Source organism: Lagopus leucura, unplaced genomic scaffold, assembly GCF_019238085.1.
Source record: "Lagopus leucura isolate 7727_CA_CO unplaced genomic scaffold, USGS_WTPT01 Super-Scaffold_100157, whole genome shotgun sequence".
Classification (NCBI taxonomy): domain Eukaryota; kingdom Metazoa; phylum Chordata; class Aves; order Galliformes; family Phasianidae; genus Lagopus; species Lagopus leucura.
The window spans coordinates 40,556,667-40,627,651 of record NW_024962334.1 but is presented as its reverse complement, the minus strand read 5'-3'; the positions used below and the strand labels follow the sequence as shown (position 1 = coordinate 40,627,651).

The 70,985-nt window shown below is 40.4% G+C and overlaps 3 protein-coding genes across 5 annotated transcripts in view; 2 read left to right on the top strand and 1 right to left on the bottom strand.

The window, feature by feature from the left end:
* GTPBP4 (GTP binding protein 4) overlaps window positions 1-2,485 on the top strand; it is a 10,107-nt gene extending 7,622 nt beyond the window's left edge. The window contains exons 14-17 of the mRNA XM_042888660.1: window positions 1-40; window positions 434-499; window positions 1,627-1,761; window positions 2,294-2,485. The exon at window positions 1-40 is cut by the window's left edge and continues 158 nt beyond it. Coding sequence (XP_042744594.1) covers window positions 1-40; window positions 434-499; window positions 1,627-1,761; window positions 2,294-2,446 — 394 coding nt within the window. The 3' untranslated portion in view covers window positions 2,447-2,485. The remainder of the gene's footprint in view (window positions 41-433; window positions 500-1,626; window positions 1,762-2,293) is intronic.
* A 1,047-nt stretch (window positions 2,486-3,532) lies between these two features.
* Window positions 3,533-7,732, bottom strand: IDI1 (isopentenyl-diphosphate delta isomerase 1). Its single transcript, XM_042888662.1, has 5 exons — window positions 7,686-7,732; window positions 7,370-7,530; window positions 6,335-6,427; window positions 5,638-5,768; window positions 3,533-5,175 (listed from the first exon to the last, which is right to left on the bottom strand). Exons 2-5 carry the CDS (start codon window positions 7,509-7,511, stop codon window positions 4,858-4,860), a joined length of 684 nt encoding a protein of 227 aa, XP_042744596.1. The 5' UTR covers window positions 7,512-7,530; window positions 7,686-7,732; the 3' UTR covers window positions 3,533-4,857.
* A 4,669-nt stretch (window positions 7,733-12,401) lies between these two features.
* Window positions 12,402-51,692, top strand: WDR37 (WD repeat domain 37). 3 transcript variants are annotated; one of them, XM_042888629.1, is made up of 15 exons: window positions 12,416-12,444; window positions 17,979-18,010; window positions 20,999-21,176; window positions 24,133-24,229; window positions 26,439-26,534; window positions 26,686-26,750; window positions 29,251-29,386; window positions 30,775-30,846; window positions 33,013-33,057; window positions 34,861-34,937; window positions 36,255-36,492; window positions 36,988-37,129; window positions 46,609-46,743; window positions 47,132-47,246; window positions 48,328-51,692. In XM_042888629.1, exons 3-15 carry the CDS (start codon window positions 21,039-21,041, stop codon window positions 48,457-48,459), a joined length of 1,488 nt encoding a protein of 495 aa, XP_042744563.1. In that variant the 5' UTR covers window positions 12,416-12,444; window positions 17,979-18,010; window positions 20,999-21,038; the 3' UTR covers window positions 48,460-51,692. The 3 variants fall into 3 exon arrangements, with proteins under 3 accessions (XP_042744565.1, XP_042744563.1, XP_042744564.1); XM_042888631.1 differs by lacking the exon at window positions 17,979-18,010 and having other exon boundaries at window positions 12,402-12,444; XM_042888630.1 differs by lacking the exons at window positions 12,416-12,444; window positions 17,979-18,010 and having other exon boundaries at window positions 20,136-21,176.
* The last annotated feature ends 19,293 nt before the right edge of the window (window positions 51,693-70,985 follow it).

Here is a 70,985-nt window from a genome sequence, read left to right as displayed (position 1 = left end):
AGACACTCGAGGCCCAAGGATGCCCAGAACAGCCAAAAAGGTGAGTAAAGAACCCTGTGGTTGCTGATGCATAGTAAGTGTGTAGGAATGTGCAGAAATTTGGGGTACTGGCACTGATGTTTTTCTCATGTTTGACCCTCTGCCTCACAGTTTGCACTTCTGTGCTCCTTACAGCTCTGATAACTAAATTATGGGGGGGTGCCGAACAAAATGAAACAAGTGAGAGTTGCCTTTTTTATTCCTGTTATACAAGTGAGTCTATTGTATGATTCTGTATATATTATAGAAAAACTCTTTAGAACATAACTCAGCTTGTTTAATTGGGTTGCCTTTTTTTTTGTTGTTGTTTTTTTATTTTAATACATTAAGACAAAGTAAGATGGAAACATCATTCTTTAGAAGAAACACACACAATCTCCTAATTCTTTTCCAGGTGCAGCGGAAGGTGCTAGAGAAAGAAATGACTGATCTTGGACTTGACATGACTAATAAAGATGATGTAAGTTGCTGCTAATTTAACACTGTGCTCATCTGAAGGAGATCAGTTCCACTCCATTTTTTTCAAGGACACTTGAATTGCACATTGCAGTTGGCATGAGAGAGAGATGGGATCTGCTGAGAAGAAAATAGGAGGCTGTTGATATTGGTATTTTTTTGAGTGCTGGCTGAAAACTTGCTAATGTTTGAATAGAGTCACTCCTGTATATACACACTGCATTCTATTACCAGTTGTTTGCAATTTGTGTAGGATTTAAGAATAGGATTTGGCTGAACAATTTTCATGATTGCTTTGTGAGACACAACTGTGTCAGAATTAGCAATAATGACAGATGGAGCTGATCCTTTTACAGTTCCTTAATGCTGTGACTTATAACTGAAGTTTTGATAGCTTGGCTGGAGTTTTTTTTATGCAAGGCAGTCAAAGTACTTTGAACCTTCGGGAGCCATTTTGTTTTATCATAAATTTTAAGAACTACTCCATTTTGTACAGCAAATCCAGCACTAATATGGCTGTGTGAAGCTTGAGACCTTGAATTTGTTAACTGAACAAGGGCTTTGGAAACAAGGAGTGTCAACATTGCACATCTGAAATAAGCATTTGTGCTTCTCAGGGCTGATATGCTGTGTTGATTCAGTTGCTGTCTCCGTGCAGAGGAATTTGATGTTTATGTTGTACACTGATAGTTCTTTGGGGTTTTGTCCTGTAAACAGCCACTAATCAGAGCAGGTTTTGTCACTGCTTTTTTGCTGTTGCAGAACTTCTTTTGTATTGCTAGTCATTCCTTTGTGGGTTTTTGTTTTTTAATCCTTTACTTATGGATGAAGTGGCAAAAAAAGGGTTTATAAAACTGGAGTTAATTTTGAAAAGGATATAATAGTATTCACTAGGACTTGAATATTCCTGTGAGACAATGACTGACAGTTGGTAAGATACGATACTGTGGAATAACTCTGCAACTTCACATCTTTTTGTCTTTCAGTATCCAAAAGAACCATTTGTCCTTTGACAATGTATTGTAGCATTTCACTTCCTGTTGTGTTTTTTCCTATTGGTCTCATTAGAGATGGAGTATCTGAGCTGATTGTTTCTGTTGTTAATAACCCAAGTACTGTTCTGGATTTCAGGCCCATTATGCCAGAAGGTCTCGGAGTGTTACAAGGAAACGTAAACGTGACGAGTCTGAAACCCCTCAGTCCGTGGCACGCAGTCGCAGCTCCTCTCGTCCACCACGGGATGTCTCTGGTCTGCGTGATGAAAAGGTTTGTTGGAGTTAATTACCTCTTACAGCAAATGAAACAGCATCATTGTACTTAAACTAGTTTCTGGTAAACTTCATACTAAGGCCGTTGTGCAGTTGAGAGTTCATCCCTCTTTGCAGCTTCATCTTCTGATCTTCTGAACTCTCTGTTCTTAAAAAAAAAAAAAAAGAGCTTAGTTAGTTCTTAACTTAAGATGTAATAATATAAAGAAAGCACATTTTTAAATTTTAAGTATGAAGAAAGAAGGATAAAAGCTGTACGTACTTCATAACCTATTAGAAGGGCTCTACCTTTATAAGATTGGAGTTTCAGGCATAGGATGATTGCATTTTTAGTGTGTTGGGGAAGAGTTTTGTTTGTTTTTAAGAGAGATTAGTGTCATACTGAAAGTGTTACAGATAGCAGATGCTTGCTTACTCGAAGTATTATTTCATGTCCTAGAAAATCCTTAGTGTTTTTTTAAAGGGCAAAGCGAGTTATCTGAGCTACTGAGGAAGTCATTCACCATGTTTGTATGCTTGTTTTTAAATAGATGGTGAAGAAAGTCAAGACTATGGCAAAGAAGGCTCAAAAGAAAATGAATCGCCTGGGCAGGAAAGGAGAGGCAGACAGGCACATCTTTGACACCAAGCCAAAACATCTGCTGGCTGGAAAGAGGAAATCTGGTAAAACACAGAGAAGATGAGCAGAGCTCTAAATTAAAGCATACAGTTACTAAAACTAAGTTCTAGTCCTGGTTTTCCTTTTTGTAATGGAGAATATTAACAAGAGCACACATTTGTATTGTGGGCAAGACAGTTGAAGCTCAGGGCGGGGAGAGTTCTGATACAGGAGTTTGGAGTTCTCACAGAGTCAGTAGGATTGTGAGAGACTTATCAATAGCTGTGGCAGAAGCTGTTTCTAAATAGACTTGAAAAATGACGCTCCTAGGTTGAGACAAGGATGGTTAAGTAGAAAAAGCAAAAGCTGTGCACGCAGGTAAAGCAAACTAAGGAATTAATTCACTGCTTCCCATTGGCAGGCCCTTTGCATCAGAGCAGTGCTCCATTACTTACTGGGGCAGACAGATGCTGTAACTCTTAATGCCTTCTCCTCTCCCCCAAGCAGCTTTCATTGCTGAGAGTGATGCCCTGTAGTATGGGATTTCCCCCCTCCTCTTCCTTTCTCCCCAGCTTCTATTGCTGATCACAAGCTCCTGTGGTATGGATCCTTTGGTTATTTGGGCCCAGTGGTCCTGACAGTGTCCCCTCCCCATTTTTTGTGCTTCCTCAGCTTCCGAAGTATCAGGGTAGTGTGAGAAGCAGAGGAACCCTTGATTCAGTTCAGCAATATGTAAACATCACGTTGTCAACACTGTTCTTCATCACAAATCCAAAATACAGCACTATATGGGCTATTAGTGAAGAAAATTAACACAGCCAGAATCAGCACTGTGGAGTGTTCCGGTGTCAGCTTGCATGTACCAGTGTTACCTTTATGGATTTCCACCTGTAGTCTGTCCCCCTTCGTGTGATTTGTTATTAAAAATACTTGTTGTGCTGCAAGGAAGTTCAGTGCAGGAAAAAAATACTTAGAACTGTTCACAGGATTTTAAGAAGTGTTTGGCAAAACTTTGCTTTTGTCTTTATGCTGTTTCTATGGCAGGCTGTTTGCCCAGCTTTTGCCCCGAGTTGACTATTTGAACTCGTGTTAAAATAAAACCACAGCTTGTTCCCAACCATATCACTTCAGTGCTTAGTCAGCATGTCTAAAAAGAAAAGCCCAGCCCAGGTTTTTAGGTTAACAGTTTTAATAGTCAGCCTCAACAGAACATTTAAAAGTAGTGCAGGTATTTCAAAAGGTATTCGAAAGAGACTACTTAGGCAGTGTAGCTGATGAAACCAAATTCAAGACAGCTGTTAACACTGCATTGCTGCATTCCCTCCTCCACCATTCTTTGCTTCAGGTCAGCATACAAAAGCTTGGCCCTAAAACCTCTCAGTGTAGAACTATGGACAGAACTGGGATAAGCAACAAACTAGAAAAGTTAGATCTACCTTGCCATCAGACAGACTAGTTAAAATCATGTTTCACAACTAAGGGGAATCAGTATGGAAAATACCCTATTTCATCAAGAAAACACAGAGAACTTAAGAAATCTACATGGGGTGGCTGTGGCTTAGCTCTTACCCTCTAGTTGATTTTCTAATTAACCAAAATTAAGAGTTTATGTATGCCTATAAATTCTCAGTCTTGACTTTTGGAGTTCCGGAGATTTGAGCTTTCCAGGACATTGGGAAGAAATCAGATGTTGCAATAAAAAGTTTGTCTCAAGCTGCCTTTGTTTTCTGTAAGGTGAGGAGGACTCTCCAACGCACATCCCTTCTCCAAGGACAGGCTATGGTCAGTAGGTAGTTACCTACCATCTGCATTTAGGGTGATTAAACATTACTTTCTAATTAAAGATGTGCAGTATTTGCTCACTAAACAGGCAGGGGATGGCTTAAAAGATAAAAATAGTTTTAAAATCAGTGTTTATTATCTAAAGCTGTAACACATCACGTAGCAGTTCAAAGTGAAATTCAGTCCACACAGATGATCCAGTTAGTTGAGTTTTCACATGTCTGACTAACTACACAGCACAGCAGCCAGAGATCTGTTCTGCAATTAAAACACTCCTGATCACTTTGAATTAATTGTTTTTCTTCACAGACTCGTTCTGTCACATCAGTGCAGAACTCACATGGGTTTGTAATTAGCATTCTGGAAGATGTAGTGATATAAAATTGAAAATGCACCTCTCTACTGAAGGAGCCGGGCAGGGAGTGCCCACACTCTTACAGCACATGTAAGTGTGCAAGGCAGTGAGAGCAAACTGGGTACATGCAGGCTGAGGGTTCTTTAGCACCACATGAGGTAACAGAAAGATGAATCAAGGGGGTTTCTTATGTTACTGGGATGGAAGAAGAGGTGAAGAGATAGGAAAAACCATTGGCTACAACCATCTGTTCAAAATCTCTTGTTAAACATGCTCCAGGTGGGCCATTTTCCCTGCACTCGAGTCACAAATTACCACACAGACATCGCTTCAGCCTTCAGCATCTCTCACTGCAGCTATTACATTCTGTGTATTTTTTCATGATCAACAAATTTGTTCAAGTTAGGTAAGTTATCCCACCACTTAAAAAGAAAGGTCTCTGCAATTAGTTTAAACCAGGGAGTAATCTTGACTTCGTTCCTCGAAGCTTTGTCCAGAAGTTGCTTCAGTTCTTTCTGGGTCACATAACAGTAGCTCTGGATCTCGTTGGGATCAGGATTCAGCGTTACATCCTTCTGCACAAATAAGATGTAGTCTATCTCATGTTCACCCCAGATCCCATCAGACTTGGCCTTGTAGTGAATTCGTGTCAGATAGAAGATTTCTTCTGGAGTAACCTACAGCCAAAACACACGTTAGGACCAGCAGCAAAGCAGAATAACTGAGCTGCTTGGCAGCACACAACAATTACCAGACACTGCTCTCTTCCTAGGAAATCATTTTTTCGAGTACAATTGCAATGCATTTCTTACAAAAAATTATGAAAAAAGTTACTATACACTGACCATGTAAACTGCACAGCATTTCTCTAGTTGGGCTTATCCTATAATATTTTGACCAGACTTCTCCAATACAGTAAAGTTCAGATAATATTTACCAGAGCCTAACGTACGCTTAGGAAAGCAGTGATGAACAAACATCTGCAACTGGCCCTTGACACTCCAGAATAACTGAAGAATTCTCCAATTCATCAAATCCTCTGCATTTCTAAAGTTAAGTTCAGTTTCAGATTTCACACCTGCCAGATGTGAAGATTCTTAGTGCTGCTAAGAACCCCCCCTCCTTTCTCCTTCCTTTACCTGCTCCATAGGAATTCCTAACTCTGCTTTCATTCGTCTCTGTGCTGCTCTCCGAACTCCAATGGCATCATTTTCTTCCAGTTCCAGTGGGTGGCTCAGCGGATGGCTACAGCAAGTGTTGGTAAAGCAATCTGAAAGAAGTTTTTATCAGTACACTTTTGACACTGTAAATTGCTACAAAAGCCCTGAGACGTAGAGCAGCCAATTGATGCACCACATTTTTGTTTCTCATTGATAGAGGACAATGAAAGGGAGAATATTTCTATCCCTTCTTTCTATGCATACTTCTGGATTTGTCTCTACCAAATACTCTTTTGTTCTTAACCAGAGGAATTAAAACACTCACTCTTCACATCTACCAAAACAATTTCTCCAATGTCATTAAATGTGTCTTGCGACAGGTGAGTGTATGGTGTTTATCCTTACTATAAACAGGACCAGGCAAGCCAGGGAGCAATAATTTCCCAAGATCACATATAACGATAAGCTAGAGCTCTCATTATGTTGCTTCATCCACAATAAAAGCACATCCCAAGCTCTTAAAAGTATCTCTTCTCAGTAAATCCTGGAACCACTGCAAAGGTTTTAGAACTTTATGTTATGTTCTGCAGGAGTTACACTGCAAAATTAGGCTGGCACATCTTAAAACACTGATTTAAAGCAATACATTCCATGTGCAATGTGTTTCAGTACTTACCTGGAAATGTGATTTTAGCGTTTGACCTCTGCTGCAGTAACAGTTTATTTTCTGTATTAAATAAGAAAACACTGAACGCTCGGTGCAATAAACCTAAAAAGCAAAAACACAGAAAGCTGTTTTAAGGACAAGAATTATATGAAAACGTAAGGCTTGGAATTGCCCAACTTACTGGTAAACTAAATTCAAAACAATTCAAGTGTTTAAAAGCAAGGATCTGAGGAAAAACTCAAGAGCTTTCCCTTGGATTTCTGTGCCAGTTTATGCTAAACATTATGAAGTTAGAAGAGTATAAGAACAATGCAGCAGAAGAGTTACACAAAGGTCTGTCTGTTCACCAGTCTTAAGATGGACAGTCAGGCAAGCTAAGGACAGGTTCAACATTCAAAAAAAGACACGACAAAGGTGAAAATGCTGAAAAAGATACAGGAAATTTAAAGAAGATTCGTGAATTTCAAAATAGCACTGGAAAATAAACTTCTTCAATTACAGAACAATTGCCTCCTTATTTTCCCTCCTTCTCAACACAACTTCTGTATTTGTTGTTCCTAATTCTTCTGGAAAACATTCTCCTAGACCAGAAAGATTGAGGGCACAAACTGCAAAGTTCTGATACGATTAACCCAAAGGAAAGCCCATCAATTAAAATGACAACAAAAACCCTTTCCTAATAGAATTGGCTGAAGTGGAACACCGTGTTCTTCCTCCACGTTGTTTTATTTTAAAATATGACATTTTAAGGCCAACGGTACCCTGGATCACAAGAGGAGTGGTCAGCAGGGCGAGGGCAGCAATAGCCTCCCATTGCTCTGCCCTCCTGAGACCCCATCTGGAGTACTGCAAGCAGGCACAAGAAAGACGTGGAGACGTTGGAGCAGGACCAGAGGAAAGCAGTGAAGATGGTCAGAGGGCTGGGGCAGCTCTGCTATGGAGAAAGGCTTTAGGAGCCGTGCTCCTTCCACCCACAAACGCCCTGCTTTAGCTGTCAGCATCCCGAAAGGACGCCCGGCTCCGCGGAAGGTCGCAGGGCCGCACCTCTGTCGATGTTCTCATTCAGATGGCAGTTCTTCTTCGTGTCCGCCCCGATCCGACGGTCGTTCTCATCGATGAGGATGCACATCTCGGCCAGCAGCTGCACCTGCTGCTCGTCCAGGTGCTCCGTGCTCACCTCGGGCATCGTGACGGCCACGCGGGCTCTGCTGAGGGCAGCGAGGAAGACGAGAGCGATGCGGGGCTGCGAGATTCCGTGTCACCGGGCCGCTGGACACCTCTCGCCCCGGGGAGCACCGGCCGAGCTGTCCCTCGCAGGCCGCCGCGCACGGCCCCGGCCCGCAGCCCTACCCCACCTCACCTCACGGCCGGCTCTGAACGCAGACGGGCGGCTGGCGGCGGCGCTTCGCGGTGACCCCGCGCGCTGAGGCGACAGCACCGCCCCCGAAGGACGGCGGGCCCGCGGCGACCCGCGGCAACGGCCCGGCGCACCACGCGCCACATCGCCGTCACTCCGCCGCCGCCAATAGCGGAGCGTCCGGGCCCTGACGTCACCGGATCGCCCGATCGCCCCACCGCGCTGCAGGACCGCCGGGAGGAGGGGCTTTCGCTCACTGCGGAGTAAGGCGTCGAGCACAGCCAATGGCGACACGGCTGGGTGGAGGCGCTAGCCAATAAGAACAGGGAACAGCGGAGAGATAGCCAATAAGAGCGAGGAAACCTCCGGCCAGAGCCAGCCCAGCGGGGCGGAGCCGCGGTCTGTCTGGAAGGGCCGGGGGCTCTGGCGTGTGAGGTGGTGCTTTGTCTTGCATTGTTTGTCCTGAGGGAGTGGAGCTGGGACTCGTGGTGGTACTGTAAGCATCCCTCGCCCTGTACCTCACTTGCTGGTTTCATTGCTCCAGAGGAAGGTAGATCACAGAATCACAGAATGGCCTGGGTTGAAAAGGACCACAATGATCATCAGTTCCCACCCCCTGCTATATGCAGGGTCACCAACCAGCAGACCAGGCTGCCCAGAGCCACATCCAGCCTGGCCTTGAATGCCTCCAGGGATGGGGCATCCACAGCCTCCTTGGGCAACCTGTTCCAGTGCGTCACCGCCCTCTAAGTGAAAAACTTCCTCCTAATATCTAACCTAAACCCCCCCATCTCAGTTTAAAACCATTCCCCCTTGTCCTATCACTGCCCACCCTTGTAAACAGCCATTCCCCCTCCTGTTTATATGCTCCCTTCAAGTATTGGAAGTGAGGTCTCCCCGCAGGCTTCTGTTCTCCAAGCTAAACAATTCCAGTTCCCTCAACCTTTCCTTAGATCTGTCAGATTTGCAAGACTCCCTTCCTTTTATTAATGTAACCATACATTAGCTATACAAATCTGTCTAAAATAGTCTAACTGCCGAGGACATCCAGCATCACATACAGAGACAGCCTAGTTGACAGCACATTTTCCTGAGAATGAAGCTGTGTAGGCAGAGAAGCTTCTGCCCCAAAGCCCATAGGCTCTGTCTGTAAGTGAGGCAGAGCTGACGCTCAGCACATTTGCTCAGGAATGCTGCTCTCTGCCCTGCAGCAGCGCTGTGCCCATCGCAGAGGCTGAGCATGCGTGCAGATTACAGCCTGCCGCAGCGGGGATGTAAGGAGCACCTCACTGTCAGCAGCAGTTTATAGAAGACTGTTATGGTGTTGGTCAAGCACTGAAATTGCCCAACTCATTGATTTTTTCAGGGACAGGGAAAAGAAAGAAACACCTTTTCTGGACAGGAATCGAGCACAGGCAAGATGTCAAGGTGAACTGCTCAGATCAGGTCATTCTACACGTGCAGATACACACAGTGAGTATTCAGGCTGTGCAATGGAGGCACACCAGAAGTGTTCCTACAGTATGAGGACGAGATTTCTTCCCTAGTAATGAAGCATTTTAGAACCTGACTGTCTTTAGCTCTGGGCAGAGAAGCAAAGTATTTCACCTGTACTGATGTTTGTGAGCAACGTGTCCCAGTTCCCAGTGGATAATAAGAGATAAACGAGCAGCCAGAAAGGACAGCAGAGTCAAAACAAACCCTTATCACAAAACAGACAAGTGAGAGATCTCCCAAGCTTTTCACTAAAGGCACTTTCAGGGTCAGGTGTTTGATGTCATCTGTATCATCTTTCATCTCACTCATTCCCCTTCCTCCAGCCTTCAAACAAGCTATTTGTGTTGAAAATAAAACATCTTAGCTTTTGTAATGCTGTACACTACCTTGAAACCTCAGAAGTTTTGCTCCATCCTGCATAAACAGAAACATGCCTTAAATGACACGTGTATCTCTTTAAGACTTCATTTAATTTATGTGTTTCTTGAAGTCTGCTGATTGTTTTCAAACACTATACCAAGAAGGAAAACAAAGAAAGCAGTTTCTTTTCACTGCTGGGAAAGTCTCTCATTTCACCTGAAAATCCAAACAGCTTCAAATCACTGATTGAATTTTACTGTCTGCTCAGTTAAAGGGAAATGCAAATCCAACAAACTGGAGCAGAACATCTTAATTATCCAGTAAGTTAAACTAGAAGGCAGCAAACTACAGGATAAATAAATGCAGAGTATCATGGCATTGGACTTCAATCTACAACACACAGACTTGTGGAATAAACCTATCCTCAGTTCTACACTTGCCAAAGAAAATATATTGTTTCTCCATTCTTCACATCCAGTCTGCCTTTTTTTTTTAAGCTTCCTGCTCAGTTGTTGTAAAGCTTAAGACTGCCAGTTTGCTCTTTTTAGCAACAGAGCTACCCAGCTCCTGATCTCCCTGAGGAATCCTTCTAGAAGTCTGCTTCTGGCCCAGAGTCATAGCTCTTCAGAAAATATTTGTCTGAAGGACGCAGAGCCAACACGAGCCTGGACTTCATCAGTTCTGGCAGGTAGTACCTCCCTGTCCTAAACAATCTGCAGTTTGCTTGGCCCTTCATTCTTACAACACCTTTTTCAGGAGAGGGCATTGCTTTTAGCTTGCTTCAGAGGATAGACAGCTGTGATGGAAAATGTTATGATGGAGAGCTTCTGGATGCTCCTGCACAGCATGAAGTGATGATAAACAATATAGTACAGTGCATTTAGCCAGGAGTTATTAAGAAGTTTCTTATATGAAGGAAGAAATGATCTGCTACAGTGCTTTTCTCCTCTAAATCTGTTTTTCTTTCTTTTAGTTTGTGCACTAGATAGGCGGTCCTGCCTTTTCTTGCTACTTTTGCAGGCTTGGAATTTTTTTGTTTTGTTTTGGAGTTTGAATGTTCTGTTCTTTTGCTAGTTTCCTAAACCTTGTATCATGCGTTCTCAATCCAGCTATGAGTAAAGAAGTAGAGCTGCAGATGGTCTGGAAGGTGATATCCAGGAAAAAAAACAACAACAACAACAAAAAAACCCCTTGACTTTTACCACTATACTAATGTTTATTTAAAAACAAAACAACAAAACCCCACATAAACAAAACAGCAGCAAAACAAAACCCTCACTTAACTCTTGATAAACTTCATGCTGACTAATCCTGCCCCATATTTCTCTAGGCTCCTATGTAGTTATATAAATGTCCTTTTTAAAAATCAAGTAGTTTGTGAAAAGCAGTTTGGTCTGCACTTGCTGCTGTAGACTAAACAGTGCCTTTCTACCCTTGGAATGCTTATCAGAACCAAAAGGGTCACAGGGCTGGTGTGATAGCAGTGCCACTTGCCACACATTTCCATATGAGGCCTGCTGGTATTCAGGTGAGAGTTGGCCCTTATCGAGGAAAAAATCATTTAATCATCATTTCCTTACTGCGGTATTTCACATTGCTTCTTCAGGAAAGAAATGGTGCTATCTTTATTGCCCCCTGCTGTTAGAGAGTGAGCGAAGGAGGGAGTGTTGCAGAGAGGGTGCTACTGCAGGGAAATCTTGGATGCGGATTTCTGGACGTTTTTTCCCCCCTATTTCTTCCTCCATAAAAATGTAATGATATGGTAGTATTATATTAGGACGATGTGATTTTGGTAGGGATAATAAGGCTTAAGCATTTAGGTGGGGACTGAATCACTGGGAACTTCAGCTGTGATTTGGATAACATGGCTGAAATAACTGCAATTGCACTGATTATAGAGAGAATTCAAAGTGGTCAACAGTGGCATCTGGTTGTGTTCCACCCCAGACAGCTCTGTTTCACCTCCTGTCCATCTTCTTCTGCCAGTGCTGTCTCCCTCTCCTTGAAGCTATTTAGATGCCAGTATGTAGCTAAACCACATGGATTTTGTCTGTGTCGATACAATTAAGACATGAACACACAAAAGGAGGTAGAAAGGAAAAAAGAATACAAAAGAGATCGGCTGGCACAGTTGTAGCTGGGAAGGACATGAAAAGAAAATGTGCTAATCATTTTAGCCCTTGCAATAAAGCACATGTTCTCTGGCCTTTCCACGGACCTCTTCTGAGGCTGCAGGCATCTGAGGGAGGAGAGGAAATAATTAGGCAGCGGCCTCTTTTGACTTTCATCATCTGCCGCAATGAATAGGAATGTAAGGTGGAGGCCTCTGAGCGTTAATCACCAAAGGAACAAATCCCATTTCAATTATGGGTTGTACGCTTCAAAGCCAGCAGCCTGCTCGCAGAACGCAGCACTCGCCCTTGATTTACTGCTCCTGCCACACTGCAGACAAACGAGAGCTACGGATCTGGCATTTCCCTGCCGAAAACCAAGGCATCCCAGCAGTGCTTTATGCACATTTCCCCAGAGGCGCTGGGGCAGCCGTTTGACCCCGCTCCGCTCAGGGGAGAGAGGCAGCGGGCAGGACTCGGGCCGACACAACCGCACAGCGCGTCAGCCCCACACGGGCCGCTTCGACCCGCTCGGCGCGGCGCTGACGGAGGGGCGGGGCGGGCCCGGTCTCCATGGCGCCGGGGCGGCGAGCGGGAGCCGCGCGTTGCTTCCGCCCACCGCCGGATGTCGCCGCGAGGGCCGCTCAGCCGACGGGCGCGTCGTTGTCGGAGCGCGGCGCCGGGCTGCTCGCCGCCGCCGTTCCCCTCCCTTCCTCGCCTTCCTCCTCCTCCCCCCCCCCCCCCGCCGCCGCCCGCAGCCCTGCCCCTTCCCGCCCGCCCGCCGGGGCTGACAGGTGAGTGCGGGGCCGCGCCGCCCCCTCCCCTCTGCCTCGGCGGGGCGCGGACCCTCCGCCATCTTCCCACCCGCCGCGACCCTCGCGGCCGGCAGCGGTTCCCCGAGGGCTGCGGGCGGGCTGGGAGCCGGGCTGGGCCCGGGGCCGTTACCTGCGTGTTGCTGCCGACGCGGTCCCATGAGGTGACCTGTGCGGCCATCCCTAAAAGAGGGAGCTACCCTGTTATTATTTGTGTAACCGCTAAGCCTCAGGCTGTAGGATCATCCGGTCCTGCAGCAATCGAAGATGGGGATGTTTCCTTAGGAGGCTGCGAACTTTGTGGGTGTACTGCTGTGTGTGCGAGGACAGGCCAGGCGCGGCGGCTGGGTAATGCACGGACTGAGTCCTGTTCTGTGCGCAGATGGAGCGGGAATGGGAGGCGAGGGCAGCGGGCAGAGCTGGGCTGCTGGCAGAACTGGCCTTGGGCAGCGGGAGGCGGCCTGGAACTGGGCTGCGTATGGCTCACCTCCATCGTGATTCGTTTGCAGTATTTCTTTCTCTTTGCCCAAGCTCAGTATTGTGGAAATGAATGTTGGAGGAGAATGAATATATTTCTTATATTAAAAGGTTGAGTAGGTTTCAGTTTGCAGGTGTAGAAGGAGGAAGCTATGAAGATTGTGCTTGTGCAGAGGTGAGGAAAACTTTTTCAAGCTGAGCCTTGAGTCGCTGTTCAGGACTGTCTGTTCTCAGTGTACCTGAGAAGAGAAACTTCTGCCTGTCCTTATCCTTGCAATTGCCTCTTCCAGCCTGTCAAATTTTGACTCGTTACAATGTTTCTACGTATGCATTCTATAACAGTAGCTCCTGGAAGATTTACTTAAAGAACTGGTGGAACCACTTTGGAGTGATTCAGTGTCACTAATACACCTTGATATTATACACACTCTATTGTTCAGGCACTCCGTTTGGAACATCACAGCAGTATTTTTCTCTATAAACAAACTTCTGAAACAATTTTCCAGGCAAGCCTGCTGTTGTCGTTTTTCGTTACGTGATATTTTAAAAAGCAAGCTGATAACCTCAAGATTTCAAAGATATATTTTCATACAAATAGTTTATATTAGATAAGATCTCATGCTTGCATGTGTCGTTCCTAACGTGTCTTTCTGTATAATGTTAACATTGCTTTGTGTGTTGTGGGCTGGGGCAATTTCACTGAGAAGTGCATCCATGAGATGTTAGAATTCAAGGCAAAGGCCAGTATCACTTGTATTTTTAATGCTGCTTTCTCTATGTGAACACTTGTCTTTAAACTAGGTCTATTATGTTACATTTAAATATAACTTTCTCTGAGGCTGTCTGATGTGGACATGCTCATACCTTGTCTTACACTTAAATTTAGGACTTCTTAATAGTTGCAGAGCCTCTTGACCAAATTGCCTGAGAGCGTTGGTAAGTCATGTGAGGAATCTTGTGAGTGGGGTGAAAATGAGAAGCTTCTGCATGAACTAGAAACTGCAAACCAAAGTTACTACACCATACAGGGAGAAGTGGTGGTGTTATTGGTATGTTTGTGATGAGGGTAGGATTATGTTGTGGAGTTTGTAGGCCCTGGAGCAAAGGCTTGCAGCTTGTTTTGGGACATGAAGTCCAGGCTATGAGGCCTGTTTGGGATGCTGCTGCTTCCAGACTCTGCAGGTGAGTGGGTCGGCACCAGGAATAGGGAGAGTTTCCTTCCAAGCCAGAGGAGTTTGTTGTATTTTCACCATCCGGTAATTCCTGCTGATGGTTGTGAGACTTAGTGTTGCAGAGCAGTAGGTCTGGGGAGTCGCTGTGCTGTTGCACACTGTCCAGAGATCTGGTAGGCCATATGAGGAAATACTTAGAGAGTGTGTTGTGTGAAGGTTGCTTATCAGTACTTCAGGAAAGCGTGCTGAGTGTGCTAGACTTAATGTCAGAGCTGCTTGCTTCTGTTGCTGTCTGAACAGTAAAATATTTTAATTTATTAGCAACTGATGTATTCCTAAATGAAGGTATTAGAGATCATTCTGCTTGCATGAAAACATACTATCAGTTCATCTGCTACACTGGTAGTAAAAGCCTGATCATTGTTTGTTTAGAGACAGCACAGTAAGATTCTGGCCTCTAAATGAGCTGCAGTGCTTCCTTAAACAAATACCTTTGTTTAAGGTAAAACCACCTTTGAGCTTGAACTTCCTTGGGATTCCTTACCCTCGGGTCTTGTATTTGCATACCTGTACGTGCAGCCAGACTGCTCCTGAGCTGTTAGAGATTTGCTAATACAGGAGTGGGAGCTAAAGGGTCTGCGAGACAGGAAAGGAAACAAAGCATTTTTGGAGGCTGCTCTTTAGGACTGAACTAGCAGAAAGTCATTTAGCAGGACTTGATGTTCTTTATTGAACTGTCCAAGAAAAATCAGCTGATCAATACTCATTAATAAAATAAAGCACAATACATATTTGGGTAGATAGGTGTTCACAGTGTTTAATGCAAGATTGTATGGTATGTTGCATGTAGTATTTAAGCTAATTGAAAGAGCATATTCAGTAAGTGTGGTTAACTCAGCCCTCTGAGGAATGCTGTATGCTTTCAGCACTTCAGCAGTTCTACTTCAGAGTTCTTTGCTCTGATGATATCAGTGGACCCAACCAGGTTTCTTTTATATCCTGGGTAAAAAATCATCTATTTTTAATAGTAGTTATTGTTTAATATCAGCTAGAATAAGTACATATGGTGAAGGATATAGCTTTTTTGCTGTGGTAGTTGGCAGGCTCAGTCAGTGATGCATTTTGATGGGATTGCAACATTTGCTGACATAGTCGAATTGGCAGCATCAAAGCTTGCTAGCAGCAAAACTGGACTGCTTCACACTTCAGTTTTGTGTCAGAAGTTTGCTCAGAGTGGATATCTGCTAATGTGCTGCAGTCTTTATCACTGGCTTCCAGCTGCATAATGTAATTAAAATTCATTTCTGCAGTTTCTTTATGAAGGAGGTTGTCACCTTTTCACTGGTGGCTGACTTCTCCACTGACATGTCAAGTAAAACCCAGTTTTGTTTGAAAGCATGCAGTACTAAATTCAGGAATAAACAAGTCACATTGTAATGCTTGAGTGGGTTTTGTAATGTTTGAGTGCACTTATCAGTGATTCTGGCATCATCTGTGATGATCTGAAGTGCTTTTGTTTCCAAAAATTTATCTTTAGCAAAACGTCTAGTATCACAAAGAAGTCTGTTTAACCTGAACTTTCTTGGGAGTGCTGTAGTCTTGGAATTTGTACTGAACCAACTACATTTGAATATATAGTGTCCTTGAAAGTAACTCTTCACTGAAGTCCAGATGTGGAGTTCTCAGTACAGCAGGGACATAGATCTGTTGGAGTGCATCCAGAGGGCCACAAAGGTGATCCCAGGGATGGAACACCTCCCTGCAAGGACGGATGGAGAGCTGGGGCTGTTAAGCCTGGAGAAGAGAAGGATTTGAGGTGACCTGATAGCGGCCTGTCAGTACCTAAAGGGGAGCTACGGGAAAGAAGGGGACAGACTCTTTAGCAGGGTTGGAATGAAGGGAAGAGGTTTCAAGCTAGATGAATTTCATTTTGGCTAGATGTAAGGAAAAAGTCTTTTACATTGAGAGCGATGAGGAACAGGTTGCCCAGAGATGTGGTTGATGCCCCATCTCTGGAGACTTTCAAGGTCAGGCTGGATCAGGGCCTGGGCAACCTGATGTAGCTGTGGTGTCCCTGTTCACTGCAGGGGAGTTGGACTTGGTAGCCTTTAAAGGTCCCTTCCACCTCCACAGATTCTTTGATTCTGTTCAAAATGGAAGTTTCACTCTTTTAAATTTGATGCCTTTGCATATTAATGAAGGTTGAAGGTATGTAGATTGACTTTCAAATTCCCTTAACTCACAAGAAATGCTGTCAAAACTGAGTTATATGTAATTAAGAACTTAATAACTGTAAAAGTTCTTCTATCCTTCCCTTCCTTCACTGCTGGATGAAAACAACACGTTAATTGGCATCATTATTTCTTAAGGTGTTCTTGTTGCACAGGACAGTAATTTCTGTTGTACTAAGCCTTTGTTTCTTATTTAGTATACACTGGAATTTTGTTCTGAAACATGTTTGCAGCAGAACGACCTGAAAGAGATTTAAGAGCACACAGAAATCCAGTACAATTGTTTTGTTTTGATACAATCCCTTAAATAGTAAGTGCTGGTATTGCTGAAGTTTAAACAGAATGGAGCAGGGAGATCTTGGGTAAGAGATGGTGCTGAAATTTCCGGATGCTTTCTCTTTCCAGACCTGTATGTTGTTTTGAATGAACAAAAAAGGAAATGCAGTACTGTAGCTGTTTGCTCTGAGCTCTGACACTTCTTAAAACAGATTTTCTTCCTGGCTTCAGCAGTATCCACACCCCAGGAGTTCCTTTCAGCAGCCTGCTGCTCTTATTCCATGTTCAGAAGTAGAAGCATGCAAGTAGAATTGGTTGATTGCTGTACTGAATTAATTTTTGAGTAGTGAGACCAGTGTGCATTGACAACAAGACCAAAGGCATCTTTGTTCAGTGCCGTTTCTTTATTGTAGCTGAATAAATTGGTAACTGGCTGCACACATCTGCTGTTTACTGTTACTCTAATGAACTATTCCTTGTGAATACATGGTAACATCTGTTACAGAAAGGTAGGTGACAGAACTTTAATTTAACAGACTGTAAAGTATGATTTGAGTTTAATTAAACAGTGTAATTGAAATACCGAATGTCTTCACATTCAGGAAGTAGTAATCACCTATGGTCTCTTTTCTAATCACCTGTGGATTCTTTTCTAGGACATGTGGTGTTCTTTTTTTTTTTTGGTTTTTTTTTTTCCCCTGCTTCTGCTGATTGACTTGGTCAGAAATTCATTTGGTGCTGTTCTCTTGAGGCTCTGACAGATCGCTGTGTGAGGAGCACCATGCAAACATGGCATTTTCCAGCACGGCTGAGCAGGAATGCTCAGCATGGTTTAGAAGCTTACTTGTAATAATGGGGTGCTTGTTTACCTTTACTTGTGTGCCTTTACTGAACATACATTAGTTATACCATTCTTTTTTCCCTTTTCTATTTTTTTTTGGAAGCACTTTTCACTTTTATGTATTCTATTTTTAGCTTCTGTGAATTCAGCTTCGTTTATTCAGGAAGCTATTCCCATCCTTCCTGGTGATATTTCATACTGCTTGCCTTATTTATAAAGGGGGGGACAGGTAGGGGGGGAGGCAGAGAATGAATGCAACTTCTCAGAACCCGTTTGTAACATTTGAATGTTCTGATTAACACTGTGTGACTAATGATAAGTGAGGGGTCATTTTAATGCCTTTTTTCTTAGTTTGCTTGACTCAAATTTGTCGCTCAGCCTTGACGTGTGTTCCCTACTCCATTGCCCCCTTCCCATCATCTGCTGTGTTCTAACTACAGATGTTTCAATAATGTGAAATACTTTGGTTTGTGTACTACTGACTGTTTCACTAATCAATATTTAATGTGGTTTTCATAGGATATGTAACATGACACTGATATTCTGGACAGGTAATTCTCGCTGTTTGACAACCTTACGTAATGAGGGGAATCAGGTAACTGCTAGAAATGAGCACCTGATGTATTTATTTTTTTTAGCATCGTATTGCCAAGGATCTGTTCTGTAAAATCAACTCTTGGAAAATCTGCAGCTGCTTACTGTTGTGGTCAGTGTTGAAAACATTTCTGAAATTTCAAAGAGAAGTTTGTGTTTAAAGGGACACCGTCATGACTTCTGTACTCAGATTTATGTCTGGCTTTTGTAAGCTGGTCGTTACTGCTCCCTTACTAAAAGGTGACGTGGCCTTTTGGTGGAAGTAAGAGTAACATGAAAGGCAGTAACATTTAAGCCGGACCCCCTCTGTTCGTCCTTCCTGTCGCTGTGTGCACATGCCTGCTTGTCGCCTCTCGGTTGCAGCTTTGCTCTGGCTGCGTGCAGCCCGCTGCAGGGAGCTGTGCATGCTTGCTTTTCCAAACAGTGCATGGATGTGGTCATGCTGGGGCATGAGCAGAGCACGGCGAGTGCTTCGTATCTGGCCTGTTCTGTTCGCTGTGGAAGTAGAAACTCCTGTGTATTTCATGTGAGGATTTCACCCTGTGAAAATAATCGTCCTGCCTCCTTGACTGTGTCCCTTTAAATTCTACATGGCACAGTGTGCTGCTCTGTAGCTGCTGAATCTGTGTGTCCCGGAGCAGTCCAGAACAGTGTTTTTCATGATGAAGTGCTCTGAAATGAAGTAGCTTGGCAGCAGAGGGCAAGTAGAAGTTGACACAGTAAAAACAATGCATAGTAAGGAGTAAATATAAACCATATTAATGCCTCTGTATATACCCACAGCTTAGAAGCCAGTAGCTGTCAGGAACTAGAAGTTAGATTTCTTTTTGGCATTTGAGTGGTGTAAGCTGATTTATGTGATTGTATGCAACTGTGTGTATGTATAGATGTATAACTGTTCAGTGCATCTGTCTGCACGCAGTTTGCATTGGGCCATGCTGCAGGAACCTCTAAACTGAAATGCACCAAAAGAGTGATTCCCAAGTGAGGTAACAGAGAATAGAAAAGAGGAGAATCTTATGTCATGTTTGGTGTCCAGTCATAGCTTGAAAAGAAATGCAAACATGATGAGTGCTGCAAGCCTGTTCCTAATTCTTAGCCATATGTTCAAGAACAGGAAGATACTCAGTGAAGCCCAGAAAACTGGCAGTAACTTGATTACAGGGTTGACTTTTTTTTTTTTTAAGTTTCAGCCCTGTATTTCTATGATAGAGGCATGTAGCCATGGGGAAAAATGAGACCTAGTGAAATAAGAAACTACCTAATGGCAGTTCTTTACTTTCTTTTTGGGTTTGTATATATATATATAGCTAATTAGTTACTGCTGATTAATCACATGTGAAAAGCTCCAGTGGGATTAGGTGCGGGGGGAGGACTGTGCAGAGTCCAGTGGAAATTAATAAAATCCTTTCAGTGAAGTACAGGATACTGGGACAACCTGAGTTTTTGTTCTAGGTTCCCTGTGGGATTCGTGTCAGGTTGCTGGAATTCAGATGTTCCAGTAGCTAATAAAATACTGAGTACTTATAGAGAATATGTGAGGATTATAAAACCCCTAGTTAAATCTAGTCTTATTTGTATATCCTTATATATTTTTATGCTGTGGTATAGAAACAAAGGCAAACTTAAAGCTGTTTTTATTCTTTTAGTAAGTGATGCTTTTCCTTGGCTTTACGATACGTTAAAAAGTTGAAAATACCATGTTGAATTCACTAAACTGGTTAAGGCTGGATCTTCTTCATAGTGGTGGTGCTCATTCCTAGCTTGAGATCTGGTGTGTTGGCAGATATTAAATTGGAAGTGGCCCTGGGTTTGGTTTATATTTTTCTTTGATCAACTTGTCTGAAAGGAAGCTCAGTTGCCTCGTCAGCTTTGCCAACTCTGCTCTCCTATTTCTCTGCAGACTGTTGCAGTTATTTTAAGTTGTAATTGTTGTTTTGGAAATCATTTATGCTGGAGAATGAATTTTTATTTTGTTCTCAATGTTCACGATTAAAAAAAAAAAATTGAATAATAATTCCTAAAATCCTTGGAACATTTAACAGCTGGTACCTCATGAAGCTAAAAGCAATTTCTGCTGAATATTGGGTTTAATTAAAAAAAAGTATAATCCAGAAATGGTTTGTTTTTAAAAAATAAATAAAAATATTTTGACTGAAGAACATCTTCACTTGTTTATGCAAGAAATCAAACACTATTTGATTTTTCTTAAGCAGGGGAAAGCAGTAGATCATGCATGGTAATACCATTCAGTGATACTGTCAGGTGTTGTAAGGATACTAAATGCATATTTGACATTAACGAGCTGCCAAAGTTTAAAAACTAGCGACAGCAGCCTCGCAAGTCAGGCTCACTTTCACTGTCCTGATAAATCAAATGCGCTTTTACTTTCTAATAAGGTGAAACTGTGAGCTGTCAGAAACGTTGCAAAGTCATTGGACGTAACTTCTGCTACATGTAAACAAGCACATGCACTCAATTTCGTACACTAGTGCTTAACGTTGCGTTAGACATTCCTAACCTGACAGTGTCCCTAAGTTATCATGTCTGTTTGCTTTCATTTTCCAGCTGGGTTTTAATTTTGCATGCATTTCAGTGAAATATGGTATGCGTAATAATTGTTTCCTGGAAGCGTTTTGGGGCTATTGCTGCTGGTACTCACCAAAGTCAGGAAGGCGATGAAATCTCTTTTCCTTTTGTGGTGGTTTGTTAGCTAAATCAAAAGCAGTGCAGAAAACGATCCTGTTCTTTATTTGTATAGTAACTTACATGTTTCTGAGTTTGATGTTGTTTGCCAAATAGCTCTAAGTAACAAGGAGCTCTCTGCTTAATGACACCCCAAACAACTCCAAATGTAGTGTACCTAATATTTTTGTTTGGAGGAAGAATGTTAAACTTTAGTTGCTTTGGCAGAGCAATTGGTGACGTTTAATGCTTGTCCTTAGTTTATTGTAGGAGCCTCTGGGAAGCTGTTTTTTTGAAGTAATGCCAATAGAAAGTGGAAGCTGTGCATCTGCTCGCCAAGCAAAGCAGAAACGCAAATCACACAGTCTTTCAATCCGAAGAACCAACAGTTCTGAGCAAGAGCGGGCAGGACTGCAGAGAGACATGTTGGAAGGGCAGGTAAAGTAATACACCTCTGCTTAGGTGACTTCCTTAGTGGGGGTGGGTTTTATTTTATTTATTTATTTATTTTTTAACAGTTTATTCTATGTGGAAAAAAAAAACAAAAATAAGTGATGAAATACATGTAGTAAAGCCAGAGAAACAACAGACTTGTTTGCTTTCAATGTTGACCATCTTTGAAGGACGATCGATGCCGTTCCAGGCTCATGAAACCTTTTATTAGCTTTTACATATTCTTACATGAGTGGTAAAACCTTTAACAAAGAAACACCCTGTTCAGCATGCTGTGCCTCCCCCTGCATCTCCCCACATCTCGAAGTCGAAGACTGATTCATGATTTCACAAGTTTGAATTTGGAATAGTAGTTACTCAGGACTATGAATAAACTGAAATATTTGTGATTACAACTTTGAAAGGCAAGGTATTGGTGGGTATGCAGTCTGGCTTTCCTTCCTGTAGAGTGAAATACTCTCTACTTGGCTGTATTTCTGCCTGCTTGACAGGTGTGAGCTAACTTACATTTTTCAGTGAGGTTTTTTGTTTTGTTTTTGAACTCGTTTCAGTTGCAGATGCGGTTTTTCTGTGCACGTAAATTTAAGTGAACAGCAATCATAAACTTCCATAACGTTTATAATCATGTCAGCCTCAGTAGTAAATGTAGTCAGGAGCCTAATGCTTCACCTTACAGTATTGAAATTAACTGTAGCGAAGACTCCTACCGGAAGTGTTTCAAGCAGTGCTGGCTAACATAAGCAAGTAACAGCCAGGAGACTACTTAGTATCAAACTGAATATGCAGTGTTAATGTGGGCCTGGCAAAGATGATGTAAGACTTGATTTGTATCAGAGAGTTATTTTGAAATACTGTTTTGCTGTGCGAAACCTCACTTTCTCTTCTGAGCTGTCTGCTGGTACTCCAAAAAGAACAGCTTGTATTTCACTGGTGTGACAGGCTTTCCTACTGAATCTGTTATTCAATTAACTACAATATTAGTTTTGTCATCCGAAAGTTGTATCTAAATACTTTCCTGCACAGCAGACTGCTCATGTCCTGTAACTGAAAATAGTTGCAGCCTTCCTTCAGGAACAAAGGACAGCTGAGAGATCAACCCTTGCTACCATATCTGTGTAGAAAACAAAAATATTAACTTATTTTGGTATTTCTTATCAAACTCTACAAATGTATTACACTATGATATGTAAAATTTTTAAATGCTTTATCGGTTAGCTTTCTTAATTTGTTGATTTAACCTTGAACAGCCCACTGGCCAATTCTAACTTGTAGAGAATATTAATGCCACAATTAATATTAGTGAAAATTAATGAATATTAATCACAATGGAGCTATAAACAACATGAGATCTGGGTAGTGTGTGTGTGGTTTTTTTTTTTTTTTTTTTTTTTACCAAGTTGGTTACTTTAACCAACCATGTTGGTTTAGATTTGCTAATGCTTCCAGGCTCTGAGAAGGAAGTTAAAAACCTTCCCTATATTCTGAAGTTTTAGTAGGATAACTGAATTTCTTTTATAATCTGGAATTCGTGGGTAGTTGAATCTGAAGTATTTGTTCAGTCTTCAGTGTTTCTCTTAACAGTGCTTAATTTGTGAGGAGCACAAATTGCTCCTTTCAGCACTGTGCCTGTTTCTGTGAGTTGAAAGTAGCAAGCTGAAAGTATCAAAAAGACTGAATCATGCTCAAAGCAGGTGTGCTCTGTGCACATCTATTAGTGATATCTCTTGCTCTTGTCCTTAAATTCCATGTCCATAAATAACCTATCTGGCTTTTTGGAGATAGTCATCCTGAACGTAAGAACTACAGTATTATGTTAAATTGTGGTTGCTTAAGTGCTGACTTGATCAAAGATGCTTGCTGCCCTCTAATGGCTACCATGCGCATTTGTTCGTGTTTCAGTTTATGAGAACAGAAGCAATTTCTTTTTGGTTTGGCTTTGCTGGAACACTGAAGAACAAAACAAACCATAATCATCGTTAAACTTCCTTTGAAATGATGTTCACTGTAATTTGGGTGATGTCCCGTATTAATGTTATGTTCTGTAATGGTTTTTCTGTAATTTAAGGCCTCTAATAGTGGTGATTTGCATTGTGGCAGAAGCAGACTGATTTTTCTTTTCTTTTTTTTTATAGCTGATGATGTCAAGGCTTTGAAATTAAAAACTTTTTTCTTTTTCACGATTTTTTTTTTTATGTTGCTAAGTGCACACACCCAATGTATTTGATAGGTGAATGCTGAGATGACAGTTATGCTTAAAGGGTCATTGAATATGTTCTAGAATGTCATAGAATAGCCTGGGTTGAAAAGGACCACAGTGATCATCTAGTTTCAACCCCCCTGCTGTGTGCAGGGTCACCAACCACCAGACCAGGCTGCCCAGAGCCACATCCAGCCTGGCCTGGAATGCCTTCAGAGAAAGGAGTAGTTGGGCCTTTTTACTGTTAGGATAAGGCTCACTAAGCAGAAACTCTTCTTGAAACATTTGGCTAACTAGATAAGTAATAACTGCATAAGCCAGCTGCATGTTGCAGTGTATCAGCAACTGAAGAAAAGAATACTTTTAGTAGAATTTACTTGCATATTGTTCAGTAGTAAAAAATAAAACAAATAAAAAAATCTGTGCGCTTGAGTTTTGTCCTTTGAAAAGAGTACATGGAAAAAAAAAAGGAAAGTAACATGAGTTACCTTATATTGTACAGAAAGGTCCCCCAGTCTTTTTATTTTATGTTACACTGCAGAAGAAGGTTTAAGTTTTCTTTTTGTCAGGAGGTAGAAAACTTCTAAAGTGGGCTTAAGGTTGAAACGCAGTTGGGGGTGCATGTATATACATCTTCAATTTAATGCTAAGTTTAATTATATGTATATGTGTTAAATATGTTACATATTTAACTTAGTGTATGTATATGTAACTAAATGTAAAACCCAGTGTTTTGCCTCCTAGGATTCTAAACTACCATCTTCTGTTCGGAACACGCTCCTCGAACTTTTTGGACAAATAGAGCGGGAGTTTGAAAATTTGTATATTGAAAATTTGGAATGTGAGTATATAGTTTTTCCAGCAACTTCAGAACTCATTGAATCTAGGATATAGTACTTGAAAAGATTGCACTGAGTGCTGTAATGTAATCAGTTGAGTTTTTCTGTGAGGCGTTTAAAAGTTGTTTTGAACTTGTATTGAAAGTGCTTGTTAGTGCATTGTGTAGCCAGCACCTGCAGCTGCTCATGAGTTTTGAAGTTGAGCACTCAGTTAAAACACTCAGTAAAAACACTCCAAGTGTTATCTGCAAAAAAAATATGACATGTAATGTAACATATTGAAGTGATCTAAAGCGATGTACAATCTAGAGTAACACAAGCAGCTATATAGCAAAGTCCCTGCTAAATTTTCCTTGTTAGGTTTTGGAAGCTTGGCTTCTGCATTGTCAAACCTGTCTACATTGGCTCCACGTCAAACTTTTTTCCACACTTTAGCTATTCTCACTGTTAAACCAAACACTCAAGTTACAGTAACATTCTTGCTTTGTTGTTGGAAATGTGCTGCTTTTTTATTCTATTAAAAAGCTGAGATTGTGTTGGTTAAATGCTTTCAACACTACACCATTTTTTACATTAGTGGAAGTTTGTGCACCTGACTTTCAGTCTCCTGCTAAGTTGGCTGAAAGTGAGAAAAGTTTGTTCTTGGATTTTTTTTTTTCCCCCACACAGAACATTCATGAAGCTTCAAAAGCTCATCAGAAAAGCAAACAGTGAATTTGCCTGTAACCCTCAGAGTGTAATTTTCCATCAATCCCATTTCTTTTACTTCTGCATCTTTCTCCTTCACCACAGTGTTGTTTTTCACTCCTGGCATTTGTGATCTCTCAGCTCCCAGGATGACTTCCAAGTTGCTCACAGTTATTTTGGCTCTTGGTCTAACTCCTTCATTGGTGTTGCAGTTACATTCAGTAGAGAATCTCATGTTTTCCTTCCTGGCTATTCATGTATTCTCTTTCCCCTATTACAACTAAGTTCTAGTCTCTTCTAATTCCTTAATTAATCCTTAATTCTTTCAGCTGTTTATTTTACTTATTTGTTTTATTTGTTTAATGACTTATTTGTTTTAGTCATCTGTTACTACAAGCTTGTCTTTGTTTCGTGTTGTGTTTAGTAAGTTTAGATGTTTGTTACTAGGAACACAGGAAAGAAAATCCTGCTTTGCTCATTTCCAGCAAACTGGAGGTGGTATGCAAGTGTAATCTGGCTTTTTATAGTGCTTATGACTGAGACTTCTGTTGTGCATTTCTCAGAAATTAGGAAAAACCACGATCCTAATGGATCGCGTTCTCCCAGATCAGAACTTGTGTCTGGGAACAAACGACCTTTTTGAGGAAGTTGTAAGAATTTGTGGAAAAGGCAGACCTAGCCTCCTTCTTCAGAACAAGCTGAAAACTGCCTGGCTAAAGACTTTGAATGAAATTTGACCTGAGGAAGATGTTTAAAGTTATCAGCCCAGATTTTAGGGAATAACTATGAGCCACTGGGAATGTTCTTTGTGAAGTGAAATCAGACCATTTAAACCAGCTAAGCATCTGGAAATCTCTTAAGAGTACCTGATCTTGCTGTACCATTGCTCTGTTGCTCAAATGACACTGGCAAGGGTTATAAGTAATTGAGAGAAAAGCACGTTCTTGTTTCAAATGAATACCTTGTGTTTTGTGCAAAAAATAATCCGATGGTACTTAATGTTTCTAAAACACTTGAATGTAAAATATATACATTATTCTTCTGATTTTTAATGAATCTCAAAGAATAAAATGTATCTTTGGGGTCCTTTCTTGTGGAATCTCTAACTGTAAACAAGAGGTCAGGGAAGAATACTATTAGATAGTTACTAAAGTCTTTGTCAAGAAGCAATATACATTGCCATAAATGTACTAGCTGCACAATTAGTAAGTTTTCTGCTTTCTGTTGGATTTGAGTCGGTGTAGGTGGACCATATATTTTACAGAAATTGCTTTGTTAATATTTAGTCACATTTAATAGTAAAAATATCTAATCAGAAGCCAACAGTGCTTTCCTTGGAATCTGGGTCAAGGTAGATCTCTGGAAGATTTTGTTTATGTCATTGTGAGAACTGCTTCTGTAAGTTCATCTCTTGTCCTGTCCTCAGTGCAAGACACGTTTCTTGTAACACTTTTTATTTACAATGTTAATGATTTTGTTAATGGTACTCCTATTTTTGTATTAATTTGAATTTTTTGTTGTCAGTACGTAGAGAGATTGATACTCTTAATGAGCGTTTAGCAGCCGAAGGACAGACAATCGATGGAGCTGAACTGAGCAAAGGACAACTGAAAACAAAAGGTCAGAGAACCACAAAGAATCTTAAATCATATTTTTGAATGTAATTTTTTGTACTTGGCTGGTCCAAACTTGGCATCTATTGACGAGTTACTTATAAAAATAAGCTAATATTGTTTGAAATATCTTCCTTTGTATTTATTTGTCTCAACAGCCAGCCATAGTACCAGTCAACTTTCTCAGAAATTAAAGACAACTTACAAGGCATCTACTAGCAAGGTATGAGACAAATTAAATCTCTACTCATTAGTGTGTACTCACAAGACTAATATGGCTGTCTTAAGTGGTAAATTATAGTTTCTTTAAACTAAGTAGTGCTGTTTTTTATGTAGATCTGCCTTGGGAAGAACAGTATCTTTATCTTGGATGCATCAATTTCTCATTACTTCTATCACACCATTACCTTTTTTTATAGTAACTACTTATTTAAAAAAAATGGATGGTGGAGGGGGGAGGACGTTTGCGTGCATATGCACGAGCAGTAGCTCTTTAAAGAGAATTAGCATTTTGATGAGGGAAATGAAAATGAATTGACTGAGTTTACTCGCAGAGGATTAAGTTCTCTGTATAGAAGGCAGTAGGTGAAGTTATATGGATTTAACAAATAGGGCAAAGCTGAAACACAGTCAGATATTACCTGGTTATCTGCATACGAAACTGTGAGATCTGCTGAAATGTAAAAACTTTCCTCAGGTCTGTAGAAAGTTGCATGGCATTTAAACATTTGCTTTCTTGGAAAAATGTTTATGAATGCGTAAAGAACCAAGAAATGACCTTGACACCACCTGAGCCAATAACTGGTGTACAAAGTGAGGAACAGCTAGTAGGAATTAAAAAACAAACAAACAAAAAAACCCCAGAGATCTGATGTGTAGAGAAATTATCAATTAAATCAGTATCTATAGCTGTCTATAAGTATGTATGTCCTTGAAATTCTGACTCCTTCTGTTTGTAGAAAATGGCTTATACTAAAAAGGAGTATTATGGCCTTGCCAGTAAGTAATGATTGAACTGTGCAGCGGTTTTGGAAACGTTTGTACTTGTTCATTAGTAAGAGAGGGGGTTTTCCCCAGGAACTTTTGCATGAGGATTTGACTCAAAATTAGAATAGCAGTGTACAAGTGTAGTTTGAATGCAGGATTGAGAGTTGAGAAACTTATTTTGAAATCTGAGAGGAGCACTGTGTTAGTCCCTAAATGTTTACTTAATTCTACTGTTCCATTTCTCATCTGTTACTCAGTTTAGTTCAAGGACCACGTTCAGTGTTAAAGTCTCATCCATATGGTTGTAGTAAAAACCTATGAAACTGTGGTGTGAACTATTAATTTTTGCCATTAACCTGTTTTCCTTTCAGTGCAGCCTTAATGGTTGTTGCTTCTGTTGATATAAAATAGGAATGCGCGCTAACAGTTAATTTGAAATTCCAACAGGGCATTGTCATTTTACCACTGGAAAGCTGTCATGCTCAGGATCTGGAATATCTTAGTTTTAAGACTTAAAGATGTCCTTTAACTTGTAAAAACCTTAATTAGCTTTAATGACATTCCTCAGACCCTTTTTGTTACCACAAACGAATAGGATTTTAACCTTTTATGTTTTTTGTATTTTACCTTTTACTGTATTTGGAATGTATATGATTAGTTTCCTAATCTTTATGAAGTTGAAGATGTGGTTTGTGTTGAAGTATTCAAAGGTTTTGAGTCAACAGGTCATGTAGATAGATACTTTCCCATAATTGCATGCTGAGCAAAGCTCTGAAGAATTGCTTTGTTTGTTTTTGTTTTAACAAAGCTTTTCAGAAAGTCTTTTGCAAAGCACATTTATGAATTTGTGGGATAAATATTTGTGGGGTAATAATAGGATATTTATAACTTTAGGTTTTTTTTTTTTTTTTAGTAATCTTTTAGCAGTCTTGTTTTTGGTTGTCTGTGGAAATGTTACAAGAAAGCAAGAAAGTTTGTTTATTTTAGAAGTATTACAGTCCTCTGTTACCTGAAAATTTCTGCAAATGTGATACCTTTATTGTCTGGAGGTTTCAGTTTTCCTTTATTACAGTATCTTGTAGTTCTCCCATTTTTGCTACATTTTTTCTTCCTTTAATTTAGTACGATTTATGCACACGCTAATTTGAATCTTCTCGATTTTCCCTTAACATTGAGGGAATGTAATTGTTGGATTTATCCAAATGTTTGATGAACCTTGAAAATGTGTTATTACACAGAACCTGGCACGTGCTCTCAGGTTAGTGTTTGATGTGGTTAGCTTTTTGCAGTTCTGAAAAAAAATGGTGTTGAGTTTGTGAAATGGAATGTTTCTGTACTTTACTGGAATAGTGTGTATTATCAAAGACAATACACTCGACTTCACAGACTGTCTCTAAGTTGTCTGACGAAGTTGTTTGGGAATAGACTTTTTTTTCTTTAATAATCCTTACCTATACCTGATGGGAAGTTCACACTGCATTTGTACAACTGATTACTCCAGTGAGGTTATATTACTGCAGTACAGAGTAGTTTAGCCTTATGTAAACAGGTGCACACTGTAAGAAATCAAGTATGTTTGCATTGCAACTCGCTTTTCTATCATCAAATGACAAATTCTTAGCAATAGTGAACGGTAAGAAAATGAGTATGAGCAACTTAGTATCTATTTGTGTTTGTGAAGTAATTACTTAATCTTGTGTCTGTGTGGGAAAAACTTGATCTTTCTGCTCTTTCAGATTGTATCCAGTTTTAAAACTACAACATCAAGAGCAATCTGTCAACTGGTAAAGGAGTATATTGGCCACAGGGATGGCATTTGGGATGTCAGTGTTGCGAAAACTCAGCCAGTGGTTTTGGGAACTGCATCTGCTGGTAAGCTTTTGTGTTGCTTGCACATTTGGAAAATTCTGGTTTAAACTCTGAATAAAAGCAAGTGTACATCAAGAGCATACCTGAATTCTTCATACCACCACTGAACTGTACTGTGAAAGAGTTGATTTAAAGGAGTTCAGTAGCTCAGAAATAAATTGGACTTTCCTTGAAATGCATTTATCCTGTAGAAAATTCAAACATCCTCGCTGTTCTTAAGTATATGTCAGTTAGCTTTGGTGCAGGTCACTCTTCCCTTAGGGCCAGCTCTAGCTTGTTGGATGGTGTAAATGGAAGGTTCTTGGAGCTGCTTGCTTGAAGAGGTGTCTTGCACACAGTGCTGTACTCCTGTATTCAGAGATCCCTGTAAGATTCTCTAGCAGTGTTACTTAGCATTATAAGAACAGCTGACATGGGATCATAGCTTGCATATTCTTGTGTACTCAAGTTCTTTGGGCTGTTGCTTAAGGATCTAGAGGCAGCTAAAAACCTTATTTTGTCAGTTGTTAAGCATCTAACTAGATTTCTCACTCTCTACTGAAGAGAAGAAACATTTACTGACTTATTCAGTAGTACCTGTGATGATCCAAAAAATGAGTCTAGAGGCTTGTGTGTTTGCAACAATTTTAGGAAATAAATAATAATCAGTTAGAGTTGGTCAGTTTGAGTTGTCAGTCTTTTGAAGAGGAAATAGAAATTGAAGACACATACCATATACAAATACTATGGACCAGAAACCTTTTTTTGCTCCATAAACTGAACTGTAACCATTTTTATATGCCCACTGAGAGGCACATTTTGTCTTTGTACTGATTGAACTTGGAAACAGCCGTTCTCCAATTCAGGATTAAAATTTTCCTCGGTTAAAAAATACTTGTGTTAATAACTCACTTGAGGTTGTGGGTGGGTAAAGTAGTGACATTTGGAGTCCTTTTTAAGTAAGTTTTTGTAGTGTTTGGCAGACTCAGGCATTTGAGACTTCTAGGCATAAAGTAAATACTTTGTGCATAGAACTTTTGTTCCTAGTGACTCATTGGGATTTTCATCGCTGAACTCTTTGTGTTTCTTAGTCTCATTCAGACAATTCAACATTATGCATAAGTATATACTCAAGTTAGGAAAAATACCACAAATAGAATTTGCCTTTCTGTACTTATGCAAAATCATTCTGACTGGGGTAGCTCCATTTACTTCTTTTGAGAGATGTGTTACGTTGTAATGATAGGAACGTTTTTCAAATATATGTGTAAGATAATGATCAAGAGGCCTTTTCTGGATTTGAAGTTTATTTTCTTTGGTGTGCCTTACAGTACAAGTTAACTTGCTTGTTGAATCAGAAGTGAAAACTATGTTTGTAACAAATATTTACTGCTACTTTTCAATCTTTATAGATCATACTGCTTTGCTGTGGAGCATAGAAACAGGGAAGTGCCTTGTCAAGTATGTAGGGCATGTTGGATCAGGTAAGATGGGAGCATGTTGTGAAAACTGGAAACAGTGGTTTTGGGAGGGGGTTTTGTACACCTGCAAAAAAGTTTACTGTGGTTTGACTTCGTGGTTTGCCAATACCATTAGCAAATTAATTGTAAAATTCCATCAGTCTTCTTACAGGGAATATCTTCTAATGTGATTCTTTTTTTTTTTTTTTTTTTTTTTTTTTTAGAGAGGAGTATTAAGATAGTTCTGTAAATTCTGAATGAATAAACAAAAACATATTCAGAAATTTATGGACACAATTACAAGAAGAGTTAAACCATGCACTTAAGAGTGTTGTCTAAATGCTTCTTGAATACCAACAGACTTGGGTCTGTCACCACTTCTTCGATGAGCCTGGTCCAGCGTTTGACTCTTGGTGCTCTTGGTGAAAAAGTTTATTTCCCAGTTCCCAATCTGAGCTTTCCCTGACACAGCTTTAAGCAATTCCTTTTCATCCTGTAGCCTCTCTGCAGAGAGATAATAGGCACTTCCCACTCCACTCATGCCCCGTGAGGGAATTATAGACAGCAATGAGGTCACCCCTTGTTCTCTTCCAGGATGAACAAACAAGTACCTCAGCTTCTCATAAGTCATATCCTCAAGTCCTTTCACCATCCAGAGAAGGGCATTTCTATTATTTTTATATTCTTGTATTGTGAAGCCTGAAACTGCATGCAATACTTGAGGTGAGGCCACGTCAGTGCTGAATATAGAAGGACAATTACTTCTGACCAGTTAGCTATTCTGTTCATTCTGGGATACAGTTGGCTCTTCTGGCTGACAGGGCACATTGTTGGCTCATTCTGATCCAAAGCCGAGCCAGCTGTCCCCTAGTTTATATATACTTCCAGGATTGCATTGGTCTAGGTGCAGAATCTGGCATTTGTTCTTGTTAAATTTTTCATATGATTGATGGTTTCCCATCTAATAAGACATCTCTGTAAGACCTCTCAACCCTCAAGGGAATCAGTGGCTTCTCTTGATTATCATACATAAACTTACTTAGTGTGCACTCAACTGCTGTGTCGAGGTGATTGATTAAAAACATTGAAGAGAACTGCTCCTGAAATTGAGCCCTAGGGAACACCACCTGTGTGGTTTAAAAACTCCAACCACTGGTGGGTTTTTTTTTCTTGATTTTTTTTTTTCTTTTTTTATCAATTGCTACTTGGATAATGATGAAATCAACGAAAGGCTCTAAACTATGTTTAAATAGATGTGTGTAAACTGTTCAAACCAAAGGAAAAAAGAACAGTGTTACATTCTAGTTTATGTAGCTTCCATTTAGTAGAACTTTGTTCACTTGCTTATGTGTGACAGTTGATTTGAAATGTTGGATGTCAGCAGTTATTACGCTATTGAGGTGATTTAGTGTGAACAATGAGTATCTTTTTCAACTCAATACTAAGCAAATTCCAGCATTCTCCTGAGAGCATAGGCATATTTTACTTAAATGATGAACACAAATGATTTTTAAGTTCTTTCTCCAACTGTTGAAGTGAAGCTTATGGGTTTAGCAATTAAAAATGCGTAGTAATGTAATTAAATCTTATTCATTGAAATAAAAAATAAGGAGCAGCTTTGTTGGCTGACAGAATTCTTGCAGGGCTGTATTTTAAAACAATCGTGCTTCAATTACATGTAGTTGCAGGACTGAAATCTAATTTGTTATTTGCATTGGATCTTTAGGCATTTGTTCTTGCAGTCTTTAGCAACAATGAGGAAGTTTAATGATTAGGTTAGGAATAGTTACGAACAATTAAATTCACCTTATGGAAATCTAGAGCATTATTTCCAATCAGCTTGCACACAATTGCTTGAATGTAGTTTGTTTGTCCTCTTTAACATGAAACACTTGTAGTATGTTCAGGAAATAATTTGCTAGAAAATGTATATTGTGGTATCTGTGATTGACTTTCTGAAACTAAATCTCAAAGGACCTTTCCAACCCAAGTCATTCTATGACTGCTTTGTTGATACTGCATAGGCTTATGTGCTCCAATATTTTGGTTTCTCTTAACTAAGGGGTTGCAATCCTACAAAAAGTCAATTAAAACTGAAGACTTCTTGATGTTTCAATGCTTGTAATGATAAAACATTGTGAAGTAATTCTTTTAGTACACTAGCTTAAAGCTCTGCTTTGTTTTTTGCAGTAAACTCAATAAAGTTTCATCCAACTGAGCAAGTGGCTCTTACAGGTATGGGTTTTTCATTTAGTGTCTATTTAATCATTTTGGAAAAATAAGTGTGTCATTTCCTACTGTCTTTTTGGTGTTGTAGGGGCCTCTCTCTTCTACTTTGTCAGTACCACTGTTGATTAAATTATCGTTACTTTTTAAGGAATAAGAAATCAGACCTACATCATTCTATCTATGTTTATCGTGCCATACTGACATTTGTGCTTGGTCACTTGGAACCGTACATCTTAATACTTTTGAATTACTTAATGTTTCTGGAAGTAAAGTAAAAGAATGTTACTGAATATGCACAAGAAAAAATGAAAACACAAATGGTAGTGTAAGGATGTTTTCAGGACAGAGAGTCAACATTCAGTACAAATTTGAGTTTGCAGGTGATCTCATGTGTTTAATGCTGTGGACTGTGCAGCCCAGCAAATGCTGCAGCACGCTTAGGATTAAAGAGGTGTGACTGCTTAGATTTTCCTGTTTACATATGCTACCTGTAGTCAGTGTTGGAGTACCATAAACAATATTATGTAAGCTGACTTGCTGTCCCAGAAATCATTCAGAGTTAATGAGCTGTCTTCTACCCTTCTTGGTCTTTTACAAGAAATTTTTTAAACGCAGTTTTTATGGTTTATGTGCCAAGCCTGTGCACATGCATAACAAACTGCTTTTCACCTCAATGAAGGACTCTCAGTGCTGCTCCTGAGTATTAGAAACATGTTTGTTTTGTCCATAGCAAAGAAAATCTTGGTTAGTAATCACAGAATCACCCGGGTTGGAAGGGATCTCAAGGATCATGTAGTTCCAACCCCCCTGCCTGGCAGGGCCACCAAACATACACATTTAGATCAGGTTGCCCAGGACCCCGTCCAACCTGGCCTTGAACACGTCCAAGGACGGGGCATCCACAACCTCCCTGGGCAGCCTGTTCCAGGGCCTAACCACTCTCCTTGTAAAGAACTTCCCCCTAACATCCAACCTAAATCTTCCCTCCTTCAACTTGGATCCATTTCCCCTAGTCCTGCTGTTATCAGCCCTTTTGAAGAGTTTACTCCCCTCCTGGGTGTAGGTTCCCTTCAGGTATTGATAGGCTGCAATGAGGTCACCCCACAGCCTTCTCTTCTCCAGGCTGAACAAGCCCAACTCCCTCAGCCTGTCCTCATAGGGGAGGTGCTCCAGCCCCCTGATCATCTTAGTCGCCCTCCTCTGGACCCTTTCCAAAATCTCTAATGGATAAATCTCTTTCAAAAACAGTAGATCCTGAAATCAACTACTGAGCTGTGAACTGGTACCAGTTAAGCTGAGTTGCTTAATGTAAAGGCTGAATAGTTTCACTCCTGCTGTTTTGGCTTTCTCATAAAAAATGGGCTAGAAACATTTAGTAGATAAAATCATTGAATGAAGAGGAACTTCAGCATATTTGGGAAATAGCATATGAAAGATGGTACTTGATGTATAAAATACTTTCTTCAAATCCAATTTATTAGAAAAGCAGTGAAATTAGTGTTATGATTTGTATGATTTAAGTGGATATTGTCACTGCAGCAATGATCGATTTGGTAGCTAATTAAATTTTTACATGAGTTTTTTTCTCATCTGTGTTGAAGTCAGGGAAGTAACCATTTCATTAATGTTGAGACTTGCTTACCAAAAAGGTTGTAACAGTGTCTGTTAAAAAGATGCCATGCAAACAGTATTGCCAAATATGTAACATGAAAGCTTGTTTTGATTGTTCATGGAAATACTCTAATTTAATCAGTGCTCCCTTTCTCTCTCCCCCTCCATTTCTTTTTTTGCTTTCTTTTCCCGTTGCAGCATCTGGAGACCAGACAGCTCACATCTGGAGATACATAGTACAGTTGCCTACACCTCAGCCAACTGCAGACTGCAATGTAAGCAATCAACTTGCTGCAACTAAACTAATTGCACAGCAATTTCATTGGATGTGGGTGTTATGGTAGTACTGAGCATTACATTTATACATAATTAAAAATTACGTGATTTCAGGATTGCAGAAGGTGGGAGTTTAAGGTTTTATTTGAATATGTACATTTCTGTATCTTTAAAAAAAAAAGTAATTCCTTTCATGTTTCTGAAGAAACTACAATGCCCAAGTACCTTGAAAAAAAGTCAATTAGGGTAATAAGCATATAAGGTATAAGTAAATGAAGTGGCAAGTGCAGTTTTTCATAACAATTAATTAAAATCATAATAATAAAATTATTTCTGAACTTCTTAAGTTTTTGTCACATACCTCACTGAGGTATTTGAATAAACTATAGTTGCTATGAATTCAAAGTTGATGATAAAGTGTGTATCTTTGGCATTTTCTGAACCGTATATTTAATATGATTTCTAATTGACCTTTGCCAGCATTAATCACACTGTCTGGATATTGCTGACTGGAAGAAAAAAAAAAAAAAAGCCTGTGGACAACATTTTCTGGCTGGCAAATGCTGTATGCAGCTTCAAATCAGCCTTACTAAATTGTGAAGACAGATGTAGTTTGTAGCATGAGCTTCTCAGTAAATGAAGTAGGGGCAAGAGGTGGCCATGTGGTATGAAATGCGTGGGTAGATTTCTGCATGGCAAATGCTTGATTCAGATGAGTTGATTTGGAATTTTTATTTTGAAAGAGCAGTGCAAATGTTACCTTTTCCCATCCAAAAATAGTGAAAGAGGAGTGCGTTTGTCTTGTGTGAGTAATGTGGGGTTCAAAAATCAATGCTTTTCTTTCGTATCCAGTTTACATACAGGATACGTTATTTAAAGACCAAAAGGCAATGTCAAGATATTGATTCTAACAGATAAAAACACGACTCTAAATGGTTGTCTTCCCAAAGATTAAGACCGGTGCCTTTAAAAATTTAAAGGGAAAAGTCTCTTGATAATATATGCATGGGAATGAAACTCATGGGTAATATAGGGAGAGGAATTACAGAAGAGGCTTGCCAGACTATATGTTGGACAGATATTTAAACAGTTCAATAGAGATTTTAAAACGAAGAAGTTATTAAAAATTCATTTAATTCAACTGTCTTTTCCCTTCAGCTATGATTTTGAAGTAGGCACTTAAATAGACGAGGTTCTGCAGAATTCACTACCCACATTCATGTTACATGGAGTTGGAAGCATTTACACTGTAAAATGTAACTTAGAGGCTTTTTTTTCCATTTGTTTTCATTCTTTTTTCCTCTTGAATTTTATAGCAAGTGTCTGGAGAAGATGAATTTGAGTTCTCAGATAAAGATGAACCAGATGGAGATGGAGATGGTTCTAGCGATTGTCCCACTGTTAGAGCTCCGTTAACTTCACTCAAAAGTCATCAAGGAGTGGTCATAGCAGCTGATTGGCTTGTTGGGGGGAAGCAAGCAGTGACAGCTTCGTGGGATAGGACAGCAAACCTGTATGATGTAGAGACTTCTGAATTAGTCCATTCTCTTACAGGTATTTCTTCACTCAAAAAAGGTATAATTGGTGGTTTTTTATGAGGATCCCTTACTGTGAAAGTTGTATCTCTGAAGTATGGTGTGAATATGGTGAGCAACTTACGTTGCTGCTTGGTGTTGCAGTGGTTTCTAAAATTCCAGCCTTGTAAATTCACAGAGCATGACTTTGTGTTCTGTCAGGCATGCGACAGAGCCAACAGAACAGTTGTTTTAAACTGAATATAGCCAAATTTTCATTCTTGCAAAGTATTTCTGTTGTCTTTATGGCATATTAAGTAGCAGCAGTTTCTTAATCATCATGTGAAATGAGTAGCACTTTTTTGGTTTTAAGTATAGTTCTAAACTTCGCATCAACAAGTAGCATCAGAGTTTAAAATAATTAGTACACTTTTACTGATTGTTTAAAAGAGGCTGTCAGCATTCCATTCCAAGCACGTGTGGAAATGAAAAGTCTTGTTTTCACTACCTTATATGTTCTCATCTGTGATTGTAGGGCATGACCAAGAGCTAACACACTGTTGTACCCATCCCACCCAGCGTCTTGTGGTGACGTCCTCACGTGATACAACCTTCCGCCTGTGGGATTTCAGAGATCCTTCTATCCATTCTGTGAATGTCTTTCAGGGCCACACAGAGTAAGTGACAGTTTCTTCAATTTCTTTTTAATATTTTTATTTTTTACAAGTTATAAATGTACTTGGTTGCTAATATGAACAAAACTGTTCATATTCTCTTTTTGAGGTACTAAGTTAACTTTCCTACGTTGTAAGACCTGCTTTCACAGAGTAGATGAACTGTGGACAAAAAGCTGTACGTGAGGTAGCAGCATATGCTTGCAGCACAGAAAGTCAAATGTATCCTCAGCTGCACCACAAGAGGAGTGGCCAGCAGGGCAAGAGAAGTAGTTGCTCCCCTCTGCTCTGCACCTGTGAGGCCGCATCTGGAATACTGGGCTCCCAATGTAAAAAAGATGCAGAGCGATACAGAGCTGTTGGAGTGGGTCCAGAGGAGGGCCGTACTGGTGACTAGAGGGGCTCCTCTCTTGTGAAGCAAGGTTGAAGGAACTGGGCTTGTTTAGTTTGGACAAGAGACCTCGCTGTGGCCTTTCAGTACTTGAAGAGAACTTACAAGCAGGTGGGGGACTGACTATTTACATCATCTGATAGATGATAGGACAAGGGAGAATGGCTTTAAACTGAAAGAGGGGAGATTTAGATAGGTGCAAGGAAGAAATTCTTTATTCAGAGGGTGGTGAGGCAGTGGAATAGGCTACTCCATCCCTGGAGGTGTTTAAGGCCAGGCTGGATGCAGCCCTGGGCAGCCTGAGCTGGTGGGTGGTGACTCTGCCCACAGCAGGGTTTGGAACTCGATGATCTTTAAGGTTCCTTCCAACCCAAGCTGCCCTGTGACCTCTCGGAGGTCCCATCTGACCTTAACTGTTCTGCAGTGTGGTGATTTATTTCATGTATTGTGACATGCAGAGAAAATGTCTGATCAACTGTATTACCCCTAATCTACGAGCATAACTAACACACACACACACACACACACACACACACACACACACAAATCAACTAACTATCCTCATACCTTAAATCACCTTTAATTATAAATTTTATCTAGATATAATGTATAAATAATATCACACCGTAAGCTATGGCTGCTGGCTTGAAAATGAAGTAGTGCTATGTAACGTTTCAAAGAGAACAGTTAGGAGTTTTCTCTGAAAATCAGATTTTTTTCACGCATACAGTTAAGATTGTTCCTGCCTTTTTGTACTGATCTGAGATCCAAACCATCATCAAATCCTAGCAATGCACGGTGGTTCAGAAGTTTCATTCCTTTGTGCTGCACTTGATACTGCAGCTGGCTTCTCTCTTGGATGCTGTAAAATGCTTGTGTTGGGCGTGAGTGCTTCTCAATGCACTGGAACTAAAATGTGAATCTGAAGAGGAAAAACAGTTTTTACTAAGTACTTCAGTGTCTGTGCAGCCTGTGAGCAGAGGCAGCAGACCTGTCAGCAGATGGCACCACAGCTCTGCCATGCCTGCCGGACTGGGTGTCCATAGCTCCAGCTCACAGCTTCCAAAAAACTTCCCTCAAAAAGAGGCTCAGAGCTCCAGCCTCTGAAGTTGGGTGATAGCTGACCACCCTACCACTTTTGTCCCTTAAACTTTGCGTCAGGCACATGATTCCTGGTTCCAAGAGCAATTTTTAGCTTTGGAAATTAGACAGAAAACCAAGGTTTCAAACCTGATGAGATTTGCTTTTTTTCACTGCCATTTTATACTTTGTGTCTGTTTGCTTATTAAAGGCATAGGTGGATAGTGTAATTTCAAATTCCTTCCTTAGTAGCTGTAATGAATCAGATTTAAGATTTAGTCAAAATGGCACATGATTTATTAGAGATATAATGCAATGATACTGATGTTGAGAGGCTAAGAGACTTACATGCTGAGTATGATTTTATAAAGCTAATTGGCTAAAAAAAATGATAAACAATTACTGTGCATTGCCTTGTACTATACAGTGATGTGCTCTCAAAATAAGTGTGTATGCCAATGATGAGGGACTGTTTGTATTTGAAGTAAATGGACTAAGAATTACCTGTTATTTTGGTATTTGAGCATATAACTGTTCACTGTTAAAAGTGGGCTGTTTCTTGTAGTTTACTGCTGTCACAGTTCTGCTATAGTCCAAGAAAATCATTCTTCAGCAAAGGCAGAAGGATCCTGTTGTGACTGTCGCCCCTGTGCTGGCCTTCTTACACTGATGCCTTTTGATGTTTTGAATTAGTTGTAGTGGACTTGTCCGATTGCAGATGAGGCTCTTCTAGTGATAATGATTTTAACTTAGGCCTTGGTAAATCCTGTACGTTGCTCATTCCAGTGTTTAATCTCCCTGTTAAACTTTTTGTGCTTTCCTAGTTGGACTAGCTTCAATTTCTGGTAACTGGATTTTATCTTGCCTTTTTAATATGAAAGAGTTTTGCATTCTGTATTAATAGATATTTAGGTGATGATAACGGTTTCATTTATTAGTTTTTTATAAACAAAGCATGTTTTCCAACATGTTTTGGCATTTACTAATCCAGAGGCCAAGTCAGTACCTAAATAATACTTCTGTACTTTAAGCCTGCATTCAGCTGAGTCCCAAAAGGGCATTCAGGTTGTCTTTTGAAGATCTGTAAACTTTGTTGACCTTTTCCTTGTATATGACTGTTTCAGTTCCTAACTTGTGTCACATTTTATCTTAGGTTTGATGCACCTCCAGTTTGCCTCACTTGTTATTTCCTACAAGTTTAAAAATATGAATTAGTGTGGAAATAATACTAATTTTTAATTAAATATGCTTTTTCTCTGCATTTTGTGTGTGCACCACAACAAACTTTTATTCCTAGTACTGTTAATCCCTATCTATCTACGAGATGTCTATCAGAACCCTTGGAAAAGCATATGTTCATGTCATCATCCATCCACTCACTTGTTCCGTGTTAATTGAATGGACTTCCTAGGCTTGGGTTGGAAAGGTCCTCAGAAATCATTTAGTTCCAGCCCCAGTGCTGCGCTGCAGTGGGTGGTGGCTTGTAGGACTTCCTGACTACTGCATTCCTCCTTCCTTCATTAAGATTTTGTGGTTCTAGGAGGGGAATGGAAAGCTCCAGTACATCAGCTAGATCATAGAACCACAGAATGGCCTGGGTTGAAAAGGACCACAGTGCTCATCCAGTTCCCCCCCCCCTGCTATGTGCAGGTCGCCAGCCAGCAGACCAGGCTGCCAGGAGCCACATCCAGCCTGGCCTTGAATGCCTCCAGGGATGGGGCATCCACAGCCTCCTTGGGCAACTAGTTCCAGTGTGTCACCACTCTCTGAATGAAAAACTTCCTCCTAATATCTAACCTAAACCTCCCTAGTGTCAGCTTAAGACCACTGCCCCTTGTCCTGTCTCTATCAACCCTTGTAAACAGCCGTTCCCCTTCCTGTTTATTGTGAGAACTGTGAAGCTAGTGAAGAGCAAATATGTCTTGCCTCTTCAACTTTTTATCTTGTAAATCCTACGATTGCTGGAAAATCTGAATTAAAAAGATGTAAAAATATTTGAGTAGTGATTTCATTAGAATGCTGGGCTGAATTCTGATATTTAGTGAATTTGGAATTAATTTCAAAATGGATTTCTTTAGATACTAATAGTTCTTTTATTTTCATGGGCACTCAGGTTTGCTAAGGTCAGCAGGCTTTCCCTGATTCTTTGTTCCTCAAGATTTAATTCTCATTCTCTCTGATGTGTCTTACTTAGTGAAATGAATGTGTAACTGCATGCTGTTTTACATACAAGTTCTGCATCTTTGACTAAAATCTGTGCAGTGAGAAGGAAGTATTTACAGGCTTCCTATGACAAACAAAATGTCACCAATTTGCTGCTCTCAGTGGAGCTCAACCAGTTTAAAGATTGGTTCCTCTGGAGATATTCCTGTTCCTACCTTAGCTGTTCCTGCCGTCAGTGATACTTTACCTCCCATTTTTTCTACTGCTCCTAATCATTCCCCATGAGTTCAGCTTCTGTAGGAAGTGCAGAATTTTTCTCAGCTTTCTCCCAAACCTTTCTGACTAACTACATAATTCTTCTGTTACTTTAGTGGTACTGCCTTGTTCTGTTTCCTAAAAATTGTTTCATTAGGCTGTCACTGCCATGTTCATATAAAGGCAACATGACTTGAATTACTACACAATGATTAGTAGTAGTCAACTTATAATATATAGTCAAACTATGAGGGGAAGGCATTAAAATATGAGGTTATGGAGTTGTTATTAGGTTCTGTAACTTTTTTAATGAGGAAAATTAGACTGCTTCTGTTTTTGAAATACTTTTTCATCTTTATTTTAAGAAAATAATGAAAAGCTAATGACTTTTAATTGCTGCTCCCTATAAAAGAAATGTGCATAGGATTGTGGTGAAAATCAGTTGCAAGGAGGTTTTCCTACAGGAAATACTACTTAAAAGTTTTAAGTGACTGATCTTACCTTAGCCAGTTCTCTGCTGTATAACCAGTGGCATGCCCTCTTTAAGCTAGAAGAGTAAGGAATTGAAGTTAAAAGCTAAAATAAGAAAATCCATTACACGTTTTATGTTAGGGGATTGGATATGTAACGTACAAATTTTGAATGCCCTTCATGTTAGGCATTGCAGTCACTTCAAAAAAAGATGTGGGCAGTAAATCCTGGAGAATCATAGAATGGCTTGGGTTGAAAATGAGCACGATGATCATCTACTTTCAATCCCCTGCCATGTGCAGGTTCACCAGGGTCACTAGACAAGGCTGCCCAGAGCCAATCTAAACTCTGTTTATGAATGCATGCTCTAAAAAGTGCTCTGTGTGTGTGTGTGTGTGTGTGTGTATATATATTTTTTAATTGACCCACATAAGAGTGTGGCCAAAGACCTTTTCTTTGTATCCTATTCAGTGGAGTCTAACACTTTATAGTGTTTTGTTGTTCTAAAGCTTACATAACGTATGCAGCAATACTGCAGGGATAAATGAACCTTTTTTATTCCATCCTAAAGGTAATGAAATTGATTTTAAAGGCACCATAACTAATTTGCTAACTTGCCATTGAGTAATTCTCATAAAAGCTACTGATTGGTTTTCAGTACTGCATCATTTTATTATTTTAAGAAAGCTAGAAAGAAAAGGAGATATTTGTTGTTTTCTCTTGGGTATCATGAAGCACATGTCTCTGGAATAGGCGTTGTTGATTTAGTTGCTAGAAAATGACATTTCAGTGCTAACAACAGTCTCTGAACTCCCACCTTTTCTATGTTACTTTTTCATGGCTTGTTCTTTGCCTTTCTCAAGTTGGAGGAAAAAGCTCTGCTCATATTGGGAGATAAACTCAGAAATAGACTTAGGGAATTGTATGCTTATGTCTTCTGGGCATTGAGGTCCTTTAGCACTCCTAAAACCTAACTGTGCACTCAGATGTGGAGGTATTGGTGTGTTCCTCACAGGGTATTTACGTGGCCAGGGCAGCAGTCCTTTTGGCTGGCATCTATTGTCCATAACTGTGGGTTTTAAACCCAGTTCCTGGCTTCCCCTCAGGCTGTGGGCTGCTTTGTGTAAGGATGTGCTTTATTCCCCTAATAGAATATACATCTTTCTTTAGGTTTAGTTCCTGAATGTTACCACTTACAATGTAAGACCCATATTTGAACACTTAAATGTTGTTTTTTAACTATGATTTAGTGTACATATTTATCTGAAAGCTCTCTTAGTTCATTTCCTCCAGAATTTAGTCCCTCATGCCTGTTAGTACGCACGAACTTAGTCCATGTGCCTGCTAGTTCTGCTGCCAGGAAAGCATGTTTTCTCCAAGTATTCAACTGCAAATCCCAGTATGGGTTGCAAATCAAAATGGAAACAGAAGTGTTCAGTTGTTTTTTTTTTTTTTTTTTTTGATGCATTGCCAGTAAGTGTTCTGCATCAGCATTTCATGGTCCAACATTTTCAACATCACTTTTTTTTCTCCCTGTGTGTGAAACTTCAGCAGATTGTTATGCAAAACAGTTTTGTGTCTCAGTATGACTGGGGAGACAGCTGTTCGGCCTAATGAGGAGTGCTAGCACTACAGTATTTCTGTTGATTGAGACCCACGGAGGGAGCAGAATGTTCGAGGCCGGGCAGTGGTGTGTGGTGAGGAAGTGCCGCGCTGTCAGCTGGAAGTACACGCTCGGCTGCTCCCTACGACAAGATAAATGAGTTTTGCTGGGGTTTGGCAGAGGCTGAAGCTTTTCTGGAGAATAGTTGTAGCACACCAAACTCCTCCTGGGACCCATGGTTTGAAGTGTCATAAGACTGCTTCTTTTTTGCCAGGCTTTTTTTTTCCACTGTCCTACGATACCTGTCATCTGTTTGATTTATTAAAAACCTAATGTCTTCTAGCATTCCCTTAACAAGGGTTGATGATCTTTTGTTGACACTTTTTATTAATGTAGCCAAGGACATGTTAACCACAGGTTTAAGTTTAGTTAGAACAAGCTGAAGATTACTAATGATGGAAAGTAAAAATGGCCAAGTGAAAATGCAGATTGATGTCTTTAATGCTTTGATGCGAGTGGAGTCAGGGAGGCAATACCGAAAGGTTTTTGGTGTATTGGCTGCTCTGTCAACTTATTTCTTCCCATCACAGACTTTCCTTTGCTTGCTACTCAGGAAGTAGGCTTTCTTGTTGCTATTTTGCAGTAAGTAGGGCTTTTACATCTAGTCTTTGATTTCTGAGCTTTTAACAAGAAAGGCTATTTCTGTAGTCACTTGTGCTTGCAAACAGTGCATATCCCAGTCAGCAGTGCCTTTCAGAGATGAATTTTGGGATGGTAGTCAGTGGATGAAGACTACTAAACACACTTGTCAAGGTGTCGTGGAAAAATGCAAGGCAGTCTTCCTTTTCATAGAATCATAGAGTGGTTTGGTTTGGAAGGGACCATTAAGATCACCTAGTTCCAACCCCCTGCTATAGACAGGGACACCTCCCACCAGACCAGGTTGCTCAAAGCCCAATCCAGCCTCACCATGAATGCTTCCATGGAGTGGACATCCACAACCTCTCTGGGCAACTTGTTCCAGTGTCTCACCACCCTCACAGTAAAGAATTTCTTCCTAATATCTAGTCTAAATCAGACTAGATATTAAACTCTTCCAGTTTAAAACCATTTCCCCACGTCCTGTCACTACATGCCGTTACCAAAAGTCCCTCCCCAGCTTTCCTGTAGACCCCCTTCAGGTGCTGGAAGGCTGCTATGAGTCCCCCAGGCCTTCTCTTCTCCAGGCTGAAGAGCCCCAGCTCTCTCAGCCTGTCCTCACAGAGGAGTTGAGGTGCTCCAGCCCTCTGATAGTCTTTGTGGCCCTCCTCTAGACCTGCTCCAACAGCTCCAGGACTTTCTTTTGCCTTTCTATCCTTTACCCAGTCATCAGAGTGCTACAGGGGAAGCTTCACAGCTCTTCTGTTTTACAGACTTTCTCCTGATGCGCCCAGTAGCATCTGTATGAATAGTTAAACTGAAAGTAGTACAGACGAAGATTTTGTTTTATTTTGAAAATCATTTTCTTTTGACAGGAGCAGGAAGGATTGAGCTAATCTAGGACTGACATTCTGTTTGCATGGCAATGGCTTTGACTGTTTTCATTTGAAAGATGATAAATCTAAGAAAGAGAACTTTATGTGGTCAAAAAGACTTAACTATGTTTGACAGTGATAAGCGATAAAGGAGAACCAATATGAGATCAAAGAAGCTGGAAAACTGTTTAAAGTTGTGGAAAAAAGCATCCAAAATTGGAGGGTTATTTTAAGGCAGTTTCAGAACGTATTCCAGCTATAATTGGAATAAAATGTATGATGGGAGAACAGATCATATCTGTGTGTTGGTAGCAGAATACTAAAATACTGTGTGTGTATTCACTCACGTGGAGCCTTTTCATGACTTGAATTCCTCATACTGTCATGTATAAGGAGGGCTCACAGTGTGTGTAAAGTGTACAGATTTAATAGTGTGAAAGTTCTAAACCTTATTTCAGTGTGCTGCAGCAATATGGAGGTGTGAAGCATTTTTTTTTAGGTGTTTTGCAGCTTATGTGAAGAACTGATGAGGAAATAAATGAAGAAAATTAGTAAGATTTGTGTAGGTTAGGCAAGCGGAAATCAAGTTGTGTGCAAAGAACACTCAAACTCTAGTCTGCATTAATTTGATTGTGTGAATGAATTATCTTCCCAAATGCAAAAGTGCCTCTTGAAAGATTCATCTGCTGTGGCCTTCATGTATCTTTTGGCTTTTTGTCTTTTGGTTCATGAATTCCAGAAGATTAGGTGAAGACCTCTTGATTCTTGTTATAAGCATCTCTCTGATAGCTTAGCTGCACTCTAATAATGCATTAGGAAGCTTGGTGTCATGAGTAAAGTGGACCTTCATCCTAATTAAAACTTAATTTGGTGTCAATTTAAATTAAGAGGCTCACATAAACTGGTCCATTGTGACCTGGCTAATGCTAATTTCAATCAGCAGTTTGGATAGGACATGAATTCAAATTTCTGCAGAACAACCAAAGTGACAGTAACGACTGACAACTTAAATTAAAATTACTAAATTCTAAGAAATTGATATGCGTGACCCCAGTTACAAGATAGGTCGTTAAATCAGTTCTGTAGAAACAGAGTTGGGAAGCCTCCCTAATGATTTTAGTCGCAGACAAAAATGCTTTGCTAGTGCGCTCTGAGCACAGAAAATAATTGGTTTTCATTTGAGAATCTGCATAGTATTTAACTGAAAACACTACAGAAGTGTTAATTGCTTACTATGAAATAATAGGTAAAAGATGTAAAAAAGAAGTCATGAGAATTTTTCAGTTGAGCTCAGCAGTATGCTGTTCTTGGAAAGTATAAAATCCAAATGTAATAAAATCCTTTGTGTATGTGAATAGAATTAATATTTAACAATTTCATATACATAAAAGTACATAAAATATGGTTCCTGGAAGGAGTAGTTTGTGTTTCTATTTGATAGAAAGGTTCTTGATAGTCATTCTCTGGCTGCTGCCCATTTGTAGCCATAGTGAGTGACGTTTAAAGCACTGGCTGCTCATGCTTCTTGATGTTACTACTTGCCATGTGTCTTACCTGACTTAGAATTAAGCTACTCGTAAAACAGGGATTAAAATCAGAATTTGAAATTATTAGATTGAGATAGCTGCTGCTAGCAGAGTTACTCTGGAAGCTCTGTGCTTGTGTGTAGTACCATGTTTAGATGGATTTAAAAATAGCATTGGTTACAATCTCACATGGGAAAGTCTTTTATTGGGTACTAGTGATTCAGTTGTAGGTGTCTGATGTTCACATTAATACAGAACTTCAAAAGTGAATTAAGGTTTAATGAGCTATGCGTTTCCTGTTCCATTAGGATAAATGGAATATGAGAAATGCCTCCAGACTGACTCTCCACAGAAGGAGAAGGGGAAAAACAAGCTGTACATTCTAATGGAAGCGTAGGAACAGAAACTTTAAATTGCTTGCTAGTTTAATAACAAACCTCAGGGCTTGACAGTTTTCTTTTTTACTCTTAATTGTTTAGCACTGTGACATCTGCAGTTTTCACTGTGGGAGACAATGTTGTTTCTGGTAGTGATGACCGTACTGTAAAAGTTTGGGATTTGAAAAACATGAGGTCTCCTATTGCTACCATTCGTACAGATTCTGCAGTAAATAGGTAAGCAGACCTTCAAATTATTATTTTCTTAATTAAGAGAAATTTAGTTTTAGTCACTGCAATTAGAATTGTATAGTGAGCTTTATGAGATTTTGAAAAAGGTCTGAAGTGGTTTAATAAACTAGAGATTTTAGTCAGCATTCATTTTCAATAAATACAATGCATTGCTTTTCTGAGATGTTTATATTGGATGCAGAAGTTAAGCCTGTTAGAATATCTGGCACAATGAACTATCTTAACAATTTAATACACTTTACTTTTGGCGTGGATTCTATCCAGGAGGAATTGAGCTATATCACTTCTTGAGATCTTAAACTTGCACTGTCGAGTTCTGTTTGCCAGGCTCACTGTTGTATGCATAACCCGCCTTTTTTTCTCTTCTGCACAGGATTAATGTATGTGTTGGCCAAAGAATCATTGCCCTTCCCCACGACAACCGACAGGTTAGGTTATTTGACATGTCAGGAGTGCGATTAGCACGCCTCCCTCGCAGTAATAGACAGGTAATGGAGTTCATGTACCCTTAAAGTATGTCTCTTCTTCTCTTTATACAAGGATAAAAATAGGGTTTGATGTCTTTAGTGCAGAAGCTGAAGAAATGCTGAAAGACACTCATCTGTACATATAGACTGTAACTGAAAATGACCAGCATGCAAATAAGTGACGTATTGTAGATTTTTTTCATTGGCATTTGAAATGGTGTTTGAACTGAGTCTCATGGCGTTTTTCCCCTTGTGAAAATGGTAGTAATGTCTGCCTTCTCTGTGAAATAGAAAAAAAAAAAGTGGTTGAGCGTTTTAAATGTGTTTTCATGTCTTGGTGTGAATCTGACTGTCCTATATTGCTCAAGCTTTATGGACATCATGGATGCATGTAGATACAGCTGACAGAATGTACAAAAGGGTTTGAAGAGCTGTTAAGTGTTTACCTCTTGTTTACCTTCGTTACTGTGATTTTTGTTTTTTGTTTTTCTTTATTTTTCCTTAGTATTCATTAAAGCTGACACAACAGAAATGGAGGATTTTTTTATTTATTTGTTTTTACTTGAGCGCTTGTCAGAATCCTCCTTGGGGTATTCTTGTTGCTATTGAACAATGCATAGGGCATTATTTTTGCTCAGTAGGACATTCCTCCCACTGTACTGTTAGCCTTTCTGAGTTACAAACACGATCGACAGAAAGAAAAATCAACAGTTCATCTTGCAGGTTCATAAGACAGTTGTTGCCAGCAAATTGTTTCTAGTTTTAAAGTTGCTTTTATAAGCAAAAGTGGTAAAATCAAAATTCAGTTTGCTTTTGTAAATAAAATGCCAATTAGATAGCAGACATACTGTGAAAAACTCAAGTTTTGGAACTCCTGTTTGTTTGCTCCTGTATTTTTGGACCCAGTGCCAGCATTAAGCAGTCTCATTATCAGAAAGATTTTACCTTGCAGATGAAAATAACTATGACCTTTAGGATTCGCAAATTTATTTATGAAAATGTAGAGCATTAGCAAGTTTCCATTTTGACTCTTGCCAATTTGTTGACACAGAAGCTTTCAAAAACGTTGTAAGTAATACTGACATCTCCTGATCTGTTGTAGGGCCACAGAAGAATGGTGTGCTGCTCCGCCTGGAGTGAAGATCACCCAATATGTAACCTCTTCACCTGTGGATTTGATCGTCAGGCTATTGGCTGGAACATCAATATTCCTGCTTTGTTACAAGAAAAGTGAAATGCTGGAAGAATTTTTGCATTTTATGTTGCCGTGGACTGCTGTACTTCTGCAGACTTCTCTGAATACCAGTCTGCTATTGGTCTAAAAGCTCTTCCTTAAATGGAAACTTCAGCAGATGTTGTTCTTGTTACCACATTGTGCACAGTTTGCATGAGTTGTACAGAAAATGTGATTTTTCTTTTTTAAATTAGTTTGTCCTGTGTATGAACTTTTATATTTTGGCATCCACTGGTCAATATGTTCACTGTTGCATAGAGCACATAAGTGTTCATAAGTTATTTAGCATTTGATAGATAAACAGTAGGGCATTACATTTGTGACATAAATGTGAAACTGATGTAGTTAATGTAGAGAGTGTATAGCAGTCTGTTACATTTTTCCATGATCTACATATCTGCCTTGTGTTGAAAAGAATCTGCAGGGCTAAAAGTTTGAAATGAAGTGTGAATTTCACTAGTTGTATGATTGTAAACATTTTCCTGTTTGCATCTAATTGGAACAGTTATTTTTAGTGCTGCAGTATAGTGCTACTTCAACTCCATTTTCAGTCCAGTTATGGGAGAAATAGTAGACTTGAGAAGGAAAATATAAACAACTTGTAGTGATTATAGACTGCAAGGTGTATTCTGAAAGCTTTTTGTACTTTTTCTTTGGAAAAAAGAAAATGTTCATTCTGCCCTTCTTATATAAAGTGATTCTAAAAATCTCATGGCATTTCACACTAGCAAAAATCCAGAATATTATGATCCAGTCAAGCAAATTTTGAAGCACTTTAGTTTATAGCTATTGTTATAAACCATTTATGAAAGTTTGACTTTACCAGTGAATGTGAGCTGACCTTTGTAAGAAGGATTGCTTCTTTTTGGTGATCTGCCCAGAAAGGATATAATTTTATCTTTTTTTTGTCTTTTTTTTCCTATACCTACAATGAGTATACTTTAAATGCGTTCTTTTTTTTTTTCTCCTTTTTTCTTTTTTTTTTTTGAGCCAGCAATACAAAGTAAATTAGTACTACCTCAAAAGTGAATGTTGGTCAAGATACGCTGAATCTCTCTGTAGCCTGGAAAAAGCACTTTTGGTCTCTGGCTGAAGTACTGTTTACTTACATGAGAGGAAAGACAATCATACTTAATGTGATCCTTAACATAATTAACACTTAAGGCTAATGGAGCAATATGATAAGTAAACATCATCTGTTACCTTTGTGTTCTCAGCTGTGGCAAGGGGCTGTTGCAGTCCTTATACTGTCGTACATGGGATAATTAGTGTAGACCTCCCTTCTTTCTCCCCAATGATCTTACTGTGCTTTTGCTCCGCACTGTGCCCAGCCTTTTTTGCACTGGCAGTGCGGTGTTATACCACAACTGCTGCTTATTTATGTAAGTGCAAATGGCAGCTGACATCTTCAAAAGAACAGGAAGGCTGCTTCAGTCAGACACTTCTTTTTAGCTAGAGGGAGATCCTGCCCCTAACTGTTTGACATATCACACTGGAAGATGAAGGGTGAGGGTAAGCTAAGGGTGTGCTGTTACAGTGGGAAAGTTTATGCTGGGCTGCCATTAGATAAGTAATTGGAACTTTTTATCTCATTCTTTGGAATATGTGAAGCTGTAACTGTGCTCGTGTCCTCTACAACGCGGTTCAGGGCTGATGTGTTAATTGGGTTCCTTGTTGGCTGACGTGTAAAAGCGTTGCAGTGCGATGGGATGGGATGGGATTGAATAGTTGCAGGGAAACTAGAGTCCTAGAATTGGTTTTGTGGAAGATCAAGGTATGTAATGGAAAATGAGTCTAATATCTTTATAGTATGAGCCATCATAGTAGCTTCATCTTAAATTCCATAGTGTATTTTTCTGTTTTTTTTTTTTCTTGAGGTAGAAGTTATATACAGAACTGTACTGAAGCAGTCTTAAAATACCAGAACTAGTGAAGTTGAGGAAAGTGGCTGCAGAGCTTTAAGTCTCCTGATAAAAAGGGTTAAAGATGGTGTCAGCATTTATTTTCACTTATTTTTTTTCTGGATTTTTAAAGCCATTTGATGTTGACAGATTTTATTCTTTAAGGAAAAAGGCTCACATTTTCTTTCAGTTGAGAGAGAAGTTTCTCTCCAGCCAGCACAAGCAGTTTCTGTAGCAGAGCTTGCGTGTAACATCTTGAGTGATGGCCCAACCGTCAGTTATGTGCGGCGAGGGAGAGAGGGTCACTGCTTTTGGTCCTGCTAGCCTGAATCGACTGCTTAAATGTCTCCAGTATACAGATGTAATACAGGACCATGAGACTCTATGTAGTCTGATAATCATTGCTGCAAACTTTTTATATCACCAGAGGAACAGACCTCTGGCACCAGAATGGGACAATTATATGCGTTCATTTTTGAAGAAATATCAAACAAGGTGCTACAGCCACGTTCTTATGAGCAGGCGAATACTCAACTAGATTTGAACTAACTCTTCGCTTAATTTTATATACTGTACTGAAGATTAAACCCCAGTTTCCACTTCCCTTGAAGCAAATCACACATGAGCAGTGGTAGTGAACAGTACTGCGCTGATTAAACACGTGAGAAACATTTCATAGGTTTGGATATTCTAGAGAGAGCTTTTTCAGCATTGAACAATGTCCAACATTTCATAAAATGGAGAAGAGTTGCAGTTACAGTTTCAGTATTGTGCAGAATATTCAGAACTTCACAGAATGTTCATCACTGGGCAAAATCAAGCTTTTGTCTTTCAAATAATGCACATCAGTTTTCACAAGTTTTGTGTACTTTTAAATCAGAAAGATCTGGAATGCAGCATCTTATTTGTTGCCTAAATCTGTGAAAAGCATCTTTTTGGAAAAAGAATTTATAAGTTATGTGGAACCACTTTTTATTATTCTGCTAATTTGTTTATAGATGTAAAATCTTAATCTTCATTATGATTCAAAACTGCATTAAAACATTCAACATTTTTTTTTGCAAGTTACTGTTCTTCTGTTTTGCATTAAGGTTAATATTAATATCTCATTAGTAATCAAATGATTTTCCTATCCGTTTTCTGCTCTCTTACTCAAGAAGTTAATTATCAGTGCAATGATGAGTGCAGTTGAGGAAGAAGGCCAGGTGAGCCCCTGAAGTAGGGCATGCACTTGGTCATGCTGACATAGGCAGGTGCTCAGTCTTGGTATTTGTACTGTTGTCTTTGGTTTTGTATGAGCTATTTTGTAAATACGTTTTGTTTTGTAGATTACTGAAGTCTCCGTGTGACTTTTCACAGTATTATATAAATCAATATTTTTAATGGTCTAAAAGCTGCTATCATTATTTCTGTAGGTTAAATATTGCTTGCTTGTTGCACCCATATCCTTAGAAACAGAGCTTTGCAGTGTTGAAAAAGGTTGTTGTTTCAGTGGGTCATGTCATCTGGTTCCAGGTGCTTGAGCCGTGTTGCCAGCCAGTACCCAAGTGCAGAACACATCTGAGTGTGCCACATTTTGAACCTTCAGATTTCTAGGCCTCTGGAAAATGACTTTTAGTGTTACTGATGACGATGAAGTAAAAGACCAAAGTTACTACTTTGAAGTAGTTACTACTTTGAAGTGAAGTCACTAGGTGACAAAGCTGACCTGGGGGCTGGATTGAGATAGAGTATTGCACTCTGTTTATTTATTTAAGTAACTTTTAATTGAGGGATTTAAATTGGAGCTTATGGCAACTGATTTGAACTTGTGATACTTCTATCTTCTCTTGTCTTAGGTAATATACATATGTCTCAGGTAATATTTTTACAAAGGCTATTTCTGTTCATTCTTTGGCTTGATGGGATTTGAAGATGAGCATACACTGAAGCATAGATGTATTTCTTTATAAATCTGTGAGTAAGTAGCATGCATAAATGAATGGTTTCAGTAGAACATCTACTCTAACTTGAAGAGCTGCAGGAGAACTGCAGCTCTACTCTTGACTGACACAGAATTTTTATTTAATGCTCCAATGAGACAGAAGTATATCCCTGAAAGCTTAATCAGCCTTGAGATATTTTAATTTTTAAGTAGTAGTGTTACCTTTGCTAATTCTCACAGCTCATAATTTTGGGAAGTAATCGCAGGAGCTTACCCAGAAATCTGGTTTAATTCAGACTTTAACTCCTGGTCAAAATGTCCCAGTGACTTGGAGAGAGGCAGCATACTGGAGGAGGGCAGTTTTGCAAACATTCTGTGGTTGCTGCTCATCAGTGTCCATTTCTCAGCAGCAAAGAGGTGAGGCTGGTGAGTAGGAGTGCTACCTCACCTAAGTGCCTCAATTAGCAGCTTTGGCTCTTCGTACAGCTTTCTGAAGTTTTTAAGAGTGGCTTAGTGCTATGTATGGAATTAGGAATTTAAGCATTCATACTTCTTCCTAAATAGGAACATTTAGGAAGGACATTCCTAAGTGTCCATGTATGAAAGAAGGGAGCTGTAAGTAGGAAAGTTTTGTCTTGAAATAAAATGGAAACAGGTTTTCTAGCTATCAGATGTCTGTGGAATGACAGCAAAGCTAATTAATAGGGTGACCTGGTGCTTCTCAAGGTGTCGTTATCAGCTGCTGATGACTGCACAGTTCCACCTGCTTCCAGTGGAAAGAGAAGGGCAGGGACTGAGCTTGCTGGAAACACAGGCATCCAGAGCTTAGAATGGGTACTGCTAGGTGTTAAAGATCTTTTCAGTGTTAATAACAGTAGGTTGTTGTTTTCAATATCTTTGGTTTCAGGAAAAACTCAGTTATATAAAACACTATTTTAATTTCAGTTTTCTACTTCAAGTGTTTTAACGGTGCTGTGATTACTCGAGTAGCTGACGGATTGCAGTACAGGGTCACAAATGTTACATGCAAACAAGCTCTGTCCTACCAACTTGAGGTATGACAGCATGATGTGTCTTGTTAGGAACCACTCTTGGAGTGGAAATCTCTTCCTATTTGCATGAACAATTGGTTTGGGGGGAAAAAAAAAATGAAATGCTGTTCTTGTCACATGTTCCAAAGAAACATGTGGCTAGTTTACAAAGAAACATATTCTGCATTTTAAGCTTAAGCATGATTCCAGACCAAAATGAACGCTTGCCTTAATTCTGTTTATCTCAATTTAATTTGAAGTGATAAGAATCTTTTCAACCAAGCCAAAATAGAGGCATTTCCATGGATAGATTGCATCAGGGAGTTACCGCTCTATTTCCAGTAATTACCTTTGTTCTGGGAAAGATGAAACCAGCTCTTCCTTCACATTCTCGCTTAGATGACAAAGTTTGAAACACTCCACTGCAAATCCAAGTGATTAAAAAGATCGTTCTTGGTTTCAAATTTCTGATTTCAGTTTTCCTCAATGGCTTTTAGACTAAATACACACCTAAGAATAGAGTCAGTCTTCAGGAAACATGGTGTTTTGTGCCTACATCAAAACTGTTAGCTGATGGAAAGGAGTACAACAGGTCGGCTTCATCAAGGTCATGTTCTGAAATTGTACCTTTAGTATTAAATATTTTTAGTTACTATTTTTTTTCCCAAGTGCTTAATGTGGGTAGAGATAGAAACCTGATTTTTATTTTCCTTTCGTTTTTAAACCTTATCTAAAACTTTGCAGCCTTGTGTATCCAAAACCAAACCAGCATCTTTTGGTGGAACAACCTGTCCTCTGAAGCTGCAATTGCTGAATATGTACTAAGGAGAGTATCCCTAAACATAAGGGAAAAGATCTGACAGTCTGACACACTGAACAACAACTGCAATATTTGTGTTGATAGGATGATAAAACTTGAAGGGGAGGATTAAAGCATTAGGGAGGAGGGGGAGAAATGAAGGGAAAGCAAAACTTTTCAGTGGCAGTTTAAGGATAGACGAAACAGTGATGATATCATGATTAAGATTGTTTCTCAGCGTGGATAATTGCAGGGCATGTTGTTTTGGACTTTTGCATTTTATGAAGCCTGTGCAAGTACCTTCGCTGGAAGGCTGTCAGCAAGTGGGATGCTGCTGTTCAGCAGTGCAACTCATTGACTGTTGGGCACCCATCGCCCTCTGTGCAGGCTGGGGGTGGTTGGTGGTATGGAAAATCAGACTCGCATACCTCAGTATGGAATAAGGCACTTCAGGTACCTATTTTTGAAAACCATTCCCTAATTTTGTGTGCATTTTATGTTGTTACCAAATTAATGTACTGAGAAGCTCTTGAGCATAAATGCATGGTTCAATGAAATATATGAAAGCTAGAAAGATGATTTTCCCTCCTGAGTTAAAGCTCCTTGGATTGTACTACTAGAAAACTGAAGCTGTGTTCTGTCAGCTCCAGATACAGCTGCTTACTGATGAGTGAGTAAACGCATTCTTTCAGATTCTCATTGCTCCTCTTGCAAAAGTTTTCCAACCAGTGCAGAAGTGATGGCACATGGAGACACTCAAGGTCAGGCTGGACTGGACTCTGAGCACCTGATTGAGCTGTAGGTGTTCCTGTTCACTGCAGGGTGTATGGACTAGCTGGCCTTTAAGGGTGCTGTTGTAGTCCTCAGCAAGTCTGTTATGTGATTTGGGTGACTGAATTCATCCAAATATATGTATAAAAACCTCAATAATTCTGTTACAAGCAAAATGGAAGAATCAAATCATATCCTTATGGGGATCTGACCTTTCAAACTGGTGCCCCGTTTCTGCACAGTGTGCTGGGTTATGGTTTGATCTCTCCAGGGCTAAACTTGGGGGTAGCACTGAATATCAATAAGCAGGTGAGCTAATGGGAAGCAGCTTCTGTGACCAAGTACTAATGAAAAAGTACCAAAATCAGGTGGAAAGAGCCTTAGCTGTGAGAAGGCAGCTGTCAGCCAAGGCTGGAGGGGGAATGGGTTGTGGGCAGCTTCCTGCAGAGCGGGGGGTGTATGTCCTCTTCCCACTGCAGGTGGGGTCCCAGCCTCTGGGAGGAGCATTTTTAAGAGTGGGTTCACACAATTCATTCCTGCTCAGCATTTGAGTGGTTTTTATCTGCATTTAAGCCTTGCTGCTTAGAACGTCTCTTCAGCTCTTGGAGCAAAATTGAATGTTGCAGTTACAGAATAGTCATGCTGGAAGGGGCCCTGCATCTACCTTTTAGCTGTGTTTTTCTTGTCCTTTGCTCACTCTGTTGCAAGCATGTGCTTTCAGTGGTATCTTTAATAATTCAATTTTTGTCAGGCGAGTATTTTATTTTGAAAAAAGCACTGACAAATTCTTAAGAGAAGATACTATAAACAGACTATGGGCAGTGCACTGAAGGAAAGAGGAAATAGTAGACAGGGCCATACTCCTGCAAAAATAAAGGTGAATGTCACAAAGCAACACCATCTCCAATCCTTGAGTTTTGTTCTGTTGGGAATAGAGACAAGTAGGTTGAGGGATTTCTGGAGAACAACGTAAGGGAAGTTAGTGTTAGTTAGCCCAGTATCATCATTGCCATCATAACCTGTAGATGCCTTCACAGACATTCTGTTGACTCATTGGGGTTCTCACTGGGGACAAGTGGGTGCTGGAGGTGCAGCATGGGGAACATGAGCAAATGGCAAGTGGGTCTTAGTGCTTTGTCCTTCACAGACAAGGACACATTTGTGCAAAGAAGGATATGACGACATCACAAAATGGTGGAGAATTGCATTAAAACTAAGATGTAGAAAGAGGTGGGTTTGTGTGTCATCTTGGAGGCCCAGAAGGATGCCAGTGGAGGGGCCCTGTGGTGCCACAGGACAGGGCCCGGTGTCTCCCAGTTCAGATTTTGAGACACTGGTGAAAGCTTTGATGTGTGCGTGTAGGAGAAATGTGTATGAAAAGGACAGAAAATGCTCAGAAGAGGATGAGAGTGGGTGTAAAGGCGATAGGCTTGAGTCACTAAGGCAAGTGAAGGAGTTAGAAGATGGAAAACCAGACAAAATGAGTGTCTGTGGAAGAGTAGGAGGAACAGGCTGTGGGACAGGGAAGCTGACATGTCTTTGCCAGTTTTCTTCTGGAGGAAGATGGTGTGACTCAGTGCGGTGATACCAGGGGGCTGAGGATTGGGAACATTTGAGCAGGAACCAGGTAAATCTCAGGGCATGGGTCTCAGCTCAGATGGAGCCTCACTGATGCCTTCAAAGGCTGAGAAATCAAGGTGACTACAGCCCTGAAAGAAAAACAAAGTAAGCCAAAAGTCCTCCCCCCAGTCTCGTAGAACATTGGATTAATAACTGAAATTTAAGAAAGATGATATTCTCCTTACCAAAGGGACAGCACTTCCTGTTATTGGATCTCAGGTGCACTGCTGTAAGGTGCACTGCTGTAACATGCAATGTTTCAGTTACCTCCTTGAGAGTAAGGTCCTGAACCAACAAGTTACCATGTGTGTTTATAGTACTGATGTGCCTTGCTTTAGGTGCTCTAGGAACACTGTTTAATGTCAATACTATTACAAGTACTCTATTTTGGATAGATGTTATGCATCCAGATGTATTTCAGTTCTCTTGAACCCCTTGAATCTATGCTGTTCTGTTGGCTTCAGTGTTTCTTCAGCAATTGAGTATTTGCAAGTCTCATCTACTTTGAGTTATTACCTTGAGCCACATAGAAGTGCCTTTGAAATATAACATATTTCTGTTCTCACTGGAAAGTCACAGATATGGAGATGTCCCCTTCTGATCTCCTCTCTTCCACTAAAAAAGGTATTTTTAGTGCCTTTCTATCTCAAAGTGACTTGAATTGTGAGAGAAAGGTAAAAGCAAACACTAGAACAAGTCCATATTTAACTTTTTCCTTTTTGATCCAATGAATCTGTTCTGTAAATAGCCTCCTTTATGTTTATTTTCCTATCCTGAAGGCAAAAGATTAATTTATCTGGATGTCCACACCACCTTGAAACAAAGGCTTGTGTTGTACTCGATAACATGTAGAGCTATTTTAATCCGGCTTAATTTGATCTTGATCCTTATTTAATACTCTTTTGATTTTTTCCTCTGAGTTGTGTTCCTGAAGTTTACAAGTATAAAATCATAGGAGAAATGGTATCTAACTTCTGTTCCACTTTGTTAATAAGCTGATTACAGGTGTTTAAAATTATCTTCTCTTCTCCAGAAGCAACGGAACAGATGACCTCCAAACACAGACAGTTCTGCCAACAAGGTGTGGACCTCATGCTGGAAATAAACTATTTCACAATGCAAACACAGGCCTTAACCCGGCAAATTGAGCCATTTTGCAGTCCATCCTCAAGGCAGAGGAGCTCAGTAATGGACTCAAGGCTGCAGCTCTATCCATGTGTGGACTTTGCATGAAAATGCCAATAAGCAGAGAGGTTTATACAAAATATTTGCTGATACCTTGGAGTGGTTTTTCTTCAAGTACACGAGTCAGCTGGTGGAAATGTCAGCTCTGGTATGGAGATTGGGAGTGGTGGTGGTCAGCTGTGAAGACGTGTTTGGGATCCCCTTTCTGGGGGTGCTTGGAAGATGATTGAGAACATAGTTTTTTAAGTTTCAAGTGTTGTGGAGGGAGGCTCCTTGCTCTGGGGTCTGACTACCTTATAGAATTATAAAATCACTTGAGTTGGAAGGGACCTTTAAAGGCCATCTAGTCCAACTCCTCTGCAATGAACAGGGACACCTACAGCTCCATCAGGGTGCTCAGAGCCCCAAGCCTGACCTTGAATGTCTGCAAAGACGTTCACTAAGACATCCACTAAGTCTCTGGGTAATCTGTTCCCGTGTTTCACCACCCTTATTGTAAGAAAACGTCATTAAATCAAATGTAAATTCCAAGTTTTGGGGCTTGTCCTTTGGCTCTTGGGTCCGTGAGATGCTGGTGAAAGGCCAACCAGATTTATTTGTGAGCTCTGTCCATGAAAAGGCTGCTGGTACTCAACTGTCTCCTAACTGACCCTATGCAGGTCTCCAGAGCGGAGGGATCTTAAACATATCTTCACTTCTCATGGCCACTGCTCTCACCTTCACAAACCAAGTTTCCACCAGTTGCTGCAGGTGAAGCCCAGGTGCTTGTTTGATTGGCCCTTTACATGTGTGTTGAGAGCATCTCTGGTCGGTCCAAGGGTTTCACAAAGAACGTGTGCTGTGAATTCTCACAGCCTTTGGACTGCACCATTTTTCCCTGTAAGAGAACCCATCTCTTTTATACCAAAGCAGTTTTGTTAACAGCATCAGCTTTCCATGTTCCATTTTTCCAAGTGTGCTGATTTTCAAAGACAAATGCACCAAACTACATCAGAACTTCAGGGAAGAGTAATAGAAGTGACTGGGCTGTGGCAAGACAGCAGCTCTGTTCTGATCTGTGCGCGGCAGCAGCTGCCTCCTACCACTAAGCTGATGGAGGTTGCATTTGCCTTAATTTTCTTTCCTGAAATTTCTCATTGTGTGCATTTGCAGAACTGCTGGCCTCAAGCATTCCCAGCACGGGAGGTTGGAGCATGCAGCGATGTCGTTGGGAAGAAAAGCCACCAGGGGGCACACCGAGACACGCAGATGGGGAAAGTACAAAATTATGCATGTTCAGTTTGTCTATGGAGGCAGGCAGAACTGTGCTGGTTCATAATTCATATGCCTGTAGGACATTGTAAGGGAATATAATTGGTCTGTCAGGGCAGTGGTGGTATTTTGCTTTGAAAAATGCTGTCGACAAAATATCTTAAAACAACCATGAAAGTAGCATAATTTTAGATCTGCTGATAAAAAGAAAAGTGACTCCCTCCCCTGGCTCACCTAGTCCTTTCCCATTAACTTTTCCATCACAATATTTAGTAAAGCATAACGCTGAAAGTAGAGTTTAGCTGTTTTAAAGGCACAGAAGCTTTTTGGTTTTAAATAGCTGTGTCTCCAGCATTTACATCATGTTAATTCTGTTGCTCTGCAGGGCTAGATGTATAGTATGTAAGTTTGCGGTGTTAGATATTTTTGAGTTTAATGTGCTGGTCTCTGGGATTGCACACACTGAACATTCTACTGATTGAACACCCAGACGTGAATCTTTCTGTAGAATAAAACATCTCGCAGACATCTGGCTGACAGCAGATGCAAGTAGTGCCAATATACAATTGCATCCTACCAGAGATATTAATGACATCCATTGATTCAGTAATTTTAAACTACACTATGGATAGCTCTTCCCGGAGGACACCATGAAAAGCCATCAAGCCCAGGGTGTCCCCTGTTCTTTGTGTCCCCGTGTCTGGTGCTCGGGTTGTGGCAGGACCAGCAGTGATGGGATGAGGTGGTGGTGGTGGGACCAGAGCGGTGGAATGAGTTGGTGGTAGGACAGAGGCTGGAGGGGCAAGGTGCTGAGGTGACTCCATGGGCCAGATAACCCCAGGTGTCTGAGAGCTGATGCTTACTGTGGGAGTGGAAAGCCTGCACCATGTTGAGAAAAAAAAACAGTAAAAAGATCTCAGCTTGATTTTTAAGTGCTAAAAGATAGTAAAAGTGTTTTAGCTAATCAGGCAAAGTGTTTAATCAGACTCTTCTATGCTGTTTAGTTTCTCATAGATCAGAAGAACAGTTTTCTCATCACTAAAGTGAGGTTTTTATTTGGCAGGTGGGCGCAGGGTCTTGGTGCATGCCTGCAGTAAGTCAACTGCGGCATTGCTCGGCATTTGTGCTACAAACCAGAGGTGGGGCAGTGCCAGCCCTGGTGGCTCTCATGCCCCTGTGTTCCAATGTCTTTTTGGGATATAGGCAAAAAACAATTGGCCCAACCCAATGTGATTTTCATTTTCTACCCTTGAAAACTAGTGTTGCTTTGAATTACTATAGTTTTTCAAAATTACAAAGCAGTATTTACTACTTTTGGCTGAGAAGTAAAAAGATACCCGAATGAAATTAGGAGTTTGCAGTCAACCAAAATGTATTTTTCAGTCCAAAGAGATATCTGTTATTTGGCACATCAGAAAGGAAATAACCCAAAGCACAGAAATATTCAGGTTGTCCCAGCTCCAACTATAAAAGCAACGTGTAGGTGGAAAACATCATGAACTTTATGAGAAGATTTACTTTACACAGATACAGGAATATTTCCAATACTGCCTTTGGTACGCAATCAATTTCTCAATAAAATATCTTCTCCTGAATCAGAGCAATGACAAAAAATCGCCCCAAAACTTGTTCGTTTGGCCAGAGCATAAACTCTAACTAACAGAGGAGAATTGGTGGAGCAATAAACAAACATGTTTAGCACCTAAGGCACTGCTACCCTCTGTGGACTCAAAGAGTTCATTAAACCCTGCCCTGTAAACTTATGGACCAGTTTTGTCTCATGCTGTCTGCTCTGCCAAGATCTTGCTCTGTAATTCCCTAAATGGGACAAGCTCCTGAACATTCAGCCTCAGCAAGAGCAGTAGCAGCCCAGCATAACCAGTGGTCTTGCTATCATAGGAGATAAACTCCCATGTATGCTCTGTAGGTATGTATGCAAAATTTCAAGTAACCGTGTGATTCCCAATAAGTGAGCAGTAACTGGGAGGTCTTTATGAAACATTTACAGAAATACAAATCTAAATCCAAACCTCTTGTATTTTTACATCTCTTTCTATCTTATGTTCCAACATATTTTGAGTAAAACGGCAGTTCTGAAGTATGGGAAGCTATCACGCTTCTCCTAGGATAAGATGTGGTTTAAAAAAGTAAGATATCTACATATAATTATCTCATTTTTTCCATCCTTCATATTTTTTTTTTTTTCTCTGTGCAATGGGCTTGTGTTTATCACAACCTAGCCCCAAGCTAAGTGGCAGCCACCCTATGCTATTAACCTAAGCCGTCATATATTCTTTATAGATTGCAGGCCTTAGAAATGCTTTTGAAGACTTGGAATACAGTCATTAGGCTTATTTTGTGCTCCTCAAGCTGGCAAATCATGCAAACCTCCTAGAAAAACATAAGCTAGTAGATCATAAGCAGTCACTTCTTGTAAACAGCCTTTCAGCTCTCAGCTTTTAAAGATGAGTAGATGAGGCTGTGGTTGAACCCAAGAGAGGATCTAAGAACCTCTCCCTTCCAGGCTGGAGCTGCCATTCCTCCCTGTCCTGAACACTGGGCAAATGAAGGGGTAATACCTCACACCGAGGGTATGCAATACATTGACTTCTTGCTCTGTCCAACCTACGGCCATCAGCCCAAGGTGACAGACCTTGCCTGAGCCTTCCTTTCACAGATCTTGAACATTTTCTCACACAGGGCAACAATGCAAACCACTGCTCCTGAAAGCCACCTCTTGTGGGCACCTTTTCTCTGCTCTTGTTTCATTTTCTGTGCATGCTCCACACCTGCCTTGTAGTATGCTGGGCTGTACAGGTCTTCCTGGGCTGCTTGAAACCAGGCCTCATTTTCCCAACTACTCTGTACACACCAGTGTCAAGAGGCTCCACTGGCTTTCTGCCCCAGCACGTTTGGGCTGGTTTCTTACAGAGTCCCTTTACAAGCTCTTTTGGGGGAAGTTGCTGCTGCTAATTAATCTTGCAGAGGGCCATTCATTCATGGCACTTAATGAGCAGTTACATTTGATCACTTCTGTACTGATCAGTGTTGGTCAGTCCTGTCTCAGAAAGGGTAACTTCTGTCTGACTCATGCTTTGGGGCTATAAATTCTCCTTTAGCATATTAATGCCGCTTTGTAGTGTGATATTTGATGGATTAATGTGCATATTATCTATAGCCTATTTTCTTTAAACTCAGCCCAGGAAAGCAGCATGCTTTGCTCTCTCTGGAAATACTGCAGAATGCTTTCATTTTCAGTCATAACCACATTTAGACATACTGCTGCTGTTTTAAATTGGGGTAATGAAATCTTGACGAGTGTTTTGGACAAACACAACACAAGCAATAACAGAGACTTTAATAAAATGAAAGGATTTCCAGGGAATACCTTCATTTCTTCCCTTCTCCAATTTAATTCTTTCAGAGAATAATCAGACCATAACATAAGACTAAATTCAAGAGATGAAGTTCAGCTGGAGAAGAAATAATGTCCATAATATGTTTTCAAATGTTGTTCATTTGTTTGAAATGAGTTCTGCGAGTCAGACTTGTGTTTCTTAAGTACTTTATAAGCAAAACCACTTTGCACTTGGAATACCTTTTCATCTAGGGATCTCAAATAATTTTTGAGGAAGGGGGAAACAAAAACTCTTGCTATTGTTCACTGCCAACCAACAGCAGGTGGCTGAACCTTTCAAGACAGCTTTTGAAATCCAATTCAAGTGCCGTGCATGTGTGTGGGGGGGGGGGTGGCAGGTTCACTATATCCATCCCATGGCCTAGTGCATGGATTGTGCAGGATGGCCACGTCTCCCCATTGAGAAGCTGCAATGTAGGAGAGGTCTAAAGGTTTTGTTGGCATTTCGGGGCATTTGGCTGAATAACTAAAGGTGATGTATGAAAATAACTTGTTTGTTAGGGATGTTTCAGATTAGACTTCAGTCCACATGATCAAACTAACCTTCACGTAGGTCCAGAGAATCTCCAGATGCTCCCCTTCCTGCATGGGGAATAAATAAAAAACAGTCAGCAATGCCAAAAGCACTCTGTCGTCCAGTTCTGCTTTGAAGGCTCATGTTCCTTGCTTGCCTTACTCTTTGGCTGTGGTAACTCTGGTGAGCTTCTGAATGGGCAGGGTATCTGCATTACACCTCATTTCATTGAAAGGATGAGAGTACCATCTCCTAAATCCCATAGCCAGTAAAAAGTCCCTTAAAGATGATCACTTGTCCCACTGAAACAGAGGAAAAAAAAATGCACCCTTTATCCATCATCACTGCTGTCAAATGTGTGTGGCATGTAATGCAGTAAAGGAGCAATAACTGGAGAGAGATTGGGGTCACTATGGGAGTTCTGAGTCAGGTCCCACTGAAGGACATTCACTTCCAGATGAAAGACAGGGCCCTGTACTCGAGTTCACCATGTTCTGCTATTTCTCTTGGGTGAATAACTTCTAACAGAGACCTAACAAAGACCTATCAAAAGTCAGTCTGAAGATGATGAGACTGTGTGCTTCATTAGTACTTTTTGTATTTGAATGGACACTGGGGCAATTAACACAGGGCTCATTACACAAGAATTCTGGTCATTTGCTCTGATTATTCATCATAGTATTTCCACTGAGAATATCAGAGTCTGTGATTAAGTACAGGAATAATTTGTGTGGTTTCTTCATTGAGAGTTCTATCACCTTTTCTTGGGTCTAATTGCTTTACAGCCTTCATTCCTGATTCACTCATGGCAAATACGCATAGTGCCTTGCACATAAACTGTGCTCTTCAGATTCTGGTTGAGGTTACAGTCATGTTCTACTACACACCAGTAGATCCAACTGAAAAGAAATTAAAGTAACAGCTTCAAGGTCTAGTAAAACATTCTGAGAACAATAAGATCATAGAAGCATAGAATCACCAAGGTTGGAAATGACCTACAAGATCCATAAGGGATGCTTGCTTTGGTTCTGGACTGATTACCAATTAAAAAAAATAGAAGTTAAATATTACAGAATGGCTTTAGTGGGCCAAGCCAACCTCTATTTACCCTTTGTTTTTGACAATAGATTAAGGATGATTCTAGAAAAGGGTATAAGAACAGTATAAGCGGGCACAGATGATTCTCAGGAATGTTCTCTCAGCCTCCATCAGCAGATCCTTTTTAAGCCAGTTAAATGGCTTCATATTTCATAGCTTAAGGTAGATTTATTTCTTTTATATTAATTTGTTCATTGTACATAGAATGAGAGGATTAATTCATAGTCCTTTTCCAGGATAGAGAAGGAATCAAATAAGTCAGTTTCTCCAAAGAGCAGTATTAGTGTCTGCCTATGGTTCCAGCCCTCAAGTTGGGACCTCTTTCCACCTCACCTTGAGCGAGATTGAGAATCACTATTTACTGTGATGTTAATGTTTTCCTTTTCCCTTTTGCCTTTCTTGTCTACTTCACTACTTTGTCTCCAAAATTTCTGCAGCCAGATAAACTTTGGGACTTTCAGATATGGAGACATAGGTTGCCCTTACGTAAAATGTGCCTAGAGGGGGATCTGAGGGCAGCAAAAGGGGTGCCCAATGGGAAAAGAAAAGAGCATATAGCAGATTTTATTTTGGAAAATAGAGCCTCTACCTCATCTATAAAAATCCTTCTCACTGTGAAATCTGGAGGTGCTGTTGGAAAACCTGTATCAAATGTTATGCCGATTTTTGTGCAACACTAAACAACATGAAGATACTTCGAGGGACTTCTTGAAAATGCAAAGGCAGAAGTTGCATAGAAGTGAAGTAAAAAGTAATTTTCTGTTGGAAAGTTGTCTTTTAAGATATAGCACAATGTAAGGTTTTAAAATACAAGGAAATACCAAGACTGCTATTTCCAAATGGCATAACATGAGGAGTAAAATATCTTGTTTCTTTGACAGGCACAGAATGAAATTTTGGGTTAAGTTTTCAGAATCTTTGACCAGAAGTCAGTCTTGTGTTCCTAAGTCACTAAGTTTTCACCTCTGTTTCAAAGTGCTGGCAACAGTTATTGTGTAGCTGAAGGCCTGTGTTGAAAAGATACGGGTCATTTCTGCTAAAGCCCATGCAATTATATATGTTTTCAGACATTCAGAATAAATTAAAGGAGTATCAGCTCAGTGTTCACAAATGGAATATTTTATTTTTTTGAAAACTGGAAAAGCATTTTGACTGCTTGTTAATGAGTATATGGACAAATCAAGTTTCCCATTATCTGATTAGCGTGGGCGCTAATACATTCTGTCTATGAAGACAGGGCAAAAAGAAATTCTGGGTCCAATAAGTACAAAACTGGAAGTAGTTTTCCTGCATATATTCTGCAAATATATAATTTGCTTTTCCTGCTCAGCTGTAAGCTGATACAAAGACCTCTTAGTAAGAAAAATAATTGTGCTCAGAGCTTGGCAAATGGGAGAGGTGGGATACAGAGCCCACAGATATCCCAGCTGGTGGGAGCAGAGCAGCCACCCTCCTGCCCCAAATTGTTGCTGAGCTTCACCTTAGCATCCTCCCTTACCTCACCTGGGCACAGTGAACAGGCTTCCTGAGAAGCCACCAGCTGTGTTCAGTGGAATGGCTCTGGCTCAGCATGGAGGAACCAGTCTTGCTCCAGCAGTGGTCACTGTCTCCCCTCATCAGGAGCAGGAAGGTGGAGTTCTAAGACCCGATTGTGGACATCCAACAGCCCAGGCAAAGTCCTGAAATGATGCCAGCCTGCTCTAGAAGACCTCTTCCAGTGTCCATTTGTGAGCTCTTCCCAGGACCTGGTGCACATGGTACTGAGTTTCCTGGGACTACATTTGGATTCTGGTGAACCAGCAACTTCTAATTTAAGAAACAGTTGTTTCAGTAAAGGTTTCCTGGCTGTTGCTATTGAAGTATTTTAGTCTGTGCTAACAGTATCATATTGCTAGCAGGGGAAGTTCATTCTACCTAATTGTTCTAAGTGTGTGATGATAGAGATGGGAAGCTAATTATCATCATCAAATTGATTTCATTTTGGTTACCACACAGCTATTAGAGGAATGACAATAAATTCTGGTCTCTTTGATCAGGACTGGAATTTAACCAACATTTCTGAAGTCATTAATGTGTTATGCCTCCCCCAGGCTAATGATTTGATTACCATGTAAGTGTACTGGAGCCAAACACCTCAGCTATATGTTCCGGGTGATGGATAGGAAGATCTGAAAAAAAAAAAAAAATAAATAAATGTTGCACCTAACTACTCCAGCAGTGAAATACAGAGCATTTCAGAATGTTACTGGCAGGCAGGAGAGACACACACCTGAAAGCTTTGGTACAGGTCTGCCCCAAGCACAGCAGGGAGGAGGCAGCCATGAGAGCCAAGGGTGGATCCTACAACTTTGGCTGCTTCATTGTGGGTCGCGCAAGAAAGAGAGGGGGGAGGAATGCTGCCCTGCTGCTTGGAAAGGACTGGGGCCTTCCTTGGCTGGATTTTGTTCTTGGGAAGCATAAAAAACAAACCCATATTGGAGTAGTGCTCTGTGGGATTTTACTGTAGTGTTTTTAACATTCATTTTTGAAGTGACAAGAAGACAGGTTGCTTCAGGTAGTGTGCATGTTTTAAAATACGTGTGTGTATGCTTGTTATAAACAAACATGTTACTAACACAATTATCAGTTACACACCATAATATCATATGACATAATAACAGATTTTACATTTATTTTGATACATTCTATTAAAAAAGTCTAGCTGCCATCCTTCCTTATTTATTGATAAAGAAATCATGTGGGTGCTTTGATCTGTTCAAAAACTTTGATGCTCTATGCTAAGCTACATAGTTCCAAACATCCAGGACCAGCCAGATGGTAACAGTAACTGATGTTTGGAGGGTACCCTACCACTTGACTCATTCCTTGGGCACAGGGTCATTACATACAATCTTTCTCACTGAGGCAGAGCCCTTTATGTTGAGTTCTGTGTGTAGGTAGCAGGAAGGCTCATGGGAAGCTGTTTTGCTCAAAGAACATGTGGTCTTGTGGAGGCACTGCTTATCTGTGGGGCTTCACTATGCCCAACTTAATACACTATTGGTTTTCTCTCAGAAAGAGATGATTATATAAACTGTGTGATTCACTGCTATGGTAAGGACAAGGGGTGGACTAGAAATACTATGGATAATAACATAAAAGAACCAAAATTGTTTGAGTTAGAAAGGACAATTGAAGGCTATGTAGTGCAACTTCCCTGCCATGAACAGGGACACATACAGCTCTGTCAGGGTGCTCAGAGCCCCACCCCTTCTGACCTTGAATACATCCAAGAACAAGACATCCACCACATCTCCAGACAGCATATTCCAATAAGAATATTTTGAGAATAAGCATCTGACCTATTGTACAATCAATGAATGCACAGATGTTATAATTATGAAATATACCAGAGAGTTTAACTAAACAGTTATTATAATAAAAGAGAATAGATAGAATGCTCACCTGTATCCTGGGGCTTGCTATGAAACTCCAAAGGAGGGGATCTTCAGAAGAGATCCTTCCCTACTGGTAGTCACTGGCTCTTAAATGGCCCTAGGAGAGGCGCAGCCAGGCTCCACCTCTTCCAGCAGCACAGCTGAATTGCCTTCACCTGTGCCCCCGTGGCTGACTCATTGCTCACCTCAGGAGATCAATCAGAGGTTCAGGCTGTGATTCAGCAGTTCCCATACACTTATGTATAAAAATCTGTTTCTAGGGAACTAGTCTTCAGCTCTGCCTGTGAAATGCCATAGAAAGGCCATGATGTGCTCAGAGTGAGGTGGGCATAGAGAAGTGCAGGGAGTAGGCAGGGCTGTAAGGCTGCTGCTTGTCTTAGTTTCAACTGGGACAGAATTGTTTTCTTCCATGTGTGATATGATTTTATGTTTTGGTTCTAGGGGAAAATCAATGTTCCTGGCATACTGATGCTCATAACTGCTGTGAAGCAGTGCTGTACAGAGCCAAGGCTGTTCTCAATGAAAATCCCAAGGAACTGGGAGGGAACAGAATTAGGAGAGGTGACTTAAACTGGCCAAAGGGATATTCCATACCATATGACATCATGCAGAAGTTCTGAAGGGGGTGGGAGGACATCTCAGTCTCTTCTGGAGCTTGGGGGATAGCTGGGCATCAGCTGGAGAGTGGTGAGCAATTGCTTGTGCACTTGTTACATACATTCAGTTCTGCTTTTTTTTTTTTTTTTTTTTTTTTTTTTTTTTCCTGGGGGAGTGAGCAAATGACTATGTGGTGCTGAGGCACCTGTCAGGGTAAGCCATAACAGTCCTCCTTAGATTTGGGTTTCGCAGACCATCCTGCATGCACTGATCAGCATTCCAGAAGTCTGGCCTTGTCTCACCAGCATCCCTGGAAATGCCAGTGTTGCTGATTTAATGCTAGGGCTGGGATGACTTCACTCCTTTCCCCAGAGCCAGTGCAGAGCATCGCTGTGCTGACGGAGCATCTTCACGAGGCTGCGGTTTCCCCATGGGTGTCCCAGAACGGGTCCAAGGCACTCAGAGGTGGTGAGGAAAGACAAATTGTGCAGCGTTGCCAAATGAGGGGAAAAAAGGAAGAAACTACTGGTGCTTGAGGATGAGGCTGTGGAACAGGAAAATCCCCTCTGTGCCCCACTCCTCCCTGCCTCCCACAGCTCCTCAGCCTTTTGACCCTCTGCAAAACGGCTTCAACTCTCCAGCCTTAGAAGCATTTATCATATTTTCTGCTGTGTCAGTTTTCTGCCAGCTTAGTGATTTGAAGCCATTTGGGAGAATGGCAGCAAGAGGGCAGGATGTGCAAGAGGAGGGAAGAGAAGGGAAAAAGGGCTTAAACAGAGAGACACACAACCTCTTATACCTATTTTACTGGTAGTGGGGGCACTGGCCAAATGATGAGCCAGTGTCTTGATGAGGCACACGGGAAGTAGCTCTTAAGCAAATAACGTATATTTGTATATATTCACAGACATACACACAAATACATAGATGCTCCAAAGCCTGTGAGCTGCAGGAGCCCCTTGGATACACTGAGAGCTTTTTCATTTGTAAGCAGACCTGGGGGCAGCTGGTTGGTTTGCTTCTTTTCCTGGGCAGCCCCTACCATTTCCTCAACACCAGCTGCTGCTGCCAGAGCCTGGGGAGAGGGATGTAAAGGACTGAAGGGCTCTAGTCTGTTAATTTATTGTAATGAATATAAATTAATGCTGTTTTCCTTTCTTTGGCTTGCAGTTATTAAAGGCCAGGAGGGCTCATGACCGTGCTCTCTTATCACTGGTGACAATAATGCATTAATCACCCCTGATGGTTCCTATGGCCCTATTACAGGTGAGGGAAGCAGACACAAAGGCTGAGTGAAAGCAAATGATCACACCCTCTCCAACTGCTCCAGGCACAACCCAACCAGTCTGGGGGTCTCCAGGTAACTCTAATACCCAACGTCTCCAAGTTGGTTCATCCCCACGTGGCATAGAACATCCCCAGTGTTAAGATAGCACCATAGAGGATGGAAGAAGTATCAATCTGTTGATCAGTGATGATAATACCAGTAACTATGATGTCAGTAGCTACTGCATACCTTCCTGTAAAAGATGGAGTGCCACTTACTTTAAAATGTGTTTTTAGTTTCCTTTGTTGTTTTTTTCATGTGTTGTTTTACATTTGTTTCTATTAGCTAGCAGGGTACCCCAGCAGCACTGGACCTATGTGTCACTATGACACTTAAACACTGGGACTGATGCTACTGCTTTCTGTTGGGGACACTTGGAGCAAGAGACAAGGAGGAGAAAGAATCAACATCCGAAACTGAGCTTGCTTATTAAAAAATAAAAAAAGAAGAGAAACATCTGAAAATAATGTTACGGATCTGCTCCCATGACAGAGGTGCTGAACTGCTGTGCCATGTGTGAGATCACTGAATTGTCCTTCCTATCTTCTCATGAAAGACTAATCTTCACTGCGATGGCTGCATAGAGCTTTCTCCCCATGAAAACTGGAGGAAATATGACAAAAAAGGTGAAGAATTTGAAGCAGGATTAGAGTATGGCACTCGCTGGCCAATCCTATAAGCACTAAAATGCTTCACCAGTTTAATGTCATTTCAGAGGGTAATCCTCAGCCAGCCTTGTCTAGAGACACTAGCAGGCTGCTTTGGCACTCAGTGGTGCAAATCATTGAATTGCACAGTGAAGTACAAGGAGAAGGAATGATGAAGTGCTTTCATGTACCTATTTCATCTGACCTTAACACCCTGGCTCCTTCATAAAGTGAATTCTGCTCCATTACAGTAGTCTGAGTCCTTTGAAGACAATGGAGTTATGTTAAATTAACAGTTATACCTTAGTTTGATGGTCTTGTACAGCAGTGGGCCAAAATTATGTTTTGGTACATCTCAATGACACTTTTGGGATAGCATGACCTCTGCATCACTCCTTCAGTGAACAAGGGGATATTTTCAGATTTAGTCAATCTTTGCTTTTGCCACACTGCTTCAAGGGAGATAAGTAAGCAGTGAGACAAATGTATAGACAGATTACTACTTCTGATCTCTGCATCACTCCTTGAGTAATCCTCCCAGAAGATAAAAGAACATTTTAGGAAAGCCACGTACATAGAAAATAGAGCTGAACTTGTAGAACTGAATGTACAAACATACTCACACCTGTCCAAAGGTCAATGAGTTACTGGGACAGGTGTGAAAAAAGAGCCGCAACAAGGAAATTCAAATGCAGAGGTTCAGATGGCAGTGATGGATGATTCCTGTTTCCACTGAGTACAGGTGCATCAGGCCTAGGAACCAAGTTTTTGCTCTTCCTGACTGGAAAGGTAAAGCCTACACCAGATCTCATGTATGCCCTTTTCCCAATGAAGTGTCCTAGAACCAGCTAATGTGTGTTTTTTGTTCTTTCTCACGCCAAAAAGTTATTCAACTATAATGAGTAATTTAGCTTCCTCCATATAATGTACAGTATTGTAAATGTAAAGTGTATCCTCCTCATACATTTCCTTCAAAGTGCCTGTTGTTCTGTTGACTTTAATACTC

Bases quoted from the DNA above. Each gene is read 5' to 3' on its own strand.
- IDI1 (XM_042888662.1), bottom strand. From the start codon at position 7,511: ATGCCCGAGGTGAGCACGGAGCACCTGGACGAGCAGCAGGTGCAGCTG. The intron at 6,428-7,369 runs GTGCGGCCCTGC...TTTGCTTTTTAG, and splicing joins GAATGAGAACATCGACAGAG to GTTTATTGCACCGAGCGTTC. The intron at 5,769-6,334 runs GTAAGTACTGAA...AACTTCTTTCAG, and splicing joins CGCTAAAATCACATTTCCAG to ATTGCTTTACCAACACTTGC.
- WDR37 (XM_042888631.1), top strand. From the start codon at position 21,039: ATGCCAATAGAAAGTGGAAGCTGTGCATCTGCTCGCCAAGCAAAGCAG. The intron at 46,744-47,131 runs GTAAGCAGACCT...TCTTCTGCACAG, and splicing joins ACAGATTCTGCAGTAAATAG to GATTAATGTATGTGTTGGCC. The intron at 47,247-48,327 runs GTAATGGAGTTC...GATCTGTTGTAG, and splicing joins TCCCTCGCAGTAATAGACAG to GGCCACAGAAGAATGGTGTG.